This window comes from Bos indicus x Bos taurus, chromosome X (genome assembly GCF_003369695.1).
Source record: "Bos indicus x Bos taurus breed Angus x Brahman F1 hybrid chromosome X, Bos_hybrid_MaternalHap_v2.0, whole genome shotgun sequence".
NCBI classification, from domain to species: domain Eukaryota; kingdom Metazoa; phylum Chordata; class Mammalia; order Artiodactyla; family Bovidae; genus Bos; species Bos indicus x Bos taurus.
In genome coordinates, this window is record NC_040105.1 from 67,551,924 (window position 1) to 67,624,012 (window position 72,089).

The following is a 72,089-nucleotide window of genomic DNA, read 5'->3' on the forward strand; positions in this document are numbered from 1 at the left end:
AATAACCCAGAAAAATATGTATAATGTGTATAAGTAGCTTTGAAAGAGAACAGTGAGGAAACAACCAAACAAAGAAAACCATAGCAGCAAATTGTGAACATAAAGATACTGGTGATTATTTAGACATACATATTTTTTTATATTTAAATTTATTTTAATTAGAAGCTAATTACTTTAGACATACATATTTTTAAAAATCTAAGAAAACAGGTGTAAACATTAAGATTCAACATAGATTGGGGCTTTGGTAATTTCAAAAACACACATTTTTGCAGGTATGAATATTATGTTTAGGAATTTCTAAAAAATACATTTTCACAGATATGAATATGTTCAATTTCATATGCTACGGTCCATTTTTTAAAAATCAGATCTGAAAAACTGAAGTTCTACAAAATAGAAAAGGCAATTTTAGATTTTAAATAAAACCTGGGATGAGGAGTGGTAACTGTTGGTGTCAAAAGAAAATTGAAGTTGTGATGAAAAATGACTTACAAAATAACGATGATGACAATACTACATATCAAACAGAATGTGATAGAATTTATATCAGAAAAGGTAGTGTAGGGGGTACAGTTCATGATCCATAAACTCAAATGGTCAAAGAAATGTATCTGGTTTTATAACTGAAGACACATTCTGTTTTGAACGTCCATAAGACTTGATGTGTAACCTTTCATCCCCATCTGAAAGACTCTTTCAATTCAGCTGAGTCTGACCTTTTGTGACCCTCTTTCATTCCTAGAAATTGATTCTGTCGCTCTCTGTGCTGTCTAAACAAGTTAAACTCAATCACACTACTAGCCTCTCAATGGAGCAATTGGGGCAATCTCAGTCCAGTCTGTCAAAACACAGCTGAAAACTCCTATATCACACTGAGCCAAACAAATTCTTGAGTCTCATCGTGGTGCTGAGCTCTATTTAGCGGAGGAACACAGGAATCTGCTTTTGAATTCTGTACCCCCTTTCCCCCGCAACCATCTGGTACTTCATTTCCCATGCCCTCAGAATCTTGGCCCAGAGTTGGAGGAGGAAAAGAGGCAATGTCCCTTTATTAAGGACACACACATCAATGAAGGCCTCTTTAAATTCCCTTTAGGCATCTTTTCTAATCTCAGAGGAAGGAAGCCTTATTTTGACTCACCAGTACCCTGTGCCAGAAGTTACAAAATGGTAGCCCTCTTACTGAATCAGGTCCACAATATGTTTGACCTGCACGTTATCAACATTAGATGCCAACATCTAAAAATTGGAACATTTCCCATGGAAATCCTTTTACTTCTTTTTGGAACAAAGCCAAAGATCAGGAAGCAATAGGCACCCATTTCTGTGTGGAAACTTTTAGCTGGAGGTAAGCAGCGCTCTCTTCCTCTAGCCAAGTCACAAGTTCCCTCTTTAACTTCAGAGAAAATGAGGAAGGAATTTAAGCACTTTGCTTCAAAAAAAAAAAAAATCAGCTAAACACGAAGACAGTAATGCAGGGAAATGAGGGACAAAGCTATAAAGCATACAGAAAACAAATATCAAAATGACAAAAGTCCTTTTTTTTTTATCAGTAATTACTTAAATTGTCGATCAATAGACTCTCCAATGAAAAGACTGGTATTGTAAGAATGGATAAAAACACATGATCCAACTACATGTGGTCTAGAAGAGACTCATTCTATATCCATAGACACAAATACATTGAAAGTGAAAAGATGGGGGGGAAATCCACGCAAATTGTAACCAAGAGAACAGAGATGGCTAGACTAATATCAGCCAAAATAGACTTTAAACCAAAAGTCTACAAACAAAGACATTATGTATTAATAAAACGCTTGTCACCAGGGCTTCCCTGGTGGCTCAGAAGGTAAAGAATCTGCCTGCAATGCAGGAGACCTGGGTTTGAACCCTGGGTCAGGAAGATTCCCTTGGAGAACAGAATGGCAACTCACTGCAATATTCTTGCCTGGAGAATCCCATTGACAGAGGAGCCTGGTGGACTACAGTCCATGGGGTCGCAAAGAGTCCGACACGACTGAGTGACTCACACAACATTAATAAAAGGTTCAATATAGTTATATCTGGGAGAAGGCAATGGCACCCCACTCCAGTACTCTTGCCTGAAAATCCCATGGACAGAGGAGCCTGGTAGGCTGCAGTCCATGGGGTCGCTAATAGTCGGGCACGACTGAGTGACTTCACTTTCACTTTTCATTTTCATGCATTGGAGAAGGAAATGGCAACCCACTCCAGTGTTCTTGCCTGGAGAATCCCAGGGATGGGGGAGCCTGGTGGGCTGCTGTCTATGGGGTCACCCAGTGTCAGACACGACTGAAGCAACTTAGCAGCAGCAGCATAGTTATATCTTATTGGCCAGAGTATGGAGGGATGAGGACCCCATACATTACCACTGGGGGCAGAAAATTCATATAACATTTTTGGGAGTCAATTTGGCATTATAGGTCAAAAACCTTTAAAAAGTCTTTATCCTTTGAAACAAATATTACACTTCTAGAAATTTAAGAGAATGATCATAGATATATACTCAAAACGTATATTAAAATTAGTGTTCACCTCAACATTATTTATTGAACTGATACACAAGAAACATTTATCTTTAAAGGGCATAGAATCTAAAATGGGACTCATTGACACATGTATAAGATAAAACACATTGCTGCTACTAAAAATCATGTTATAGCAGAATGTTTATTGACACAGAGAAATGATCAGGCTATCAAATAAATAGTACATACACTGTAACATAGATATTTTTCCTGTTATAAAAGCTCTGATTGATTGTACTTTCTAAAACAAGAGTAAATGCCAAAAATAAATAAATTAAAAAATTTAAACTCCCTAGGTATTTTAAAATGTATAAATCACTTACTAAATAAGTGTAGGTTCAAAAAGGTAATCACAATGAAAATGGCCAGCAATTTAGAAGATGGAAACAAAGTTTATGGACTCCAGCCAAAAACAGTATATCAAAGAAAAATATTTTATTACATTATAATTCAGATTTTCTTTAAAAAACTTAGACAAAACTGCAGAACTTAGAGAAATGAAAAAAGATTAAAACCAAAAAAAATTTAAAAACATATAATTTAGAACTGATAAAGAATCAGCTTCTTTGAACAAAATAAATATATTTAAAATAGAAAAACCTGAAGAAGATACATGTACTTTTTTAAATGGAAGGAATGCATAAATATAGAAATTAGGAATGTGAAAATGTATCTGGAAAAAAGGCCGGAGCCAGAGAGATTGTTGTTCAGTTTCTCAGTGATATCTGACTGTTTGCAAGCCCATGGACTGCAGCACACCAAGGTTCCCTGTCCTTCACTATCTCCTAGAGTTTGCTCAAACTCGTGTCCAACTACTGAACGGTCTAGTGGTTTTTCCTACAGTCTTCAATTTCAGTCTGAATTAGGCAATAAGGAGTTCATGATCTGAGCCACAGTCAGCTCCTGGTCCCTTTTTCACTGATTGTAGAGCTTCTCCATCTTTGGCTGCAAAGAATATAATCAATCTGATTTCACTATTGACCATCTGTGATGTCCCTGTGTAGAGTCTTCTCTTGCGTTGTTGGAAGAGGGTGCTTGCTATGACCAGTGCATTCTCTTGGCAAAATTCTGTTAGCCTTTTCCCTGCTTCATTTTGTATTCCAAGGCCAAATTTGCCTGTTACTCCAGGTGTCTCTTGACTTCCTACTTTTGCATTCCAGTCCCCTATAATGAAAAGGACATCTTTTTTGGATGTTAGTTCTAGAAGGTCTTGGAGGTCTTCATAGAACCATTCAACTTCAGCTTCTTCAGCATTACTGGTTGGGGCATAGACTTGCATTACCGTGATACTGAATGGTTTGCCTTGGAAATGAACAGAGATCATTCTGCCGTTTTTGAGATTGCATCCAAGTACTGCATTTCAGACTCTTTTGTTGACTATGACAGCTACCTCATTTCTTCTAAGGGATTCTTGCCCACAATAGTAGATATAATGGTCATCTGAGTTAAATTCACTCATTCCAGTCCATTTTAGTTTGCTGATTCCTAAAATGTCAACGTTCACTCTTGCCATCTCCTGTTTGACCACTTCCAATTTGCCCTGATTCATGGACCTAACATTCCAGGTTCCTATGCAATATTGTTCTTTACAGCATTGGACCTTGCTTCCATCACCAGTCACATCCACAACTGGGTGTTGTTTTTGCTTTGTCTCTGTCTCTTCATTCTTTCTGGAGTTACTTCTCCACTGATCTCCAGTAGCATATTGGGCACCTACTGACCTGGGGAGTTCCTCTTTCAGTGTCCTATCTTTTTGCCTTTTCATACTGTTCATGGGACTGTGAGGAGATACCCCACATCCAAGGGCAAAGGAGAAGCCCCAGAAAGACTGTAGGAGGGGCAAAGTTGCATTTAGAATCAAACCCCATTCCCACCAGAGACGCTCAGAGGGCTGAAACAAACTTTGTGTGCACCAGGACCCAGGGACCCCACAGAGACTGAGATAGAACTGTCTTTGAGCATCTGCTGTAGAGGTACAGGTTGGCGGTGATCTGCCACAGGGACAGGGGCTCTGGGTGTGGGTATGGCATAAGTCCTTTTGGAGGAGGTGGTGATTAACCCCACCATAGAGCTGCCAGAACTTACATAGGACTGGAAAATAGACTCTTGGAGGGCATAACAGAACCTTGTTCACCAGGACCCAGGAGAAAGGAACAGTGACCCCACAGGAGCCTTGCCTGTGGGTGTCCAGGAGTCTCCAGTGAAGGCGTCGGTTGGTGGTGGCCTGCTGCAGGGTTGGGGGCACTGGGTGTAGCAGTACATGCATGGGATCTTTTGAGGGAGGTCACCATTACCTTGAGATTGCATCCAAGTACTGCATTTCAGACTCTTCTGTTGACCATGATGGCTACTCCATTTCTTCTAAGGGATTCCTGCCCGCAGTAGTAGATATAATGGTCATCGGAGTTAAATTCACCCATTCCAGTCCATTTTAGTTTGCTGATTCCTAGAATGTTGACGTTCACTCTTGCCATCTCCTGTTTGACCACTTACAATTTGCCTTGATTCATGGACCTGGCATTCCAGGTTCTTATGCAATATTGCTCTTTACAGCATCAGACCTTGCTTCTATCACCAGTCACATCCACGACTGAGTATTGTTTTTACTTTGGCTCCATCCCTTCATTCTTTCTGGAGTTATTTCTCCACTGATCTCCAGTAGCATATTGGGCACCTAACTGACCTGGGGAGTTCCCCTTTCAGTATCCTATCATTTTGCCTTTTCATACTGTTCATGGGGTTCTCAAGGCAAGAATACTGAAGTGGTTTGCCATTCCCTTCTCCAGTGGCCCACATTCTGTCAGACCTCTCCACCATTACCCACCTGTCTTGGGTGGCCCCACGGGCATGGCTTAGTTTCATTGAGTTAGACAAGGCTGTGGTCCTAGTGTGATTAGATTGACTAGTTTTCTGTGAGTATGGTTTCAGTGTGTCTGTCCTCTGATGCCCTCTTACAACACCTACCCTCTTACTTGGGTTTCTCTTACCTTGGACGTGGGGTATCTCTTCACGGCTACTCCAGCAAAGCGCAGCCGCTGCTCCTTACCTTGGATGAGGAGTATCTCCTCACTGCCGCCCCTCCTGACCTTGAACGTGGAATAGCTCCTCTAGGCCCTCCTGCGCCCGCACAGCCACCGCTCCTTGGAGGTTGATCCTCCCGGCTGCCACCCCTGGCCCCGGACACGGGGTAGCTCCTCTTGGCCGTTCCTGCACCATTGCAGCCTGGCACTCACGGCTGCTGCCCCTGACTTCGGACGTGGGGTAACTCGTCTTGGCCACAGCTGCTTGAGCATGGGATCCTCCCGGCTTCTGCCCCTAACCTCAGATGTGGGGTAGCTCCTCTTGGCCACACTATGTGCACCGTCCCAGCCGCTGCACTGTGTGTGCCGTTGTAATGATCTCTGTTCATTTCCAAGGCAAACCATTCAATGTCACAGTAATCCAAGTCTATGCCCCAACCAGTAATGCTGAATAAGCTGAAGTTGAACGGTTCTATGAAGACCTTCCTTTTAGAACTAACACGCAAAAAAAGATGTCCTTTTCATTATATGGGACTGGAATGCAAAAGTAGGAAGTCAAGAAACACCTGGAGTAACAGGCAAATTTGGCCTTGGAATACGGAATGAAGCAGGGCAAAGACCAGTAGAGTTTTGCCAAGAAAATGAACTAGTCATAGCAAACACCCTCTTCCAACAACGCAAGAGAAGACTCTACACATGGACATCACCAGATGGTCAACACCAAAATCAGGTTGATTATATTCTTTGCAGCCAAAGATGGAAAAGCTCTATACAGTCAACAAAAGCAAGACCAGGAGCTGACTGTGGCTCAGATCATGAACTCCTTATTGCCAAATTCAGGCTGAAATTGAAGAAAGTAGGGAAAACCACTAGACCACTCAGGTATGACCTAAATCAAATCCCTTATGATTATACAGTGGAAGTGAGAAATAGATTTAAGGGACTAGATCTGATAGATAGAGTGCCTGATGATCTATGGACGGAGGTTCATGACATTGTACAGGAGACAGGGATCAAGACCATCCCCATGAAAAAAAAAAATGCAAAAAAGCAAAATGGCTGTCTGAGGAGGCCTTACAAATAGCTGTGAAAAGAAGAGAAGCGAAAAGCAAAGGAGAAAAGGAAAGATATATGCACCTGAATGCAGAGTTCCAAAGAATAGCAAGAAGAGATAAGAAAGCCTTCCTCAGCAATCAGTGCAAAGAAATAGAGGAAAACAATAGAATGGGAAAGACTAGAGATCTCTTTAAGAAAATTAGAGATACCAAGGGAACATTTCATGCAAAGATGGGCTTGATAAAGGACAGAAATGGTATGGACCTAACAGAGGCAGATGATATTAAGAAGAGGTGGCAAGAATACACAAAAAAAGATCTTCACGACCCAGATAATCACTATGGTGTGATCACTCACCTAGAGCCAGACATCCTGGAATGTGAAGTCAAGTGGGCCTTAGAAAGCATCACTACGAACAAAGCTAGTGGAGATGATGGAATTCCAGGTGAGCTATTTCAAATCCTGAAAGATGATGCTGCTGAAGTGTTGCATTCAATATGCCAGCAAATTTGGAAAACCCAGCAGTGGCCACAGGACTGGAAAAGGTCAGTTTTCATTCCAATCCCAAAGAAAGACAATGCCAAAGAATGCTCAAACTACTACACAATTGCACTCATCTCACACGCTAGTAAAGTAATGCTCAAAATTCTCCAAGCCAGGCTTCAGCAATATATGAACCGTGAACTTCCTGATGTTCAAGCTGGTTTTAGAAAAGGCAGAGGAACCAGAGATCAAATAGCCAACATCCGCTGGATCATGGAAAAAGCAAGAGAGTTCCAGAAAAACATCTATTTCTGCTTTATTGACTATGCCAAAGCCTTTGACTGTGTGGATCACAAGAAACTGTGGAAAATCCTGAAAGAGATGGGAATACCAGACCACCTGATCTGCCTCTTGAGAAATTTGTATGCAGGTCAGGAAGCAACAGTTAGAACGTGGACATGGAACAACAGACTGGTTCCAAATAGGAAAAGGAGTATGTCAAGGCTGTATATTGTCACCCTGTTTATTTAATTTATATGCAGAGTACATCATGAGAAACGCTGGGCTGGAAGAGGCACAAGCTGGAATCACGATTGCTGGGAGAAATATCAATAACTTCAAATATGCAGATGACACCACCCTTATGGCAGAAAGGGAAGAAGAATTAAAGAGCCTCTTGATGAAAGTGAAAGAGGAGAGTGAAAATGTTGGCTTAAAGTTCAACATTCAGAAAACGAAGATCATGGCATCTGGTCCTATCACTTCATGGCAAACAGATGGGGAAACAGTGGTTGAGTTTATTTTTGGGGGGCTTCAAAATCACTGCAGCTGGTGACTGCAGCCATGAAATTAAAAGATGCTTACTCCTTGGAAGGAAAGTTATGACCAACCTAGATAGCATATTCAAAAGCAGAGACATTACTTTGTCAACAAAGATCCGTCTAGGTAAGGCTATGGTTTTTCCTGTAGTCATGTATGGATGTGAGAGTTGGACTATAAAGAAAGCTGAGCACTGAAGAATTGATGGTTTTGAACTGTGGTGTTAAAGAAGACTCTCGAGAGTCCCTTGGACTGCAAGAAGGTCCAACCAGTCCATCCTAATGGAGATCAGTCCTGGGTGTTCATTGGAAGGCCTGATGCTGAAGGTGAAACTCCAATACTTTGGCCACGTGATGCGAAGAGCTGATTCATTTGAAAGACCCTGATGCTATAAAGATTGAGGGCAAAAGGTGAAGGGGATGACAGAGGATTAGATGGTTGAATGGCGTCACCAACTCAATGGACATAAGTTTGAGAAAACTCTGAGAGTTGGTGATGGGCAGGGAGGCTTGGCGTGCTGCAGTTCATGGGTTCGCAAAGAGTCAGACACGACTGAGCGATTGAACTGACTGAACTGATAATCCTGAAGACACGTTGGTACATAGCATATATAATTCGTAGCAGAGTTATTCACATCAGCCAAGAGACAGAAGCAACTATAGTGTCCATTGACAGATGAATGGATAATCAAAATTGTTATAAACATGCTATGAATGGTTATGCAGCCATAAAAAGGAAGGAAATTCTGATACATACTGTAACATTAATGAACCTTAAAGACATTATGCTCAGTAAATAATCCAGACACATAAGAGCAAATATTGTACGACTCCACAATATGAAAAGCCAATCTACAGAATGGGAGAGAATATTTGTAAACTGTATGTCTGATAAAGGGTTAATAAAAAATATATAGGGAACTTACAGAATTAATTCAGTAGCAAAAAGAATAATCTGATTAAAAATGGGCAAAGGACTTGAATAGAATTTTTTCCAAAGAAGACATTCAAATGGCTAACAAGTATATGAAAAAGTGTTCAACATCACTAATCATCAGTCAGTTCAGTTCAGTCGCTCAGTCGTGTCCAATTCTTTGCAACCCCATGGACTGCACCATGCCAGGCTTCCCTGTCCATCACCAACTCCTTTCTCAAACTCATGTCCAACGAGTCAGTGATGCCATCCAACCATCTCATCCTCTGTCATCCCCTTCTCCCACCTTCAATCTTTCCCAGCATCAGGGTCTTTTCAAATGAGACAGCTCTTTGCATCAGATGGCCAAAGTATTGGAGTTTCAGCTTCAGCATCAGTCCTTCCAATGAATATTCAGGACTGATTTCCTTTAGGACTGACTGGTTTGATCTTGCAGTCCAAGGGACACTCAAGAGTCTTCTCCAACACCACATTCAAAAGCATCAGTTCTTCGCCAATCAGCTTTCTTTATGGTTCAATTCTCACATCCCCATATGACTACTGGAAAAACCATAGCTTTGACTAGACAGACCTTTGTCGGCAAAGTAATGTCTCCACTTTTTAATATGCTAAGTTGGTCATAGCTTTTCTTCCAAGGATCAAGCATCTTTTTATTTCATGGCTGCAGTCAGCATCTGCAGTGATTTTTGGAGCCCCCCAAAATAAAGTCTGTCACTATTTCCCCATCTATTTGCCATGACGTAATGGGACCAGAGTGCTGAAGAATTAATGCTTTTGAACCGTGGTGTTGGAGAAGACTCTTGAGAGTCCCTTGGACTGCAAGGAGATCCAACCAGTCCATCCTAAAGGAGATCAGTCCTGGGTGTTCATTGGAAGGACTGATGTTGAAGCTGAAACTCCAATACTTGGGCCACCTGATGTGAAGAGCTGACTCATTTGAAAGGACCCTGATGCTGGGAAAGATTGAGGACAGGAGGAGAAGGGGACGACAGAGGATGAAATGGTTGGATGGTATCACCGTCTTAGTGGACATGGGTTTGGATGGACTCCGGGAGTTGGTGATGGACAGGGAGGCCTAGCGTGTTGCGGTTCATGGGGTCGCAAAGAGTAGGACACGACTGAGCAAGTGAACTCAATTCAATGGGACCAGATGCCATGATCTTAGTTTTTTGAATGTTGAGTTTTAAGCCAGCTTTTTCACTTTCCTGTTTCAGTTTCATCAAGAGGCTCTTCAGTTCCTCTTTGCTTTCTGCCGTAAGGATGGTGTCATCTGCATATTTGAGATTATCAGGGAGATGTAAATCAATACTACAATAATACATCACCTCACATCTGTTAGAAAGTCTAATATAGAAAAGACAAAAGATAACAAGTGTTGCTGAGAGAATGGAACCCTTGTACAATGGTGGAAATGTAAATTGGTACAGCCTTTATAGATACACTGTGGAGTTTCTTAAAAAATTAAAAGTAGAACTACTATATGATCAAGCAACCCCAATTCTGGATATACATCCAAGAAAAATAAAAGCAGGATCTTAAAGAGCTACCTGCACCCCCCGTCCAATGCAGCATTATTCACAATAGCCAATTTAAGGAAACAACCTAAATGTTATGGTATCTATATACCATAAAAATGGTATATTACTGGTATAATGAAATATTATTCAGTTATGAAGGGAATCCTGCTGTTTACATCAACAAGGATGAACCTGGAAGGCATTATGCTAAGTGAAAAAAGCTAGATAGGGAAAGACAAATACTGAATGGTATCACCTATATGTAAAATCTAAAAAAAGAAAAGAAAAGCTAATAGAAATAGAGAATAGAATAGCTGTTACCAAGGACTTGGGGGTGGGGGATATGGAAAGATGTTGGACAGAGGGTACAAACATTCAGGTATAAGATGGCTAACTTCTGAGGATCTAATGTACAGAATGGTAACTATAGCTTAACACTACTGTATTGTATACTTTAAATTTGTTGAGAGAGTAGATCTTAAGCATTCTTACACACACAAAAAGGTAACTGTGAGATGATTAGCTTGATTATGGTGACTGTTTTACAATGTGTATAAATCATCAATTAGTACATTTTGAATATATATAATTTTATTTGTCTATTATACCTCAATAAATGGAGAAATAAATGGCAACCCACTCCAGTATTCTTGCCTGGGAAATCCCATGGACAGAGGAGCCCGCCAGCTGCAGTTTATGGGGTTGCAAAAGTGTCAGACATGACTTAACAACTAAACAACAACCTCAATAAAGCTGGGGAAAATGGTTAAGATGGGTAAATATTATGTTATATGTATACTACCACAATTAAAAATAATAGTAAAAGTAATATCTCTAATTGTATCTCTGCTGCTGCTGCTAAGTCGCTTCAGTCGTGTCGGACTCTATGCGACCCCATAGACAGAAGCCCACCAGGTTCCCCCACCCCTGGGATTCTCCAGGCAAGAACACTGGAGTGGGTTGCCATTTCCTTCTCCAATGCATGAGAGTGAAAAGTGAAAGGGAAGTCGCTCAGTCGTGTCCGACTCGTAGCGACCCCATGGATGCAGCCTACCAGGCTCCTCCGTCCATGGGATTTTCCAGGCAAGAGTACTCTAGTAGTGAGTAAATATTGATTTGTTATTATTACTTAAGCTATACATGCTAAAAATATGCTATATGTATGAAATACTTAATGATATTTTTTTGGAAAGCTAGTAGTTTATAAAGATGTTAATTTCCCCTAATTTAGAAATTTAACAGAATCCCAACAGATAGACCTACATGGTTTTTTATTTGATTGTTAATTTTTAAGTAGACAATCGGATTTCTTAGGGAAATATATATATGTAAAAAGATGCAGAAAATATCTGAAAAAGAAAAGCAACTAGGAGGAAATTTTTACTCAGTGCTTTTAACGTTAAAGGGTGTTGGACTTTGACAAATAGCTTTTCTGCATCAATTGAGATAATCATGTGCTTTTCCCTGCTAGCTTTTTTGTGTGTGTTGAACCACTCTTGCATTTCTGGAATATTTCCTACTTGGTCATAGATATAATCATTTCAATACCATACTGGATTATTTTATTGAGGATTTTTGGAACTATACTCATATGGGATATTGATCTGTTATTTTTGTTTCTTGTAATACTTTTATCTGGCTTTAGAATCAGAATAATGCTAGCCTCATAGGATGATTTCCAAAATGTTCCTTCCTCTTCTCTTTTTGGCAGGATTTGAAAAGGATTGGTGTTACTCTGCTTTAAATGTTTGGTAGAATTCACTAGTGAAGTCATCTGGTCCTGGACTTTTCTTTGGAGGCTTTTATTACAAATTCTATCTCTTTATTATTATAGGACTGTTCAGATATTCTATAGTTTGTGTGTTTCTAGGAATTTTTCTATTTCATCTAAGTTATCTATTTTGTTGGCATATAATTGTTCATAGTATTTCCTTATAAATCTTTCAGTTTCTGTAATGTTAGTACTAATGCCCTCATTTTCATTTCCAATTTTTTAGTAATTTGAGTATGCTTTCATTTTTCATAGTCAGCCTAGCTAATATTTTGTCAATTTTATTGAGTTTTTGAAAAAAAAAAAAACTTTAATGTCTATTGATTTTCTCCATTCTCTCTTTCATTTATCACTAACCTTTATTATACCTAGCTTCTGCTATCTTTGGATTTAGTTTTCTCTTCTTTTTCTAGTTCCTTAAAATCAAGCAATGAATTTGAGAACTTTCTTCATTTTTAACATAGGCATTCATAGCTATAAAATTTCCCCTGAGCACTACTTTAACTAAATCTCATAAATTTTTCTATTTTTGCATTCATGAAATTATTTTCTAATTTCTTCTTTGAATCCTTCATTATTTGAGTGTGAATTTCCACAGAGTTGTGAATTTCAAATTTTATTTGTTATTGATTTCTAATTTCATGCTATTGTGGATAGAGGAGATATTTTGAATGATTTCAATCTTTTTTAATGTATAAGACTTGTTTTGTGGTCTAACATGTCTATCCTGGAGAATGTTTCATCTACACTTGGGAAGAACGTATTCTGGTGTTGTCAGGAAGAATGTTATGTACACACTTTTAGGTCTAGTTTGTTTATAGTGTCGTTAAAAAACTCTATATCTTAATAATTTATCAACTGTCCTATTAATTATTGAATGAATTATTGTATTCTTCAACTACTTTTGTAGAAGAGTCTATTTCTTCTTTTAAGTCTGTAAGTTTTTGCTATGTGTTTTTTGGACTTTGTTATTTGGTGTGTATATATATATATATATATATATATATATATATATGTTTATCATTGTTAAATCTTCTCAATAAATTGACCATTTTATCAATATATAATGGCTTTTTAGACTCTCATAAATTTTTATTCTTAAAGCCTACTTTGTTTTATATTCCCAAACTGAAACTCTGTACCAATTCAAGAATAACTCCCCATTTCCCCTTACCTCAGGTCCTGGTAACAATTATTGTACTTTCCAAATTTATGAATTTAATTCTTCTAGGTACATAAATGAAATCATATATTATTTGTCCTTTTAAGTCTGGATTGAAAGTGGAGAGTGAAAAAGTTGGCTTAAAGCTCAACATTCAGAAAACGAAGATCATGGCATCCAGTCCCATCACTTCATGGGAAATAGATGGGGAAACAGTGGAAACAGTGTCAGACTTTATTTTTCTGGGCTCCAAAATCACTGCAGATGGTGACTGCAGCCATGAAATTAAAAGATGCTTATTCCTTGGAAGGAAAGTTATGACCAACCTAGATAGCATGTTCAAAAGCAAAGACATTACTTTGCCAACAAAGGTCCGTCTAGTCAAGGCTATGGTTTTTCCTGTGGTCATGTATGGATGTCAGAGTTGGACTGTGAAGAAGGCTGAGTGCTGAAGAATTGATGCTTTTGAACTGTGGTGTTGGAGAAGACTCTTGAGAGTCCCTTGGACTGCAAGGAGATCCAACCAGTCCATTCTGAAGGAGATCAGCCCTGGGATTTCTTTGGAGGGAATGATGCTAAAGCTGAAACTCCAGTACTTTGGCCACCTCATGCAAAGAGTTGACTCATTGGAAAAAACTCTGATGCTGGGAGGGATTGGGGGCAGGAGGAGAAGGGGACAACAGAGGATGAGATGGTTGGGTGGCATCACTGACTCGATGGATGTGAGTCTGAGTGATCTCCGGGAGTTGGTGATGGACAGGGAGGCCTGGCGTGCTGCGATTCATGGGGTCTCAAAGAGTCAGACACGACTGAGCGACTGATCTGATATTTCACTTAGCATAATATAGTCAAGGTTTATCCATGATGAAGCATGCATCAGAATTTCATTCACTTTTAAGGCTGACTAATATTTCGTCATATGTATATACCACATCATATGTATATACCACATATGTACATACCACAGAAATGGTATGGACCTAACAGAAGCAGAAGATATTAAGAAGAGGTGGCAAGAATACACAGAAGAACTATACAAAAAAGATCTTGATGACCCAGATAACCACGATGGTGTGATCACTCACCGAGAGCCAGACATCCTGGAATGTGAAGTCAAGTGGGGCTTAGGAACTAGGAACAAAGCTAGTTGCGGTGATGGAATTCCAGTTGAGCTATTTCAAATCCTAAAGGATGATGCTGTGAAAGTGTTGTACTCAATAAGCCAGCAAATTTGGAAAACTCAGCAGTGGCCATAGGACTGGAAAAGGTCAGTTTTCACTCCTATCCCCAAAAAAGGCAATGTCAAAGAATGTTCAAACTACTGCATAATTGTACTAATTTCACATGCCACCAAGCTAATCCTCAAAATTATCCAAGCTAGACTTCAACAGTACTTGAACCGTGAACTTCCAGATGTTCAAGCTGGTTTTAGAAAAGGCAGAGTAACCAAATATCGAATTACCAACATCCGTTGGATCATAGAAGAAGCAAGAGGATTCCAGAAAAACATCTACTTATACTTCATTGATTACACTAAAGCCTTTGACTGTGTGGATCACGACAAACTGGAAAATTCATAAAGAGATGGGAATACCTTACCTGCCTCCTGAAAAATCTTCATGCAGGTCAAGAAGCAACAGTTAGAACTGTACATGGAACAACAGACTGGTTCCAAGTTGGGAGAAGAGTATATTAAGGCTGAATATTGTCACCCTGCTTATTTAATTTATATGCAGAGTACATCATGCAAAATGCTGAACAGGGTGTAACTTAAGCTGGAATCAAGATTGCTGGGAGGAATATTGATAACCTCAGATATGCAGATGACAGAAAGTAAAGAAGGACTAAGAGCCTCTTCATGAAAGTGAAAAAGGAGAGTGAAAAAGTAGGCTTAAAACTCAACATTCAGAAAACTAAGATCATGGCATCTGGTCCCATCACTTCATGGCAAATAGATGGGGAAGCAATGGAAACAGTGACAGACTTTATTTTGGGGGCCTCTGTCACTGCAGATGGTGACTGCAGCCATGAAATTAAAAGATGCTTGCTCCTCGAAAGAAAAGCTATGACCAACCTAGACAACATAATAAAAGCAGAGACATTACACTGCCAACAGAAGTCTGTCTAGTCAAAGCTATGGTTTTTCCAGTAGTTACGTATGGATGTGAGAGTTGGACCATAAAGAAAGCTGACTGGTGAAGAATTGATGCTTTTGAACTGTGGGGTTACAGAAGACTCTTGAGAGTCCCTTGGAGTGAAAGGAGATCAAACCAGTCCATCCTAAAGGAAATCAGTCCTGAATATTCATTGGAAGGCCTGATGCTGAAGCTGAAACTCCAATAATTTGGATACCTGATGTGAAGAACTGACTCATCGGAAAAGACCCTGATGCTGGGAAAGATTGAAGGCAGGAGGAGAAGGGGACGACAGAGGATGAGACAGTTTGATGGCATCACTGACTCAATGGACATGAGTTTGATCAAGCTCTGGGAAGTGGTGATGGACAGGGAATCCTGGCATGCTGCACTCCATGGGGTCACAAAGAGTCATACACGACTGAGTGACTGAACTGAAGTGACTGATGGATGTGAGAGTTGGACTATAAAGAAAGCTGAGTGGCGAATAATTGATGCTTTTGAAATGGTGTTGGAGAAGATTCTTGAGAGTCCCTTGGAGTTAAAGGAGATCAAACTAGTCAATCCTAAAGGAAATCAACCCTGAATATTCATTGGAAGGACTTATGCTGAAGCTGAAACTCCAATACTTTGGCCACCTGATGTGAAGAACTGACTCACTGGAAAAGACCCTGATACTGGGAAAGATTGAAGGCAGGAGGAGACGGGGACGACAGAGAATGAGATAGTTGGATGGCATCACTGACTCGATGGACATGAGTTTGGGCAAGCTCCAGGAGTTGGTGATGGACAGGGAAGCCTGGGGTGCTGCAGTCCATGGGGTCGCAAAGAGTCAGACATGGCTGAGCTACTGAACTGAACCAAACTGATACACCACGTTTTGTTTATCCATTGATTTGTCAGTGGAAATTTGGGGTGTTCCTACTTTATGGCCATTGTGAATAATACTGCTATGAACATTGGTGTGCTAATGTCTGAATCTTTGCTTTCAGTCCTTTTGGATATATACCTAGAAGTGAATTTGTTGAATCATATGGTCATTCTATATTTGATTTTCCTAGGAATTGCCATACTGTTTTCCTGCACCACTTTACATCTGCACTACACACAAGGATTCCAATTTCTCTACATCCTCACTAACACTGGTTATTTTCTGTTTTGATTTATTATTTTAAAACAGTATTCATCCTAATTGTTATAAAGTGGTATCTAATTGTGCTTTTGATTTGTACTAATCTAATAATTAGTGATGTTGAGTGTATTTCCGTATGTTTATTGGCCATTAGTGTATCGTCTTTAGAGAAATGTCTAATCAGGTAATTTGCCCTGTGCATTTGTCTTTTAAATTATGTCAGAAAAAGTCAAGATTCAAACCTAAAATACAATACTGACTCATTTCTATTTATATCATACCTTTACCAGTGTTCTTTATCTCTTTGTAGTCTTAGGTTACTATCTGTTTTTTCAGACTGGGTGAAGGTGTGCTAGTGACAATTCTCTTAGCTTTTGCCAAAGAATGTCTGTTTTCTTTTTTGTTGTTGTTTCTCTCTTGGGCCTGCTTTTATGGGGACAACCTAACAGAGGGCACGGGGTATAGAATACTAGGAACAATCCATACATATATATTATACACAGAGAAGCGTTTCTGTAAAGTTGGGCCCCGCCCCCTCCATCTGCTGAGGCTGAGGAGTTAGGTACTGAGTCAGTCAGCTCTTTCAGTGGGTACACGCACATCTGAGGGAAGGAAGAAGGTGCTGAGAAATGCTGATCAATGGCATGATCTATTTACAGGGGATGAGGAAAAGCCAAAATGGAACAAGGGTTATTTTTTCTTTAAAAAAAGAACAAAAACCCAGGCTGAGGCAGGGAAATGGGGAAAAGGTAAAATGAGAGATGGATTCTGAAAGGGAAGGGGACCTGAGAGGGGTCTCACTTCCTTTGGTCAAAGCCCCTTTAAGTTTGGGGTTAAAGTGGGGAAATGGAGTTGATATCACTTAGAAATCAGGCTGCCAGCAGCACAGCTCTGGTCTCCAAAAGATGAAAAATAGTAAAATTTTGTCCTCCAGTCAAAACATTGGAATACTGTGTGTGTGAGTGGGATGAGGCTGAATCTCTGGGATGTCAGTACAAGGCTTCCAAGGTGTGGCCCTGGTAGGGCAGGAAATCTGTCTCTAGGCTGGTAGAGGGCAGGGTGAAGTATTGATGACAGGGGAGGGAGGACAATTGGAGGGGATTAATTATTGTCCAGTGAAGGGATGATTCCTGTTAAGTAGAATTGGAATTATTCAGTTTGCAAGTTTCCTTCCAGTTCCAAGATCTGAAAAATAAGGGAAAGAAGGAGTCAGGCTTAAGCATGGGCATGGGCCCTGCCCCTCCTACCCCCTGGAGGGGACATGACCTTGAGCTCCCAGACAGCAGCATGACTTCTCCTTCTCCCTCCAGAATCCACAGGATGGGTGCTAGAGAGGGGCTGACTTGCTGCTGCCTCCTGCCCCTAGGGCACCCCTGGGCCTACTTTGTCCAGGAGCTTGTCCATCTCCTCCTTCCTTAGCAGCTCTGACTCCTGCAGAACCCAGTGCTATGCTGTCTTCTTTTTCAGGAAATTGGTCTCCTGCTGGTAGTCCTTGATGAGGCACTCAGCCTTGCTGTACTTGTGCTCTTGGGCCTGGTACTGGGCCTGGGCCTCCCGCAGGTGCTCACTCACAGCCTTGCATGGGCCCTGGGCCTCGCCCCCATAGCCCTCCAACTTTTCCATGTGATCCTTTTTCTCCTTCACACTCTGTTCCAGCTGGGCCTTCTTCACCCACCAGTGCCCCTTCTCCTGCTCCAGGCTCTGCAGTTTTCTTTTCAGCTGCTGGATCTGTATCTCAGTCACAGCATGCTAAATCTGGATCTCCTTGAACTTATGCACAGCTTCTCAGACTCCATGTCCACAGGGGACAAGGCATCCTGGTTCTCTGCCAGCTGAACACCTTAATGGTCATGTTGCCACCTGGGAACATGAGGCTCAGCTCCTCAACCTCATCAGTGGCACACTCTCCCATCTCCTTGTTATCCTTCCCCTCCCCATGCTGAGCATATCTCTGCTCCATCATTTTCTGCTGCCGTTGCACCTGTTTCCAGGGTCTGCTAAGTTAGCTGGGCCACCTCACCTAGCTACTCCTGGCCAATCATAAACTGCACACAGACCTTGGTGTTCCAGAGCATGGCGGCTACGAAGCTCTGGGTCACTCCCAACAGATTCATTCCATCCATCTGCATCAAGAGATCGTTCACCTGGATCCTGCTGTCCTGATGGACCACACTGCCATCAGTCACGGTCTTGATGTACATGCCCACCTTCTCCAGGCCCATGTCTGTCCATGCCCCATGCCAACAATGCTGATGCCCAGGCCCTCGGCGTCCTCCCATTCCACAGGATACAGCTCCAACCTCTCCACCTGCTTCTCCAGATGTACTCACCATGGGATCCACGTCCTTGTTGCAATGATGGTCATCCTCGTTGGAGTAGGTGTTGAACACTTGAATGGGCTCCATGCTGAAATGGGTCTTCTGGCTCAGGGCTGGGTCTTTTCCCTCTGAGAGTCCTGGGATCTCCATGCACCTTGATTTGGCTCATAGAGGGGCTTCACTTCTTCCTCATCTTCTTCATTGTCCTCCTCTAGGTTATTGCCCCCGGGAGTCCTCCCCAGTCCCACTGTAGGCACTCACATCCACCAAGTCCTCCTTCTAGGACTCGTACCTCTTTGGGGATCATGTCCTGGCTCAGCCATCACCTACCCCTCTCTCAGAAACCACCAGGGTTGCCACCTCCTCCTCAGGGGTTGCCTGGGCCTTCTGCCCCTCTGGCAGGGGCTGGCAGTAGTTTCCAAGGCACAGCCATTCTCCAGGGCTGCATGGGCTGTAACCTCCTCCTGGATCATTTCCGCAGGTGCCACTTGACCGGCCTCCAACTCCTTGCTGTCCTCCACCTCCACAGGCTTAATGAAGCCCCTCCTGGGGCTTGAGAGGCACCAGGCAGGGGCCACTCGGTGCTGCAGGGGCTGCTGTCCTCCAGGGACACACTCCTGGGCTGGGACATTCCCCAATGGGATGGGCAGTAGCAGAGGAGGCTGAAACACCAGGGACCACCTGCTGACCAGCTTCAAGTTGACCTGGGGAGCCCCCTTGGCCCCTGCCCTGGGCAGCCTGGACCCACAATGGAGGCCAGTCCTTGAGTCAGGCTCAAGGTCTCTATTTGGCTTATTTTTATAATTTTGATATTCTCTATTTGGTGATACATCATTCTCCTGGGTTTCTCTAGTTCTTTGTTTATGGTTTCCTCTAGCTCTTTGAGCACATATAAAACAATTAACTTAAAAACCTGTGTCTAGTAAGTCCAGTGCATGTGCTTTCTCAGTGCTATTAATTTCCTTTTTTTTTTTTTGTCCCTATGAATGTGACTTTTCTCCCTATGAATGCAGGCTTCCCTGGTGGCTCAGATGGTAAAGAAACTGCCTGCAATGCAGGAAGCCCAGGTTTGATCTCTGGGTCTGGAAGATCCCCTGGAGAAGGAAATGGCTACCCACTCCAGTATTCTTGCCTGGAGAATTCCATGGACAGAAGAGCCTGGCAGGCTACAGTCCATGGGATTGCAAAGGGTCAGACACAAGTGAGCATCTAAGACTTTCACTTCCATAAATGTGACCTACTTCATTGTTTCTTTCCATAATTTGTCATTTTTGTTGTTGAATACTGGACATTTTGAATATAATAATGTGGTGACTCTAGAAATGAAAGTATTTCCCTCCTCAGGATTTATTTCCTGCTTCCTGTATATGCTTTGTTGAATGTGGCCTCTGAAGTCTCTGTTCTGTTAGCCTGTGGTCAGCTAGTGATTTAACAGAGATGTCCTTAAACTCTCAGAGTTGAAAGAAGTATAGTAAAAGGAGAAAAGGAAAAATCTACCCTGGTCTTTATAGATTAGTTCTGTGTCAGGACACTCCTTTAATTCTTCAGTTCAGTCGCTCAGTTGTGTCTGACTCTTTGCGACCCCATGAATTGCAGCATGCCAGGCCTCCCTGTCCATCACCAACTCCGGGAGTTCACTCAAACTCATGTCCATCGAGTTGGTGATGCCATCCAGCCATCTCATCCCCTGTCGTCCCCTTCTCCTCCTGCCCCTAATCCCTCCCAGCATCAGAGTCTTTTCCAATGAGTCCACTCTTCGCATGAGGTGGCCAAAGTACTGGAGTTTCAGCGTTAGCATCATTCCTTCCAAAGAAATCCCAGGGCTGATCTCCTTCAGAATGGACTGGTTGGATCTCCTTGCAGTCCAAGGGACTCTCAAGAGTCTTCTCCAACACCACAGTTCAAAAGCATCAATTCTTCGGCACTCAGCTTTCTTCACAGTCCAACTCTCATATCCATACATGACCACTGGAAAAACTATAGCCTTTAATTCTTTGCCAGTCCATTTACAACTCTGGTTTAGTCTTTACTTCCCCCTTGCTATGAGCCTAAAGATCAGTGGGAAGTAAACATTCAGGGCTTTCTCAGGTGTTTTCTGAGATATGACCAGCCCTGGGCATGGGTTGTTGTTGTTCAGTTGCTAAGTTGTGTCCGACTCTTTGTGACCCCATGGACTGCAGCACGCTAGGCTTCCCTGTCCTTCACTATCTCCGTGAGTTTGCTCGAACTCATGTCCATTGAGTTGGTGATGCCATTCAACCATCTGATCCTCTGTTGCCCCCTTCTCCTCCTGCCCTCAATCTTTCCCAGCATCGGGCTCTTTTCCAGTGTGTGGACTGTCTGCATCAGATGGCCAAAGTATTGTAGCTTCAGCTTCAGCATCAGTCCTTCTAATGAATATTCAGGGTTGATTTCCCTTAGGATTGACTGGTTTGATCTCCTTGCAGTCCAAGGGACTCTCAAGTCTTCTCCAACACCACAGTTCAAAAGTGTCGGTTCTTCTTCACTCAGCCTTCTTTATGATCCAACCCTCACATCTGTACATGGCTACTGGAAAAACAATAGCTTTTACTAGTCAGACCTCTGTTGGCAGTGATGTCTCTGCTTTTTAATATGCTGTCTAGGTCTGTTATAGGTTTTCTTCCAAGGAGCAAGAGTCTTTTAATTTTGTGGCTGCAGTCACTGTCCACAGTGATTTTGGAGCCCAAGCAGGTAAAGTCTGTCATTGTTTCTATTTCTCCCCCATTCTATTTGCCACGAAGTGAAGGGATGAAGGGATGCTATGATCTTAGTTTTTGAATGTTGAGTTTTAAGCCAGCTTTTTCATTCTCCTCTTTCACTTTCATTAAGAGGCTGTTTAGTTCCTCTTTGCTTTCTGCCATAAGGGTGGTGTCATCTGCGTATTTGAAGTTATCAATATTTCTCCCAGCAATCTTGATTCCAGCTTGAGCTTCATCCATCCAGCCTGGCATTTGCATGATGTACTCTGCATATAAGTTGAATAAGCAGAGTGACAATATACAGCCTTGACGTACTCCTTTCCCACGTTTGAACCAGTCTGTTGTTCCAGGTCCAGTTCTAACTGATGATTCTTGACCTGCATACAGGTTTCTCGGGGGGCAGGTAAGGTGGTCTGATATTCCCATCTCTTGAAAAAATTTCTACAGATTGTTGTGATTCACACAGTCAAAGACTTAGCCTTATCAATGAAGCAGATGTTTTTCTGGAATTTGCTTGCTTTTTCTATGATCCGATGGATGCTGGCAATTTGATCTCTAGTTCCTGTGCCTTTTCTCAATCCAGCTTGTGCATCTGGAAGTTCTCGGTTCACATACCATTGAAGCCTGCTGCTGCTACTGCTAAGTTGCTTCAGTCGTGTCAGACTCTGTGTGACCCCATAGACGGTAGCCCACCAGGCTTCTCTGTCCCTGAGATTCTTCAGGCAAGAACCCTGGAGTGGGCTGCCATTTCCTTCTCCAATGCATGAAAGTGAAAAGTGAAAGGGAAGTCGCTCAGTCATGTCCGACTCTTCATGACTCCGTGGACTGCAGCCTACCAGCCTCCTCCTTCCATTGGATTTTCCAGGCAAGAGTACTGGAGTGGGGTGTCATTGCCTTCTCCTACTGTTGAAGCCTAGCTTGAAGGATTTTCAAAATTACCTTACTAGCATGTGAAGTGAGCACAATTGCGCAGTAGTTTGAACATTCTTTGGCATTGCCTTTCTTTGGGATTAGAATGAAAACTGACCTTTTCCAGTCCTGTGGCCACTGCTGAGTTTTCCAAATTTGCTGGCATATTAAGGGCAGCACTTTCACAACATCATCTTTTAGGATTTGAAATAGCTCAACTGGAATTCCATCACTTCCAATAGCTTTGTTTGTAGTGATACTTCCTAAGACCCACTTGACTTCACACTCCAGGATGTCTGGCTTTAGGTGAGGTGATCATACCATCATGGTTATCCAGGTACTAAGACCTTTTTTTTTTTTTCCTTTTTACAGTTCTTCTGTGTATTCAGAAATGGTAATGACAACAGAAGCAGAAGGGCATGGGCATGGCTTTTCACCTCCTCTTATTAAGTGGATGCTTTTGAAGGCCTTAGTTCCCAAAGTTGTTCCCTCCCCCAGCTTTTCCTCCCAGACTTTTAGCATGCATATTTTCTGATGGAATTGTACTCTTTTGCCACAGATAACAACAATTTGTTCACTTACCTTTCAATATTTTCCAGGAATGACCTCTATTTAGCTACTTTTCCAAACTGAGATGTCTGAGTAAAAAATAAAGGCAATGCCTGCTCTGTTCCTTCCAGAACCAGATACCCACAAGAGGAACACAGGCTGTCATCAAGACAGTCACTGCACCTGGGAGGAGTTTGGAGCAAGGCTAAGTTAAAACTAAAAAGTTCTTCTACCATGTTAAAATGGACTTTTTCCCGATTCATCATTCACTTGCTTGCTGCAATCCTTTGACTACTTTCCAGAGTTCTGACGAAGTTGATTCAGACAACTTTGCTTAGTTTTTTTTTTTGGTGTTTCCAAGAAGTGATAGGTGCTTGAAGCCTCCTACTTTTCCATTTTCTCTAACATCTGAAAATCTTTTTTCTTTAATTATTTAATTTATTTTAATTGGAGGATAATTACTTTGCAATATTGTGGTGATTTTTGCCATACATCAACATGAATCAGCCACTGGTACACATGTGTCCCCCCATCCTGAGCCTGCCTCCCCCCTCCCTTCCCACCCCATCCCTCTGCATTGTCCCAGAGCACTGGCTTTGGGTGCCCTGCTTCATGCATAAAACTTGCACTGGTCATCTGTTTTACATATGGTAATATACGTGTTTCAATGCTATTCTCTCAAATCGTATCACCTTTGCCTTCTCCCACATAGTCCAAAAGTCTGTTCTTTACATCTGTGTCTCTTTTGCTGCCTTGCATATAGGATCGTCATTACTGTCTTTCTAAATTCCATATATATGCATTAATATATTGTATTGGTGTTTCTTTTTCTTATTTCACTCTGTATAGGCTCCAGTTTCATCCACCTCATTAGAACAGACTCAAATGTGTTCTTTTTTATAGCTGAATAATATTCCATCATGTATATGTACCACTACTTCCTTATCCATTTGTCTGCTGATGGACATCTAGGTTGCTTCCATGTCCTAGCTCTTGTAAACAGCGCTGCAATGAACACTGGGGTTACATGTGTCTCTTTCAATTCTGGTTTCCTCGGTAATACCTGAAATTCTTAATAATATTTGAACTATGAGTCTCCCACTTTCCTTTTGTACTGGGCCCTGCAGGTTAGGTTTGCCCCTAAAACTTCAAACCATTCAAACAATTTTTCTACCTGTTATACTTGTCACTATAGAGCATTCTTATAAGTAAGTCCATGCAGGCATCTTTCCCTGGTACTAGATTAGTACTCAACTGAGAATCATCACAACTATGACAATGAATGCCCTCAGTAATAGTGTGGATAATATCAACAATATTTATTCTTATGTCCAAGACAAATTTTGGGAATTTTTAAGGTATCTTCTGAAACCAAAGAGTAACCCTCAACTGAATTTGCTTACTCCAACTAGGATCTTGAATATCCCCTCAAGGAATGAGGATTTTTAATTTAATGGTATTATATGACTTTATAGATCAGCTTTCATAGGCCTCTGTCTTCAGCAACTTCCCAGGGAATTCTTTTATGTAATTGATAATCCTAGACATTTCAAATAAAAGAAAGTCTTACCCTCCTGATTGTTCATCTAACTCCATACCACACATTCTTCCCTCCTTCTCCCCAAAATATTCAAAGGTTCAAATTTTTTTTTGAGTCTCCCCAGCCTTTTCATTATGTTAGTCACAACCAGTGACTATCACCACCATCACCAGCAACAAATTATAGCATGAAATAGATTAATTTCTACTGCACTTTGTATCAATTAAGATACTTTCAGCTGAAAATAGGAGAAGACCAACTCAGATGCCCTATGTGATGAGGAAATTTAGTATCTCATATACCAAAGTCTTCAGAGATAGGATGGTTTCAGCACTGGTCAACTGAGTGATTTATGACATTATGAAAGACCCAAATCCTTTCTGTATTTCCGCTATGTTATTCTCACTCTATTGATTTGTCTTCTAAAACTGACTTTCATCATGACCCCGTAATAACTGTTACCAACATTCACATAGCATGTAGACGGCAATATCCCAAAATAGAAAAAGGTTTTTCTCCTCAATCTTGGTAAGCCCAGAGAAATTGTACCCAGAAAGCACTTTCCTAAACCAATCACTGACCAAGGAAATGAAGTTACCATGATTAGTTTAGACTAGGCAAAAATTATTCCAGTTTCTTTTTTTTTTTTAATTATTATTATTATTTTTTTACTTTACAGTATTGTATTGGATTTGCCATACATCAACATGCATCCACCATGGGTGTACACGTGTTCCCCATCCTGAACCCCCCTCCCACCTCCCTCTCCATACCATCCCTCTGGGTCATCCCAGTGCACCAGCCCCAAGCTTCCTGTATCCTGCATTGAACCTGGACTGGCGATTCATTTCTTATATGATATTATACATGTTTTAATGCCATTCTCCCAAATCATCCCCTCTCCCTCTCCCACAGAGTCCAAAAGACTGTTCTATACATCTGTGTCTCTTTTGCTGTCTTGCATACAGGGTTATCATTACCATCTTTCTAAATTCCATATATATGCGTTAGTATACTGTATTGGTGTTTTTCTTTATGGCTTACTTCACTCTGTATAATAGGCTCCAGTTTCATCCACCTCATTAGAACTGATTCAAATGTATTCTTTTTAACGGCTGAGTAATACTCCATTATGTATATGTACCACAGCTTTCTTATCCATTCATCTGCTGATGGACATCTAGGCTGCTTCCATGTCCTGGCTATTATAAACAGTGCTGCGATGAACATCGGGTACACGTTTCTCTTTCAGTTCTGGTTTCCTTGGTGTGTATGCCAAGCAGTGGGATTGCTGGGTCATATGGCAGTTCTATTTCCAGTTTCTTAAAGAATCTCCACACTGTTCTCCATAGGGGCTGTACTAGTTTGCATTCCCACCAACAGTGTAAGAGGGTTCCCTTTTCTTCACACCCTCTCCAGCATTTATTGTTTGTAGACTTTTTAATAGCAGCCATTCTGACTGGCGTGAAATGGTACCTTACTGTGGTTTTGATTTGCATTTCTCTGATAATGAGTGATGTTGAGCATCTTTTCCTGTGTTTATTAGCCATCTGTATGTCTTCTTTGGAGACATGTCTGTTTAGTTCTTTGGCCCATTTTTTATTGAGTCATTTATTTTTCTGGAATTCAGCTGCAGGAGCTGCTTGTATACTTTTGAGATTAATTCTTTGTCAGTTGCTTAATTTGCTATTATTTTCTCCCATTCTGAAGGCTGTCTTTTCACCTTATTTATAGTTTCCTTCGTTGTGCAAAAGCTTTTAAGTTTAATTAGGTCCCATTTGTTTATTTTTGCTTTTATTTCCATTACTCTGGGAGGTGGGTCATAGAGGATCCTGCTGTGATTTATGTCAGAGAGTGTTTTGCCTATGTTTTCCTCTAGGAGTTTTATAATTTCTGCTCTTACATTTAGATCTTTAATCCATTTTGAGTTTGTTTTTGTGTATGGTGTTAGAAAGTGTTCTACTTTTATTCTTTTACAAGTGGTTGACCAATTTTCCCAGCACCACTTGTTAAAGAGATTGTCTTTTCTCCACTGTATATTATTGCCTCCTTTGTCAAAGATAAGGTGTCCATAGGTATGTGGATTTATCTCCAGGCTTTCTATTTTTACAGCGAACAAAATCCTCTGGTGAGCATTTCCTTTTGTAGAGGATGAGCAAGAAATAAACTTCTGTTATACTAAGATACTTTAATTTGGGGTTTAACTATTTGTTACAATAGAATAATTAAACCTGTCCTGAGTAGTAACAGGTATAGTAACAGGGTGTATATTGTCACCCTGCCTATTTAACTTATATGCAGAGTACATCATGAGAAACCCTGGGCTGGATGAAGCACAAGCTGGAATCATGTTTGCCAGGGGAAATATCAATAACCTCAGATATGCAGATGACACCACCCCTTATGGCAGAAAGTGAAGAAGAACTAAAGAGCCTCTTGATAAAAGTGAAAGAGGAGAGTGGAAAAGTTGGCTTAAAGCTCAGCATTCATAAAACTAAGATCATGGCATCCGGTCCCATCACTTCATGCCAAATAGATAGGGAAACAGTGGAAACAGTATCAGACTTTATTTTTTTGAGTACCAAAATCACTGTGGATGGTGATTACAGCCATGAAATTAAAAGACGCTTACTCCTTGTAAGGAAAGTTATGACCAACCTAGACAGCATATTAAAAAGCAGAGACATTACTTTGTCAACAAAGGTCCATCTAGTCAAGGCTATGGTTTTTCCAGTGGTCATGTATGGATGTGAGAGTGGGGCTGTGAAGAAAGCTGAGCACCGAAGAATTGATGCTTTTGAACTGTGGTGTTGGAGAAGACTCTTGAGAGTCCCTTGGACTGCAAGGAGATCCAACCAGTCCATCCTAAAGGAGATCAGTCCTGGGTGTTTATTGGAAGGACTGATGCTGAAGCTGAAACTCCAATACTTTGGCCACCTCATGTGAAGAGTTGACTCATTAGAAAATACCCTGATGCTGGGAGGGATTGGGGGCAGGAGGAGAAGGGGAAGACAGCGGATGAGATGGCTGGATGGCATCACCGACTCGACGGACACGAGTTTGAGTGAACTCCGGGAGTTGGTGATGGACAGGGAAGCCTGGCGTGCTGCGATTCATGAGGTTGCAAAGAGTCGGACACAACTGAGGAACTGAACTGAACTGAAATGATTCTTGAATGTTCCTGAAAAGGTAAGGACCATATCATACTATTTGTACTTTTCTAAATTCTATTCATGGATGGAGTAAACTTTACTTCTAGCTCATAGCTTACCTTTAAAAAAAAAAAAAAAAACGAAACTATTTTTTTGAATTATGAAAGTGTGATAACACATTTACAGGAGACTTGGAAAATACAGAACACAGTTACATATAGTTCCACTGTGTGGGTGTGGGGGGGGGTGTGTGTTAGTCACTCAGTCGTGTCTGACTCTTTGCAACCACATGGACTGTAGTCCATCAGGCTCCACTGTCCATGGAATTCTACAGGGAAGCATACTGGCGTGCATTGCCATTCCCCTTTCCAGGGAATCTTCCCAACTTAGGGATTGAACCTGGGTCTTCCACATTGCAGGCAGATTCTTTACCATCTGAGCCACCAGGGAAGACATAGGTCCACTATATATTACAATTATTTTTTTAAGTTGATAAATTAAGATTTTTAGTTGGAGTTTCAATATCAAACTCTCAAAAAATAATAGAATGAATATACAGAAAAGTAGAGGGATATAGTAGACCCCAAAAGCTCTGTGAACTAATTCAATATAAGTAAGACATAGAATTTTCACACAACAGTAGGATACAAATTCTATTCAAGTTCCCATAGACTATAAACTAGGAGACACTGGAACATATCCAGGGACATAAACTAAGGTGCAAAAGTTTCATGGTCTTAAGGTGTTGAAATTATAGAGTCTGTTCTCTTATCACTGTGGAATTATGTTAGAAATCAATATCAAAATATATTTGAAAATTACCCACATATTTTCAAGTACAATGTGACATTTACCAAGAAAGATCTTTGACTTAGCTGTCAAAAGCCTCAGTAAAGTTAGACTGAAAAAAACACAGAGGGTGATTACAGAGAAGAAAGCACTTAAATGAGAAGTTAATATCAAAATGAGAAATTATGTTAAGGATATTTTAAACAAAATCTTATGTATTTGGAAATTAAATGCCCACTTTTAGATTATGGGTGTATCTAAGAAGCTGTAACAAGGAAAATTTAAAAATACTTGTAATAGAATGAAAATGAAAAGAGAATTAACCAGAATATATTGCATGTAGCTGAAGCTGCTCAATGCAATTAAATATACTGTGAAGTCTTAAATAAGGTATAAAAACAAATAATGAACACTAGCATAAAATTTTGTAAAATTTGAACAAAATCTGTAGTTAGTAATACTGTGCTACTGTGCTTGTGCTGTGATTAGTTCCTCAGTCATGTCTGATTTTTTGTGACCCCAGGGACTGCAGCCCGCCAGGCTCCTCTGTCCATGGGGATTCTTAAAGCAAGAATACTGGAGTGGGTTGCTGCTGGGGACCAGCCCCGGCTGATCCAGGGTATTCGAAGGAGAGATGGCGTAGGCGAAGATCAGGAAACAATGCTTAACTGAATGTTAATTAAGGATATAAAGAGTGATAGAATGAGGATAGCTCAGTGAGGAAAATTCAGTGGAGAAAAGAGGCTGAGTAGCTTGGTTTACGCGGGAGACCAATAAAACTTCAAGACAAGAAGTTTGCACCACTTACGTAGGCCGCAGGAGTCCTTCTGTTCTCCCGAAGGAGAGGAGACACTGAGGCCTCCCCGGTCGGATCTTAGAAGCCCAGGCATAATTAGTAAGCATGGTGGGTTCCGCGCTCCAGATGGAGACTCAGCCAGAGTGAGAGAGAGAGCGACATGGGGAGACCAGTATTTCGAGAAACTGATCCCAATTCTTTATTTTCCATGGTCTACTTTTATACACTGAGATGTTATGCAAAAGTCACGCGGGGTCAGCAGTCCTGACTTTTATCAAAGTCAGGTGCTTCATACAAATGTATACAGAGGTCTTAGGCGTGTTACATCATCTTCTGGCCAGGGGGGCCTGCTGACAATTTACGACCCTCTCCTTGTGACAGCGGTCAGTCAATCAGGACACTTATTTCTCCAGGGCTGATTATTCTCAAAACAGACGCCACCCAAATAAAGTTACATTCCTACAGGGTGAGGGTGTAGTGGGTTTTAGTTAAGGAAAGAATTTACTTAGCCTAAGGTCTAACGTGATTAATATCAAAGGTTAATACTTATTCCTTCTATATATTCATTAATGTGTGTAAGGGCAGAGGATGTGGAGACGTAGCAACAAACATTGGCTCAACAAATGAAAAACCCTTCACCAACACAATTTCTAATTAGCCCACTACTATACTTATAGTTTTCTAACTTCTCTAAAGAACCTGTTTTTAGAGGGTTTAAAGCATCTCGTGCCTCTCACGGTTGGGAGGCTGTGAGCAATCACATGTGGCCGGACGAGCCTGTCAGGCAGGCTAGAGAACCTTCAGAAGAGTTTGTAGGTTAAAACACTCTTGTCACACCCAAGAGTTTTTATTGACTGGAGCTCTAGGTTAACTCCTTCTCCGAAAGAGGTGGTGGGGGACAGCCCCCCGTAAAGTCAGAGGTGTAGGTAAGAGCACAAAGTAGTAAAGTAGGCAGGCTCTGGTTATGGGGGTAGACGCTCGAGGATTTCCAGGGGGACTCCTGAGGCTCGATCCCGCCTTTGCGTATGTCGAGCCTCCTTCCTCATGACCTTTGCCATGGGTGGAGTACCTCACTCTGGCTACCGGCAGTGATAGAATTCCAGTTGAGCTATTCCAGATCCTGAAAGATGATGCTGTGGAAAGTGCTGCACTCAATATGCAATGTGCAATATGCACTCAATATGCAATATGCTGGCTCCCGGCAGGTTGCTATGCCCTCCTCCGGGGGGGGGGGGGGTCTTCCCAACCCAGGGATTGAACCCAGGTCTCCTATATTGCAGGTGGATTCTTTACGGACTGAGCCACCAGGGAAGCCCAAGAATTTATCACTTGTTAATTTCTTTTTTTTTTTTTAAACAACATAGTATTTCTTTACATTCCCAAAACTGGATTAGAAGTCTCCTTTCTCTCTGTATTCTCCTTCTGGGACCCCTATAATATGAATGCTGGTGCATTTAATATTGCCCCAGAGGTCTCAGGCTGTTTTGGTGCATACAAGATTTTGTTTGTGCCCTCCAAGAGTGGTCTCTTCCCCATCCTATGGAAGTCCTGTAATCAAACCCCACTGGCCTACAAAGTCAGATTCCCTGGGGATTCCCAGTTCCTTTGCCAGTTGCCCAGGCTGAGAAGCCTGATGGTGAGGCTCAGAACCTTCACAACAGTGCGAGAACTTCTTTGGTATTACTGTTCTCCAGTCCACGGGTGGCCCACCGAGCAGGTATGGGATTTGATTTTATCGTGTTTGGGCCCCTCCTATCATCTCATTGTGGCTTCCTCTTTGTCTTTGGACGTGGGGTATCTTTTTTTGGTGGGTTCCAGTGTCCTCCTGTCAATGGTTATTCAACAGTTAGTTACAATTTTGGTGCTCTTGCAGGAGATGAGCGCATGTCCTTCTACTCTGCCATATTGAACTATAGAAAAAGCTCATAGCTTACTTTTTAAAATTACTTTACTTATTGTTGATTTTGAGTCATGTGTATGTGTGATGATAGTATTCTGATTATGTTTTAAAAGGGGAATCTTTTTAAAAATGAATAAAAGGGGAATCTTTGCTTTTTGTACATATGGATCAGTTCAGTTCAGTTCAGTTGCTCAGTCATGTCCGACTCTTCGCGACCCCATGAATCACAGCACACCAGGCCTCCCTGTCCATCACCGACTCCTGGAGTTCACTCAGACTCACGTCCCTGAATGCTGGAGTGGGTTACCATGCCCTCCTCCAGGGGATCTTCCCAACCCAGGGATTGAACCCATGTCTGCTGCATCTCATGCATTGTGGACAGATTCTTTACCACTGAGCCACCAGGGAAGCCCATGAACCTTCTGACTGGGCATATTAGAAACTGCCTCATGCTGAGCAGGGTATGCGCTAGTCAGTTCATGGAGTATATAGAATACAACTAAATATATAGAGGTGCACATGTCAACAATGAGCCAAAATACTAATGAGTTGAAAGTGTTCCCAGTGAATGTAGCACATCCTGTTCAGCCTGTGGAAACCGAGTTGTCCAATAGAGAAATGTGCACACCTGGTCTCCCCTAAATAACCCCTTCTACGCCTTAACCCTAAGTTATCTGCACTTATGCCACAAATTCCCAATTCTAGTATGTTTTGGAAGGGAACAGATGCCATTCATAGAATGATTGAAAAATGTTAGATAGTATCTGAGGATTTTAGTTAAAGATAGTAAAATAAATACCCTAGAAAACTCACAAAAATTACATTAATGGGCTATTATGAAGGCATAAATCTACTAAAACCTAGAGGAAGAAGGAAACAGTGAAGCTGACTTCACATATATGAGAAAGCTGAACCACAAGCATGGAGAAAACTGAAATCCCATTCACCCTGAGAAACCCCCGAAAAGGTCAGGAATTTGGTAACACTGAGTACTTCTAAAAGTGGGAATAAATATAGTGATAACAATGAAGGGTTGGTTGTCTAAATTTTATCCGAAATCAGTTAGATTCCTGGACCCCATGCCACAGAGCACAGCCAGTCAACTACCTTTCTTTTCCCTGGCCTAAAGATCAGTGATTCATTCCCTGGAGAGACTAATACAATTTCTGGACCAGGGAACCCTGACACAGTTGAAGTGAAGAGTATTATATTTAAAACAGTATAATTAATTTATATGAAAGTTTACATACTCAATAATAACAGCCACCTCATCCTACTCGCTGAGATTACTTCCATTTAGCTTACTACAGGGGAAATTTTGGAAGACTTGTGAGGAATCTGAATACCTCAACAGAAAAGACTAAAAGATGCAGAGTTACCCAAAGAAACATGCAGACTTACCCAAAGAAATGGAGCAATTAGAACACTCTACAGTGTAAACTAGTCTTCAAGTCCCATCTACATGCACAGAGTTTTCAGCTTTCTAGTACTCAAATCTTAAATACAAATAGACAACCCAGAATCATCATTCACTTAAGAAAATAAAAATATGAATGATATGAAAGACAGAGACCAAAATAAAAAAGGAGAGGAAGTAATTTGGAGGAAACAGAGTCCATTCATGGAAATGGAAACTTAAACCCAAGCATTCCATTTCTCTAACATTTCCTTAGCATATTTATTTCATAGTTCAGTCTTCCTCCTCTGGAATCCACTTGATCATGTTAGCAAAATCCTGAGCTGCCTCCAGATCTGTTACGTGCTAGTGTTAGGGGAAGCACACTGACTGAAACTGCCCACGCTTGCCAGGCACCATAGTAACCATTTGCATGAGTTGTTTTACGACAGGAGGTCCTGGTGAGGAACACGGAACTAATAAGCCACCACCAACTGGAAGAGTTCAGGAAAGGTCAAAAGGAGACACCACATGCCCGACCACCTCCCAGAATCTTTCTCTCTGGCATCCATCTTGGCTGAACAAGGCATGAACCACCAAGAAGGACTCTGAGTCAGAATGATTAGCTAAAGACAACCCGGAAACTAACCCCGTTACCATAAAACCTGAGACTTCGAGCTATGTGGCAGAACTGTTCTCCTGGGTTCCCTTACCCTACTGCTCTCCACCCAGGTGCCCTTTCCCAATAAAATCTCTTGCATTGTCAGCACATGTGTCTCCTTGGACAAGTCATTTCAGAGTGTTAGACAAGACCCCAGTTTTGGGCCCTAGAAGGGGTCCCCCTTCCTGCAACAAATGGTGACTCTGGCGGGGACTCTTCTTTGCTGCGACTGACATCCTGACCGCTTCGGGTACTCAGGGACCAGCTTCCCCACTGATGGATCAGACCCAGCAGCTGTGACTGGGACCCTTTTGTCCCTGGTCTCCTCCTGTCACAGACAACTGGCCAGAGTGCCCCAACTAGTAAGGAACAAGAGACTTTATTGACCTCTCTTCTTTTCCCTCTCTCTCTCCTCTCCTTAACCTTTCCTATCCTTTCCCTTTTTTCTAGTCCCCCGGTCCTGGACGCAGGAATCTGGTCGAAGGGCCTCAGCCTGAGGCTGACGATTGGAGACTGATCACCTCTTGGCAGAGAACTTGAATTCTGGTTCTGTGCTGGTCTGGTTTCTGGTAGGGTCGAGTTCCAGTCCTCTCATCTCTTGAGGCCCAGGGTAAAATCCTGTAATGTCTGGGTATCTGCAGGTGGCAGGAGACGTGTGTAAGGCCACACTTTTTGCCCTCCTCTCCCGCCTCCTCCCCCTTCTTCTTTCAATCTGGCTTCCTTTCCTCCCTTTGAAATCTTTGAAGACTTGAGATATTTTCATTTACTCTGTTAGTTCTTGGATCTGAAGTTCTGTGTCTCTATGGGAGGTTTTCTGAGAGACTGCATTCTTGTATTTAAGGGAGTGTCTGATGAGAACTGCCAGGTCTATGTGTGTGTTTTAACTCTGTGTTCTGTGTTGTGACTTTTGACGGCCATTTTGCTTTGTCTGGCAACCATTTGGTTTATACCTGCCACCATTTTGTTAGAACTTGATTTTCTTTCCCTGTGCCTTGAGACCAGGGCTCTGGCTCTGTTCTCAGAAACACTTATCTAGACCATCTCTAACTACCGAGACTGAGGAAAAATGGGAAAAAGCCTTTAAATTTTTTATTTATTCCAACTGTTTTTTATAAACTAGTAAATTTTATATTGTAATATCTAATTTATGACTAAGCTTAGAAAATGAAGCTAGATCTTGCCTTGTGTCTGTCTAAGTATGTCTTGGTATGTCTTTGTCTCTGGGTAATATTTTTGAGGTTAATTTGTAAATGAGTTCTATTTAATTGGCTTAAAGAAAAGTAAGCACTTACAAATCAAATAATTCTAAATTAAACAATAAATTCCAGGTTCATGTGAACTGGGAGATATTCAGTATTAAATACCTGATATTAGTGTTTGTTTGTTGACTTATCTAATATAGACATGTCTTAGAGTAATTAACATTAAGTAGAATATTTTCATTGTACCTCGGTTTAATATATAAGTTAAATATTATCATATCTGTTACAAGTTTGTCAACAAGGAAATTACCTTGAGTGAAGAAACTTCTAAAAAAAATGTAAATGAGATATGAGCTTTTAGATAAACTCTATTAAGAGTAATTATGCTTTAGGACTCACTCCAGTACTCTTGCCTGGAAAATTCCACGGACGGAGGAGCCTGGTACGCTGCAGTCCATGGGTTCGCAAAGAGTCAGACACGACTGAACGACTTCACTTTCATGCATTGGAGAAGTAAATGGCAACCCACTCCAGTGTTCTTGCCTGGAGAATCCCAGGGATGGGGAGCCTGGTGGGCTGCTGTCTATGGGGTCACACAGAGTCAGATACGACTGAAGTGACTTAGCAGCAGCAGCAGCAGCAGCATGCTTTAGGAATATCTTTCTAAAATAGTCTCTCAAGATTGGGATAACTTGAATTTCTAAGGGTTGTGCTAAATGAAGTGCTGAAAGTCTATTGAATAGTTAGGTCATTTCCAGATAAGATTTTGAAACATTTACTGCTAAACACTAATTTCCTTTTACAGAGAAACTAAAGAGATTTGGGACTATAAATGAATAATATTTGGTGCCATCCTAAAATATTCTAAGAAAGCAAAAGTTTTAGAAATTATCACTGATATCTATGCTCACCAATCTATAAAATGCTGATATAAAAGATAGTTCTTGGTTGCTAAAGGAAAGTAGGAAGTGTGCTTTCAGTAAAAAAAAAAAAAAGGTATGAAAAAATACTAAAAAGAGTTATGTGTAATCAGGATTTTCTAAAATTGGATTACAATTAGTTAGATAAACGGATTTTGTTAGGAATGACACAGCCATAGGAAAATTGGTTAGAGCCAACTAGGTTCAAGATGGCGGAGTTGACTTTCACTAGACCTTGAGCTGTATTTACACCCATTGTGACATATCAACAAGCTAAATGATATACCCATCAACATTGACTAAATCTGACCAAATGTTCTAAACCCTTTTAATTAATTTTTTTTGACAAAACCTCCTAAATAGAATTCTTTTGAAGTTCCTTTGACCTCTAGCTAACTTTGGGGTGCTTCAGAGTGCTCCTGAAACATCCCAAAGAGAGATATTAAACTAATTGTGTTTATTTGGTTGGTTAAATTACATGAAAAATATTATGAAATAATAAATCCTCTCATGTTATAATGTATGGTAAAAGTACTAATATAGATATCCTAGAAATTATATGGAGTTCTTAGCATTCTGATGTGTCCTGGTATTCTAATGGAAAACCTGATGACTTCACAAAAGTTAACAAAAGGACTGAATGAACCAGCTAATATCCCTATAACTTTTATGGTTTCTATCTGAAAACTTATGGGTTTGAATCTTGTGTTTCCTGGGAGTAGGGAAAATCTTCCTCTCAAACTAATTATGACAGTAATTTGGTAAAATTATATGTTATAAACAAAACAAATATATTTTCTCTCTATCTGACTCCTCCAGAAATTGGAAACTCTTAGGTTTCCAGTAAGTTTATTAAATGAGTTAGGAAGATTATCTCACTAACAGGTACAAAAATCTCCAGGAATTTTTGAGACCTTAAAAAGGGGAGAATTCACCTAGATTTGTTAGGTGAAACCTGTGATAAGCCTTTGGTGTGAGTTTCCCAGCCCTGCTTTATTTTAAAAATTCAGTCTGAGACTCTATAAATGTGTCAGCGAATCAAAAAGTTTATGATCAGTTATGATTATATAAATCATCAAGCCAAAATTAGTGATAGCAGGCCTATTTTGCAAACAAGCTAGTCTTGATTTGGTTGTATTTGATAAAAATGAGGATAATTTTAAGGAGAAAAAGATGTTTCAATAAATGTTAAATCCCAGTTTGTTAATGGAGGTCTGCATCTAGTAAGACTCATTTCTTGGATAGTTCTTTGCTATTATGCGATATTAGTGTAAAATTTAATTGAATTCTTAAAGAACACCCTGTTTGTTTCTGAAGCTTATCTCAGTAATCTGTCTTTGAATGAAGATCAGATGCCTCATGACCTGCAACTAGGACTGGAAAAAGACATAATTTAAGGTTCCGTTTCCAACCTGGATGGAAGGACCTTTTTATCAGGAGAAACTACACTACACCAGGATGAGAAGACGACGACATCAGAGGCAGACAGCTTGCCCAAGATCCTGAGCCTGATTCGTATGACCATTTATAATGTTTTCTTGACTTCTTAGACCTTTGCATATAAATCACATGCTTTTCTATCATAGGCCTGATTGTATGCTAATTTTAGAAATCAATCCAATTGTTGAATTTATGACCAATTACCTGTGTCTAGTTCTGGGTTACCTTGGTAAATTTCTCTACTACAAGGTTCTAACTGGTTGGCCCTGAGAAAATTTACTTAAAAAAAAAATTATAGTCATATTCAGGTCCCTATTGATATTACTAGATGGGATTCCCTCACCGGGCCAATTAATAATGCCTGCTCTGACTCTGGCCATAAATTTGAGTTTTCTTCTATTACTCAAGCTCAATCAGAGCAACAAGCAAAGTTTCAGCAAAGGAAAAAAATCTCCCACAATTATGGGATGGATTTATATAGATAACACCAGGCTATGGTAATTTAGGTTTAAAGTCTCCTCTATGTTGGAAACAATTAAATCATACTAAGGATAATCAGTCTAATAACACTAGAAAACTGGGCTATGTGCCTTATAGACAGTGCCAATATATAATTTCCCTGGAAGATAAAGATTTGTACAGAGTAGACTAAGTCAGATGACCTGGGATATACTGGGCTACATCCAACGGAAGCTCTTAAGTCTTACTTGTGACTTTACTAATACTGCTGGCTGTGTTATTCGTATTTCACCTGTCCTATAAAATTGCTGTTTCTTACATTGCCAAATGTGTGACTGAGGCCTCTGATAAAATAATATGTATTCCCATATGAGATGGATGATGGTAACAGTGTAACTCTATATATGGGAAGAAGCAATAAGAGGGAATGTTTTCCTGGACCAAGAGGCTAGTAAGACAGGTGATCCAGAGAATTTTGGTTACTGTTTTATGGCCTAGTCCAGTAACAGCACATTGAGTGGCCTGTCAACAAAATCTTTGCCAAACCTGAGAATGGACATTCTCAGCACCATGGGATAAAATGGTCATGAAATGCCTCCCTCAATATCATGGTTAAGTTTATGAGCAAAAAGGGGCTCTACCAACTGAAAACTGACACTTGCCATCTACGTCTACAAAGATTAAATCATGGCCACTGCAACTGCTGACCTTCAACTCTCCTGAAAGGAGTTCAGGATGAAAATCAGGAATGAGGCACTCTGTACTCTGGGAAAAACTGGCAGAACAGGCCTTCAAATAGTTAGATCTTTTCAGGAAAAGATTTTATGAGTCCCAATTCTTGCATCTTCTCATACCTAGAAAAGCACTGACATCATTAATGGTGACATCTGCTTTGGCTATTAAGGAAAATTTTACAGTTAATTTACAGAAAATTTACAGAAAATTTTACAGTCAAAATAGAGTAGCTATGGTTCAGACATCCTGAGAAATAATTAGGTGATACTATGGGTGTAATTTCAGACTAGACCTTGTATTGCTAAACACTTGAGTTTTCTGAGTCGTGTTAGGCCTGGATGCCACCATTCTCAAAACAATGTCTGTTAGAAGCTACTAACTTCAACCTTACTTTTTATAAAACTAGGCAACTGGCTACCTGGCTACAAGTCTCCCCGAAGTGCCAGGTCCAGACTGGGTTTCAGGCCTATTCTTCTAAAAAGAAATGAGATTTATTTTGTCTATTAAAATTCCAGTTATCACTCCTCCAGCTACTTCTAATTGGGTCTGTTACACCAAAATGGCAGACCAAGGGATTGAGATTTTAATTATACAAGGCTCAGATCTAGGACTTGGAACTCAGGAATACTTCCAATTTAGTGTCTATTCTCTAAGCTGAGGCAGTCCTATGCCATATTTTGACAGGAAGTTATCACAGTCATGCCCAGTTCCCTAAATTAAAACTGAGCAAGACTCTGTGGGGCTCTGGAGTACAAATCTGCTCTGTGTTCTCCATTTCTTGTCTGTAAGATATAGGCTTCATTCAGCCTTCTTGACCTTCCCTGAGTTCCAAAAGGTGGATTCAAATAATTGCTAATCGGGGAAGGGAGGGGATACAGAAACAGAGGAGAAACAATCAAATGGTGGTACAGCCTTCAGACAGGCTCCTGGTTCCTACTCAAAAACAAACAAACAAACAAAAAACAATGTCTTTGAGTTCTTCTATAGAACTGGGGCCCCCACCCAGGTGGAGAATGGTAACTTCAGACTGAACACAAGATTCATGGAGCACAGCTCTGTTGCCTCACCACCAACCAATCAAAAAAAGTCACAAACCCTGCAGCCCTCACCCCAAATGTTGCCTTCTGTTTCTGGGGAACAGTGATGACCATCCTGTTAGGTTTCCTGCTTGGCCCCTGTCTATTTCATCTCTGAGAGGAGCCAACAGTTTCAAACTAAATTGCTGTTATTACAAGGGTGAATGCTGGTTTCAGGCAAAAAAAAAAAAAACATACCTTGACTTAGATCAGGTAGAGAAAGACTTCTGCTCTGCTAGGCAGGCCTATGACCATGCACAGCAGGAAGAAGTCACAGAAGAAGGAGACCTCCGTCCCAATTCCCAAGAGGTATCTTGAGTATGAAGTCTCTGGGGGGAGTTGTTAGGGGAAGCACACTAACTGAAACCACCCACCCTGGCCAGGCACCATAGTAACCATTTGCATGAGTTGTTTTATGACAGGAGGTCCTGGTAAGGAACATGGAACTAATAAGCTACCACCAACCAGAAGAGTTCAGGAAAGGTCAAAAGGAGACACCACATGTCCGACCACCTCCCAGAATCCTTCTCTCTGGCATCCATCTTGCTGAACAAGGCATACACCAACAGGGAGGACTCTGAGTCAGAATGATTGGCTAAAGACAACCCGGAAACTAACCCCATTACCATAAAACCTGGGACTGGAAGCCATGTGGCAGAGCTGTTCTCCTGGGTTCCCTAACCCTACTGCTCTCCACCCGGGTGTCCTTTCCCAGTAAAATCTCTTGCTTTGTCAGCACATGAGTCTCTTTGGACAATTGACTTCCTAGTGTTAGACAAGAGCCCGGTTTTGGGCCCTGGGAGGGGTCCTCCTTCCTGCAACACTAGGGTCTTCCTGCTGCTGCTAAGTCGCTTCAGTCATGTCTGACTCTGTGTGATCCCATAGACGGCAGCCCACGAGGCTCCCCCGTCCCTGGGATTCTCCAGGCAAGAACACTGGAGTGGGTTGCCATTTCCTTCTCCAATGCATGAAAGTGAAAAGTGAAAGTGAAGTCCCTCAGTCGTGTCCGACTCTTAGCGACCCCATGGACTACAGCCCACCAGGCTCCTCTGTCCATTGGATTTTCCAGGCAAGAGTACTGGAGTGGGGTGCCATTGCCTTCTCTGAGGGTCTTCCTACCTCTACTAAAATGCTTATGTGTATGCCTTACCTCTCTCAGTTCAGTTCAGTCACTCAGTTGTATCTGACTCTTTGTGAGCCCATGAATGGCAGCACGCCAGACCTCCCTGCCCATCACCAACTCCTGGAGCCCACCCAAACCCATGTCCATTGAGTCAGTGATGCCATCCAACCATCTCATCCTCTGTCATCCTCCTCTCCTCCTGCCCTCAGTCTTTCCCAGTATCAGGGTCTTTTCAAATGACTCAGCTCTTCACATCAGGTGGCCAAAGTATTGGAGTTTCAGCTTCAAAATCAGTCCTTCCAATGAACACCCAGGACTGATCTCCTTTAGAATGGACTGGTTGGATCTCCTTGCAGTCTAAGGGACTCTCAAGGGTCTTCTCCAACACCACAGTTCAAAAGCATCAATTCTTTGGCTCTCAGCTTTCTTTATAGTCCCACTCTCACATCCATACATGACCACTGGAAAAACCATAGCCTTGACTAGAGGGACCTTTGTTGACAAAGTAATGTCTCTGCTTTTTAATATGCTGTCTAGGTTGGTCATAACTTTCCTTTTAAGGAGTAAGCATCTTTTAATTTCATGGCTGCGAAGGAAATGGCAATCCACTCCAGTACTATTGCCTGGAAAATCCCATGGACAAAGGAGCCTGGTAGGCTACAGTCTATGGGGTCGCAAAGAATCGGACACGACTGAGTGACTTCACTTTCACTTTCAGTCACCATCTGCAATGATTTTGAAGCCCAGAAAAATAAAGTCAGCTACTCTTTCCACTGTTTCCCCATCTATTTGCCATGAAGTGATGGGACTGGATACCATGATCTTAGTTTTCTGAATGTTGAGCTTTAAGCCAACTTTTTCACTCTTGTCTTTCACTTTCATTAAGAGGCTCTTTAGTTCTTCTTCACTTTCTGCCATAAGGGTGGTGTCATCTGCATATCTGAGATTATTGATATTTCTTCCAGCAATCTTGCTTCCAGCTTGTGCTTCATCCAGCCCAGCGTTTCTCATGATGTACTCTGCATATAAGTCAAATACGCAGGGTGACAATATACAGCCTTGATGTACTCCTTTTCCTATTTGGAACCAGTCTGTCATTCCATGTCCAGCTCTAACTGTTGCTTCCTGACCTGCATATACGTTTCTCAAGAGGCAGGTCAGATGGTCTGGTATTCCCATCTCTTTCAGAATTTTCCACAGTTTCTTGTGATCCACACAGTCAAAGGCTTTGGCATAGTCAATAAAGCAGAAATAGATGTGTTTCTGGAACACTCTTGCTTTTTCGATGATCCAGTGTATGTTGGCAATTTGATCTCTGGTTCTTCTGCCTTTTGTAAAACCAGCTTGAACATCTGAAAGTTCACGGTTCATGTATTGCTGAAGCCTGGCTTGGAGAATTTTAAGCATTACTTTACTAGCGTGTGAGATGAGTGCAATTGTGTGGTAGTTTGAGCATTGTTTGGCATTGTCTTTCTTTGGGATTGGAATGAAAACTGACCTTTTTGAGTCCTGTGGCCACTGCTGGGTTTTCCAAATTTGCTGGCATATTGAGTGAAGCACTTTCACAGCATCATCTTTCAGGATTTGGAATAGCTCAACTGGAATTCCATCACCTCCACTAGCTTTGTTCGTAGTGATGCTTTGTAAGGCCCACTTGACTTTACATTCCAGGATGTCTGGCTCTAGGTGAGTGATCACGCTCTCTAGAAGCAATTTAACTTTCTTTTAAACATTTGCATTGTAACTAAATATTTAAGAAGCAAAGACCGTGACATCTATCATTTATCCTCAAATGGTTTATTAATAATAATAACTAAAACAGCAATAATAATAGGATAAGTAATAGAGGAATTCCCTGTTTTATTATTGCAATTTTTCTACAGAAAACTTAAAAGTTTCATATTTATATTACATTAACATTTACAAGAAAACTTAGAAGTTTTACATTTTTTAAAGACAAAAGGTAAAGATACATTGTGTTAGACAACACATGTGTACACACAGCCTTATGTGGGCCACCTTTCCTTGGGATCTTATTTAGATATTGCTCAGCAACAGTTCCAACTTGCTATTTGAAGCCCTCCCTCTTGAAGGTCACTTCACCCAGTGACTCTAAGGGAAAGAATTCAACTCTCTCTCATATCTCTTTCCACTTGGGAGAATATTTCAAGCACCATTACTACTTATGCTGAGTTTATCTAAATTTTTTTGCATGATTTTTCTAACAATATGGATGCCAGGGCTCAGACCTAAGGCATATTTAGATTTGGATAGAGTTGAAGTTCACCCCACTCCAGTACTCTTGCCTGGAAAATCCCATGGACGGAGGAGCCTTGTGGGCTGCAGTCCATGGGGTCGCTAAGAGTCGGACATGACTGAGCGACTTCACTTTCGCTTTTCACTTTCATGCATTGGAAAAGGAAATGGCAACCCACTCGAGTGTTCTTGCCTGGAGAATCCCAGGGACGGGGGAGCCTGGTGGGCTGCCGTCTATGGGGTCGCACAGAGTCGGGTCGGACACGACTGAAGCGACTTAGCAGCAGCAGCAGCAGCAGAGTTGAAGTTAACTTCATTGTTCTATTATCATGGAAAAGCCTCCAGAAGGTAACCAATATGAATACTGGACCCATGTGGTCCAATTGCTGCAAGGAGTTATACTCAAAGACGTATGTTCAGAACAGCTTAAATAATTTTAAAATATTTCCATTTTTATCTTATGTCCCCTTTGGAATATAGAATGGAATCCAGTTTATACCAACAATACTTGTTTATATCCTATTTTATCTTTCAGTTTTCTTACACCTCCCACCCTAATATCTCTGGAGCTGCTCATTTGCAAAAATGCCTTCAAATACTCTTTTCCCTCTCTTTCTGCTGAATATCTTTCCTTTCTTTATTATGTAGATTAGTTTAGCTTCTTCTCTTTACATACTTCCTCTTCTTGGCCCACCTTTGAGACATTGTCTTCCTCAGTTCACTATCTATTTCTGTATCACAAAAGCTCCAGAACTCACCAGGTACTGAATTGGTCTCCTGGTGGGGGCTGCTAAACTGGAAAGACTACATCTCTTTACTTCCTTGAAGGAGAGAAGAGAAGAGATTGAGAACCTTGATGCTTTATTAATTAACTTTTTGCCCTTTCACCTAGGCAATAGGAGAAAAATGCATCCAGGGACCAACCCCTAGGACAATCCATATAATTCCTCCTGGCATCTCTTTCCCCCTTGGGGCTGCTTTTAATAGACCAAACTTGCAGTAAAAATTTTTCCATATCACTCTTTAAAAGATTATTAGGTTTGAAAAGCAGAAAAATATAAAGAAGAAATAAAAGACCTAAAATTCACTGGCCAGATAAACGTCTGACAGTATTTTTTAAATTAGTGTATAATTGCTTTATAACGTGTTAGTTTCTGTTGTAGAACAAAGTGAATCAGCTACATGTATACATACAACCCACTCCCCATCCCCACCTTTTAGGCCATCACAGAGCACTGAGCTGAGCTCCCTGTGCTATTCAGTAGCTTCCCATTAGCTATCTATTTTACATATGGTAGTGCATATATGTCAATGTTACTCTCTCAATTCAACACAGTGTTGAAAAGCAGAGGCATATTCTGCTGACAAAAGTCTGTATAGTCAAGGCTATGGTCTTCCCATTGGTCATGTACGGTTGTGAGAGCTGGACTGTAAAGAAGGCAGAGCACCAAAGAATTGATGCCTTTAAACTGTGGTGCTGAAGAAGACTCCTTAGAGTCCCTTGGACAGCAAGGAGATCAAACCAGTCAATCTTAAGGGAAATCAACCCTGAATATTCGTTGGAAGTGTTAGGGGAAGCACACTGATTGAAACTGCCCACCCTGGCCAGGCACCATAGTAACCATTTGCATGAGTTGTTCTACAACAGGAGGTCCTGGTAAGGAACGTGGAACTAATAAGCCTTCACCAACCGGAAGAGTTCAGGAAAGGTCAAAATGAGACACCACATATCCGACCACCTCCCAGAATCCTTCTCTCTTGCATTCATCTTGGCTGAACAAGGCGTGCACCACCAGGAAGGATTCTTGAGTCAGAATGATTGGCAAAAGACAACTCAGAAACTAACCCCATCACCATAAAACCTGAGACTTTGAGCCATGTAGCAGAACTGTTCTCCTGGGTTCCCTTACCCTGCTGCTCTCTGCCCACATGCTCTTTCCCAATAAAATCTCTTGCATTGTCAGCACATGTGTCTCCTTGGACAATTCATTTCCGAGTGTTAGACAAGAGCCCAGTTTCGGGCCCTGGGAGGGGTCCTCCTTCCTGCAACAGAAGGACTAATACTGAAGCTGAAACTGCAGTATCCTGGTTGTCTGATGTTAACAGCCAGCTCATTGGAAAAGTCCCCAATACTAGGAAAGATTGAGGGCAGAAGAAGAGGGCATCAGAGGATGAGATGGCTAGATGGCATCAGCGATGCTATGGACATGAATTTGGGCAAACTTTGGGAGATGGTGAGGGACAGGGAGGCCTGGTGTGCTGCAATCCATGGGGTCTCAAAGAGTCAGACATGATTGGGTGACTGAACATCAACAATAGGATCTATGCCCAGTAGTGGGATTGCTGGGTCATATGGTAATTTTATTTTTAGTTTTTCTAAGGAACCTCCATACTCTTCTCCATAGTGGTTGTATCAACTTACATTCCTACCAACAGTGTAAGAGGGTTCCCTTTTCTCCACACCCTCTCCAGCGTTTTACTGCTTGTAGTTTTCTTGATGATGGCCATTCTGACTGGTGAGAGGTGATACCTCACTGTAGTTTTGATTAAATTTATCTAATAATGAGTGATATTGAACATCTTTTCATGTGTTTGTTGACCATCTGTATGTGTTCTTTGGAGAAATATCTATTCAGGTCTTCTGCCCATTTTTTGATTGGGTTGTTTGTGTTTTTTGATACTGAGCTGCATTAGCTGCTTATATATTGTGAAGATTAATCTTTTGTCAGTTGCTTCATTTGCAAACATTTTCCCCATTCTGAGGGTTGTCTTTTCATCTTGTTTATGGTTTCCTTTGGTGTGGAAAAGCTTTTAAGTCTAATTAGGTCCCATTTGTTTATTCTTGTTTTTACTTTCATTACTCTGGGAAGTGGGTCAGAAAAAAAAAGAAAAGGATCTTGCTGCAGTTTATGTCAAAGAGTGTTCTGCCTATGTTTTCCTCTAAGAGTTTTATAGTGTCTGGTTTTACACTTAGGTCTTTAATTCATTTTGAGCTTAATTTTGTGCATGGTATTGTTAGGGGAAGCACACTAACTGAAGCCACCCAGGCCAGGCACCATAATAACCATTTGCATGAGTTGTTTTATGACAGGAGGTCCTGGTAAGAAACACGGAACTAATAAGCCACCACCAACCAGAAGTTCAGGAAAGGTCAAAAGGAGACACCACATGTCCGACCACCTCCCAGAATCCTTCTCTCTGGCATTCATCTTGGCTGATCAAGGCATGCACCACGAGGAAGGACTCTTAGTCAGAATGATTGGCTAAAGACAACTCAGAAACTAACCCTATCACCATAAAACCTGAGACTTTGAGCCATGTGGCAGAACTGTTCTCCTGGGTTCCCTTACCCTACTGCTCTCCACCTAGGCACCCTTTCCCAATAAAATCTCTTGCTTTGTCAGCACACGTGTCTCCTTGGACAATTCATTTCCGAGTGTTAGACAAGAGCCCAGTTTTGGGCCCTGGAAGGGGTCCCCATTTCTGCAACAGTGTTAGGAAGTGTTCTACTTTCATTATTTTACATGTAGCGTTCCAGTTTTCCCAGCACCACTTAGTGAAGATACTTTTTCCTATTGTCCTTTTTTGGTCTTTTCACCCCATTGTCTGTTTTTTCCCCATTCTTGCCTCCTTTGTCAAAGATTAGGTGTCCATAGGTGCTTTCTATCCTGTTCCATTGATCTATATTTGTTTTTCCAATGATAGCATTTTTAATAATACAACGAATACATACATATGGCCAGAAAATTCACACATAATATAAGGATATAAAGAAAGAAATGTTTCCCTTCATCATCATGCTCCCCAGTTTCCTCCTCAACGGTAAAGGAACTAATAATAGTTTCTTGTTTATTCTTCCAGAAACATGTTTGTGCATATGTTAGCATGTGTGTACTCCATAATATCATCTCAAAAACTCTGGACAATAATGCAGCCTGAAAATAATTTTCCTAAATCAAGATGATAGGATAAAACTAGTAACAATGTTTAACTCTATTTGAGATTTGTGCTCTGGAATCACAGACACAATTTAGAAATCCCCTCACCATTTTGTGTTCTGAGAAATGGCTAACCACAAAGGGCCAACCTTTCCTCATATATTCTCCTCCATTTTTCTTCACAAGTTAAATAAAATTTGCTATTCACATTTCCTCCATAGCTCCCTTGTTTATCTGCCTCCATAAATTTAGGCCCTCTTCCATTTCTTTGAAACATTCTTCCACAGAAATGAACATTCTCCGTATTGCAATAGCATAAATAAAAGCATCTCCTTAATTGTCTAGTGCATTTTGCCTTTCATGTTGTTAAAGAAAAATTGTTCTGACACTTTACTAAGGAATAGTAATGATGATTTTTTCAAGGGACTACTGCAGTGGGGTTTGCACCAGGAGGGAGAGATCGGGCTTAAGTCTGAATAAAGCAAGGACAAGTAGAGATTTATAGCCAAGGAGCAAGGTAGGGGTCAGTGGGTAGAAAATTACTGAGAGGAAACATCAGAAGTGAGGGGGGATTCTGACTTGATAGGATTCTTGCTGAAGGCAGGCCAGGGTGGCCAGATGCCAAGGGTGAGGGATGAAGAATTTAATCTGATATCGAGGGTGATCAGATATTGAATGTGGAGATCCTTGCTAATCCATTTTAGCAGGATTTTTGCTAAAAATGAGTAATGCAAAGATGGACACAAAAGTCTATCTTTGAAAAGTTCAAGGCCTAGTTGTGAAGAGTGCTCAGAAGAGCCTGACTAAAGTTTGGTCAGAGAGTCTTGGTCACTATCAACAGAGAAATTCTGCTTTCTTTCTATAAGCAAAAAATATACACTAATCCCAACATTAGTCAAAACCTATGCATAACTTTTATTCTTTTCTCTTTCCCATTTCCAAATTTAAATTGTGAGAAGTGAGGTGTCAAAGAATCCTTTTTGTTCTTGACCAGGATGTCCAAATTCCTAAAGATGAATTCTTAAAGCCTTTAACATTATCATTTATCCATAGTAGTTCCCCAGAAATGGTTACTGATCAGCAAGTCCAATATCTCTCAGCAAACAGTAATAAAAATCACCATTATTTTTTATAGGTATTTTGTTGAAATTTACCCTCTTCCCTTTTTTTTAAAGTGTTATGCCTAAACCTCCAGAGCCAGTCTTCAATGTTGCCTGTTCCATCACTTTTTCTCACCTTATTGGCAATGTCAATGAAAGGTTATGTAGGGCAAGACCACATGGCTTGGAGCCTAATCCAAGTTCCAATACTGCCTTTGATGGCAATACAAATGAAGAGGGTTAAATTATCAGGCAATGTTAGTTGCCAAGTTTAATGGCAGGGGAATGTCAGTAAGACTCTCATGATAATAACATTCTGAGTGGTCTTATTACTGTGATCTTGCCTGCAAACTGCCCATTCTTGGCACAATTACCACAGTGATTCACTTAATGACTAAATGTAATTTTGGTTGTATCCTGATCATGTAATGCCTCCCACCTCACTGAATAAAAGCCAAAGTTTTTCATCACAGCTGACAAGGCTGTATATAACCTGACTCTGTCACTCCAATTCTTTGCTATCATTCTCCCAACATTTGAACCATCCTCATTACAAGCACACCAGTCTTCTTGCTATTTTTCAAATATATCTCAGAGACTTATTATTCCTCCTACCTGAATATTTTCCCCTAGATAATCACACAGCATATTCCTGCACATACTTTAAGTGATTTCTCAAAGATCATTTCTTCAAAGAGGCCTCGTTTTAGGGCCTTAAAAAAAGATAAATGCGTATATATATGTACATATATATACATATATAGATGGAAGATTAACATTATATTGTCTTGTTCAAAAACATCTAAGCTTATCATTAAATTCATTAGGAGCTACCTGTGTTCCCTGGATCTCAGATCTCATCTATACCATGCCAATTTTCATATGAAATTTTAATTTCAATAATAAGAATGGGACAACATATATAAATTATGACATCCAGTTATTCTATTTACAAAGGTTAGGTATTACTAAGCAAAGACTTTCATTGTGCAGATGATCACTGTGGGACACTGAGCAAATGACTCTAGAATTTGTCTATCAATGAAATAGAATAAATAAAGTACAGGTTCAGAATTGTATTGATGTTTTGATGTTTCTATTGATATACTGATGTTTATAATTGTTGTTTTCAGATTAATCAGGATTGTGCATTTTACTTCAGAATATTTAAAATTTAAAGCACTGGTTTAAATTACCAATAACTAAGTAAAATAGAGACTTTCAGCTTTCTGATCACTATACAAACAGCAAGTGCCCTGTGTTCCCTGGGTCTCAGTTTGCAGCTCTTAGAAATAAAGGGCTAGATGCCACCACACCTATGCTTCCTCTCTTATTCAAAGTCTGACAGGGGTGAGGCACAGCATGGGGGCCAGAGGGAAGGTGTGGCCCCCCAAAGGACTGAAGACCCACAGGGATCATTGTTTTTCACGGACACAGGCCCCACACCAGGGTCAGTGGCAAAGACAGACCATATGGACAGAGTCTGTGGGAGTGGGCCCCAGGGACCTGAGGGCCCTTCCTCTTGTTTCCAGAACACATACAGCTTCTCAATACCTCAGTACTTATGAAACAGCCTGGGAACCAGAAGACTTGGAAGTCAAACAGGTAAAATAAGGTGTTTTCTTATTTTTTTCCCTGAAAGTTTCACTTAAACATCTCCGTGTGTCCCTGGGCTCAGTAAGTAAAGAATCCACAGAACACTTTCCCATACTTTTCCCCTCTTTTTTCCTGTGTCACTTCCCTCCCCCCACCCCCCCACCACCCCCCACACACACACACACTCCCACATACATAGGAGAAGAGCAGCAGGGATGGAGAAAAGGGGCAGCCTTGTTTCCTACCCATCATGTCAATTGTCAAGGTCGATGGAAGCTAAACCACAAACACAGGTTTGAAGAAGGAAATATCTCGGCCCTCTGAAAGGGGTAAGGGGTAGGGAACTGGGAAGGAAACTTTTTTCAGAACAGTTGAACTATTGCCGTTCTTGGAGGCCTTGCAACCCACACTTGGTATCACAAAAGCCAGCAAGGGGAAGGGCACCCTGCTAATATGCAACTTCTGCTCAGAAGAGTCACTGAAGGCTCAACAGTGAGCTTGGGGGTCCCAGGCCACTACTTTGAGAACCCCTGGTCTGATGAAGGGGAGAGCCTCACCTCTTCTCCAAGCCCCAGAAGTTGCGCGGTTATCACTGACATGACAAAATGTTCCAGAGGGTCATCTGCAGCCTTGACCATGTCTGCCTGGCCTGAAGAGAGGAGACCAAGCCTCCCCAAGGCTACCTTCCCAATCAACCAGAATTGACTGTTCCAGAAATGGGCACAGGCAGCCGGGAAAGGACTGCAGCACAGGATGGTCCCTGAGCCCCTGAGGTGGACTGGAGCACCTGCCCACCTGGCTAGGCTGCAAGCTCTGAGAGGGCAGGACCACATCCCACTTGTTCACTGTTCAGTTCCCAGTCACTCGGGTCACTATTTGTTGAATAAAAGAAGTAGCTAGGATACTCAGTGGCTCCTGGTGGGTAGTCAAGTTAGAGTCCCAGCTCAGGCACTTGGGAGAGTGAGGTGCTTATGACCTCTTTATGACTTATGTGGTGTGCACGCATGCATGTGTGCATGTGAGTGTGTCCTGTATTTGCCCAAGAGAACCCAGGAGCTTCCTGAGGGTGGGTGTCATAAACTGGTTTTAGTTCATGCCACAACTCTGCTCCTTAGGGGGCTGGCTCTCCACTTCACCATCAGCCACCCTGCCCAAGAAAGATCCCTCCTGAGGAGGTCCCCAGCTCTTTCCGACCCCAAGCTCCTCCCTGTCCCTGCTCTGTGTGGCGTTGGACAAGTCCCTGTTTCCTTATCTGGAAAGTGAGGATGTTGGGCTACATTAAGGGCAAGGAGCCACTTGGTGCCACAATTGCTCATCTCCATGATGTCTGAACACTGCTGCTTCCTGAATACCTCAGGGATTGGGAGCAGGGCCTTGAGGGTTCTAGAACTCACTCTCCTACCATTGAGACCGAGTTGTGATGGAAATGGCTGTCACTGCCCAGGTACTTCTGGGTCAATCAAGAAGCTTAGCTCGATCCAGACCTCGGCCAGACAAATGAGGTTCAGAGACAGTAGGACACAGGCAGGAAGACCCTCTTGACTGTAAACATAATTAAAACCAGCAATCATTTACTGAGGAATGTTGTGGGTCTCCCTTTCCTGGAGATCACAGAAACATGGAAGCTAATGGGCCCCTGGAGATGGACGGGTGCAGCCCCCTCATTGTATAGATGAGGAAGCTCAGACCTCCAGGGAGGAAGTAGCCCGCCCAGGGTCATGGAGCAGAGTAGAGAAAGAGCAGAGACCCAGACCTGTGACCAGGGCTCTCTGGCAAGAGCCAGTTTCATGACTCCAGACTGAGAGGCTTCCTGCAACTGCAGGGCAGCCCAGGCGAATCTCTGGAGTGTATTCTCTGCACACATGAAGACTTCCTGAGGTCTCGAGGGTAAATGACCTATGGGAGGGAGGAGTGAGGCCAGAGGCGTCTGTCTTCTTGATGCCCAAGTCCAGGCTGCTCCCTAGACAATCCCTTTCCTTCTCTGCAGGCAAGAGAGACCCCCTAACACTATGGAGTATATCTGATGGCTGCTCCAGCCTGGGATCCGGGATGTCCCCTCAAAGCCTCGCCTGTACATCCAGCCCACTTACCCTCCAGAAGGCCCTTCAACTCAGGCAGGCAGTCAGTCAGTCAGCTGCCCTGTGGGGAGCACCTTCCAAATGACTGTGGGTGAGGCTCAGCTGGGGCAGGTCACATATATCCAGAACCAACATCCCTGTACTTGGCGTGCTTCTGGGTGAGGGAGAAACTGAGGTCCCTGCACCCAAGGGCAGACACCTGGGAACAGAGAGAAATGGGCCAGGGTGGTCAGAGGAGGTGGGAATGTGTCAGTCTTTGACATATTCTGGGTGGGACCTGGACTAGGAGGTGGGCGCAGTGTGGAGGAGGCAGGACGGGTGGAGTGGCAGGGCGTGGTTGTTAGGAATTTAGGCTCCTGATGTGAGTTACCAGCCTGGCCTAGTGCCTCAGTAGCTGGGTGACCTTGAGTTCTTCATTTCATCACTTTGAATCTCAAGATTTGGGAATTAATAATGCCTCACATAACTCAAGGCAGAGCTCACAGGAGGCCTCCTGGGAAGAGCCCGGAGTTACTGGTTTGCAGGGTAATTTTGCTTCCTTGTGATTTCAGCATACTGTTCGGACACACTTGGGGCTCAGAGTTGGTATAAAGATTATTTTAGCTGAAGACATTTGAGATTCAATAGACAACAGGGTAAAAAGCATTTTTTGGAGCTTTCTTTATCTGACTAAAAGCAGCAAATTCTAGGAAATGAAGCTGCCAAAAATTCCTTCTCGTGATCCACTTCTGGAAGGTAGAGTACGTTCAGTTGAGTTCAGTCGCTCAGTCGTGTCCGACTCTTTGCGACCCCATGAATCGCAGCACTCCAGGTCTCCCTGTCCATCACCAACTCCCGGAGTTCACTCAAACTCACGTCCATCTAGTCGGTGATGCCATCCAGCCATCTCATTCTCTGTCGTCCCCTTCTCCTCCTGCCCCCAATCCCTCCCAGCATCAGAGTCTTTTTCAGTGAGTCAGCTCTTCGCATGAGGTGGCCAACGTACTGGAGTTTCAGCTTTAGCATCATTCCTTCCAAAGAAATCCCAGGGCTGATCTCCTTCAGAATGGACTGGTGGGATTTCCTGGCAGTCCAAGGGACTCTCAGTAGTCTTCTCCAACACCACAGTTCAAAAGCATCATTTCTTTGGCACTCAGCTTTCTTCACAATCCAATTCTCACATCTATACATGACCACTGGAAAAATCATTGCCTAGACTAGACAAACCTTTGTTGGCAAAGTAATGTCTCTGCTTTTGAATATGATATCTAGGTTGGTCCTAACTTTCCTTCCAAGGAGTAAGTGTCTTTTAATTTCATGGCTGCAATCACCATCTGCAGTGATTTTGGAGCCGCCAAAAATAAAGTCTGACACTGTTTCCACTGTTTCCCCATCATTTCTCATGAAGTGATGGGACCAGGTGCCATGATCTTGTTTTCGGAATTTTGAGCTTTAAGCCAACTTTTTCACTCTCCTCTTTCACTTTCATCAAGAGGCTTTTTAGTTCCTCTTCACTTTCTGCCATAAGGGTCATGCCATCTGCATATCTGAGATTATTGATATTTCTCCCAGCAATCTTGATTCCAGCTTGTGCTTCTTCCAGCCCAGCATTTCTCATGATGTACTCTGCATATAAGTTAAAGAAGCAGGGTGACAATATACAGCCTTGATGTACTCCTTTTCCTATTTGGAACCAGTCTGTCATTCCATGTCCAGTTCTAACTGTTGCTTCCTGACCTGCATATAGGTTTCTCAAGAGGCAGGTCAGGTGGTCTGGTGTTCCCATCTCTTTCAGAATTTTCCACAGTTTATTGTGATTCACACAGTCAAAGGCTTTGGCATAGTCAATAGAGCAGAAAGAGATGTTTTTCTGGAACTCGCTTGCTTTTTCCATGATCCACCAGATGTTGGCAATTTGATCTCTGGTTCCTCTGCCTTTTCTAAAACCAGCTTGAACATCTGGAAGTTCATGGTTCACGTATTGCTGAAGCCTGGCTTGGTGAGTTTTGGGCATTACTTTACTAGCGTGTGAGATGACTGCAATTGTGCGGCAGTTTGAACATTCTTTGGCATTGCCTTTCTTTGGGATTGGAATGAAAACTGACCCTTTCCAGTCCTGTGGAACACTGCTGAGTTTTCCAAATTTGCTGGCATATTGAGTGCAACACTTCAGCAGCATCATCTTTTAGGATTTGAAATAGCTCAGCTGGAATTCCATCACCTCCACTAGCTTTGTTCGTAGTGATGCTTTCTAAGGCCCACTTGACTGCACATTCCAGGATGTCTGGCTCTAGGTGAGTGATCACACCATCGTGATTATCTGGACCGTGAAGATCTTTTTTGTTCAGTTCTGTGTATTCTTGCCACCTCTTCTTAATATCTTCTGCTTCTGTTAGGTCCATACCATTTCTGTCCTTTATCGAGCCCATCTTTGCATGAAATGTTCCCTTGGTGTCTCTAATTTTCTTGAAGACATCTCTAGTCTTTCCTATTCTGTTGTTTTCCTCTATTCCTTTGCATTGATCCCTGAAGAAGGCTTTCTTATCTCTTCTTGCTATTCTTTGGAACTCTGCATTCAGATGCTTATATCTTTCCTTTTCTCCTTTGTTTGTTGCTTCTCTTCTTTTCACAGCTATTTGTAAGGCCTTCCCAGACAGCCATTTTGCTTTTTTTGCATTTCTTTTCCATGGGATGGTCTTGATCCCTGTCTCCTATACAATGTCATGAACCTCCATCCATAGTTCATCAGGCACTCTGTCTAGCAGATCTAGACCCTTAAATCTATTTCTCACTTCCACTGTATAATCATAAGGGATTTGATTTAGATCATACCTGAATGGTCTAGTGGTTTTCCCTACTTTCTTCAATTTCAGTCTGAATTTGGCAATAAGGAGTTGATGATCTGAGCCACAGTTAGCTCCTGGTCTTGTTTTGGTGACTATATAGAGCTTCTCCATCTTTGGCTGCAAAGAATATAATCAATCTGATTTCAGTGTTGACCATCTGGTGATGTCCATATGTAGAGTCTTCTCTTGTGTTGTTGGAAGAGGGTGTTTGCTATGACCAGTGCGTTCTCTTGGCAAAACTCTATTAGCCTTTGCCCTACTTTATTTCGTATTCCAAGGCCAAATTTGCCTGTTACTCCAGGTGTTTCTTGACTTCCTACTTTTGCATTCCAGTCCCAGATAGTGAAAAGGACATCTGTTTTGCATGTTTGTTCTAAAAGGTCTTGTAGGTCTTCATAGAACCGTTCAACGTCAGCTTCTTCAGCATTACTGGTTGGGGCACAGACTTGGATTACTGTGATGTTGAATGGTTTGTCTTGGAAATGAACAGAGATCATTCTGTCATTTTTGAGATTGCATCCAAGTACTGCATTTTGGACTCTTTTGTTGACCATGATGGCCACTCCATTTCTTCTGAGGGATTCCTGCCTGCAGTAGTAGATATAATGATCATCTGAGTTAAATTCACCCATTCCAGTCCATTTTAGTTTGCTGATTCCTAGAATGTTGATGTTCACTCTTGCCATCTCCTGTTTGGCCACTTCCAATTTGCCTTGATTCATGGACCTGACATTCCAGGTTCCTATGCAATATTGCTCTTTACAGCATCAGACCTTGCTTCTATCACCAGTCACATCCACGACTAGGTATTGTTTTTGCTTTGGCTCCATCCCTTCATTCTTTTTGGAGTTATTTCTCCACTGATCTCCAGTAGCATATTGGGGACCTACTGACCCGGGGAGTTCTTCTTTCAGTATCCTATCATTTTGCCTTTCATACTGTTAATGGGGTTCTCAAGGCAAGTATACTGAAGTCGTTTGCCATTCCTTTCTCCAGTGGACCACATTCCATCAGACCTCTCCACCATGACCCGCCTGTCTTAGGTGGCCCCACATGGCATGGCTTAGTTTCCTTGAGTTAGACAAGGCTGTGGTCCATGTGATTAGATTGGCTAGTTTTCTGTGATTATGGTTTCAGTGTGTCTGACCTCTGATGCCCTCTCGCAACACCTACTGTATTATGTGGGTTTCTCTTACCTTGGACATGGGGTATCTCTTCGTGGCTGCTCGAGCAAAGCGAAGCCGCTGCTCCTTACCTTGGACGAGGGGTATCTCCTCACCGCCACCCCTCCTTACTTTGAACGTGGAGTAGCTCCTCTCGGCCCTCCTGCATCCGCGCAGCCACCACTCCTTGGATGTGGGGTTGCTTCTCTTGGCCGCCGCCCCTTACCTCGGCCGTGGGGTAGCTCCTCCTGGCCGCCGCCTCTGACCTCAGATGGTCTACCCCAAATCTTTTCTCTGAGTAAGTTTGTGGCCCTGAAAAAGAAAGATCATTCACACCTATATAGACAAACATTACAGCCTTTCCTATCAAGTGTTTGTTTTCCTGAATATCCATGTATGTTTCCAAAAATCATTTATATTCCTGGCAAGGACCTTTCTCCCCCGTTTCATCTAGTAAGTTGGCATGTAAGCCCCAAATTCCAACCACACCTTTGAGTTATCATCACTGAGTTCTGTGTATATGGAAGTTGCACATGTAAATAAACTCTGGGTTTTTTTTTTTTTCTCCTTCTGTCAGTCTGTCTTTTACCAGTTTTCACTCACAGGGCCTAGGTGCTAAACCTAAGAGAGTAGAAGAAAAGGTTTTCCTCCCCCAAAATATTCACAAAGGGGAACCTCTAGATTTCTATGTGTCCTTTTTTTAGACCTTGACTCAAGTAAACTGTGAAAAAAAAACAACAGTCAACACCTCATGACATTGATGAGGTGTTTGAACTTTGAACACTGCCTGGATATTTGATGACATTATGGAATTATTAATTACTTTAGGTGTTGTAATGACATTGTAGTTCTGTTAAAAGAGAGTTCTCATGTTTCAAAGCTACATACTGAAATGCAGATTCAATGATATGATATCTGGCCAGGGGTTGCTAATTATTGATGCTGGGTGATGTCCACAGGAGTTTCATTATGCTATTCTACTTGTATATAGGCTTGAAATTTTCCACCACAAAAAGCTTTTCATATGAAATAGAAAAGGGTGGATCAAGGAGATGTTTACCCAAATGTGGCTTAGCTGCCTGCCTTTGGAAGCGTTTTCATTATAGGGAACAACAATCACAAATTTAAGAAAAGCCTGGTATCTGTTTTGTGAGCAACAGTGACATATGACTAGAGACTGATTTCACCCCCTCACTTCAGCCCCCTCACTAGGCAGCATCTGTGCTGCTCCCCTCAGCCTGTGGCAGCCCAGTTTGGTTGCCAGGCGATAGAAGCCAGAAGCCCTTTTCTTGGGAGGGAGAAAAGGGAAAGGGAGGGAGAGAAGCAAGGAGTGGGGGAAGGTAGAAAGAAGTTGCCCAGAGGAAAGCTTGTCCCTGCCTAGCAGCCTGGCCCAGGGGGAGAGATGGGGGCAGGGTCTCTTGTTGGATGCTGGTTTCCCACAGCTCTCACTTTCCATGGTTTATTCTTGGGGGCAGCCTTATCATCAGAGCTTGAGGCTCCACAGAAGCAGGATAGGGGTGGAGTGGGTGCACATGTGCACCTCCTGCAAAGATTAGGGAGGTCTGTGATTAAGTAAGATACCAGTTAGCACCCACTCAGAGTCAGAAATTTCAGACAGGCCTCCTCTGGGGGATGTTCCTGAACTCTTACTGAGTTAAAAACAATCCTGGGAAAGCAGCTCATCAAATGGAAATTCTGCACTGGTGATCACCCTCTGTTGGGGCCATTCCAGAAGGCAGGAGGGCAGGAGGCTTCCTCTTTGGGGTGGAGAAATCTGTCTTCTCTGTCCTTTGGGGAGAGAAGGCAGAAGCCTCTGGTGCTGCACAGTGGCCTGGCAGTCTCATGGACGCTGACTGTGTTGGGGAGCCCTGTGTTCTGATGTTGCTTCAGACCCACCTCTCACTGGAAAGCTGTGTGGGCCTGAGCCCATCTCTGAGTCTCAGTTTCCTGATTTTTAGAAGCCTTGAGTGTGGAACCCTGCCTCCCTTCAGGCTTAGATGGGCTGGGATTACAATGCACTCCCCACCCCCAATTCCTGGGCAGGAATTGCTCTTACCTGGGGTGGGGTGAAAGGCGCCTGGCCCTCTCTACTTCCACCTACCACGCCAGACTGGAAGAACCAACATAGCCAGCACCCTCTGAGAGACAGAGGGAGGGCCTTTCCTAGAGCCACCTTGCTGTGATCATGAGCTACTTCCTGCTGGCCTGGAAGGTGGGATTCAGAGAAGCTCTAGGCAGGTGGGATGGGGGGTGAGGTCAAGCAGCTGCCCGGGAGATCAGCCTTTCAAGACCCAGCACCTGAGAAGGCTGGCTATACTCAATGAGAAAGACATCAGGGAGGCAGCAGTCAGGAGCTGAGCAAGCGCAGGACCCAGACAGCCCCTTTTCTCTGCAGCATCTTTGTGGCTCCTGGTTGCTAGGAGAAGGCTCTTCCGTTGCTAAGCAACTGAAGCCTGGTGGATTAACACCGATTTTCTGAGCTCACTGGAAGGGGAGGGAGAGAAGGTGCAATGCAGTTGCCCTGGGGAAGCTCATCCTTGCCTCCAACCTTTGTTGGTGGATGTGAGTGGAGGTGAAGGGACCGATGAGATGCAGCTGGGAGCTGATCTCTAGGGAGAAGGTCGAGGGTGGGGCAGCTGGGGGCAGGCTATGCATCAGGTATTCATTATAAAGACCAAAAAACCAGAGTGAAACTGGCAATTAAATGCCAATTAGAGCACTAATGAATGCTAATACTGTTCCTTTTTGAAACCCCAGAAAAGGCCTGCAGTCCCTGGGGTGTTTCTGAGCCACCTGACCAGGCTAGATGGGATTGAGCAAGGTTTATCTTCCAACGATGGGAGGATTGGAGCATTTTAGGGTTCATGGGCCCCCAACAGTCCTGGGGTCCTACCTCCTGGTGAATGACAGAGGCCCCTCAACACACTGCCCTCTGCTTAGGTAATAACCCCCAGATGACAGGGAGCTACTTCTTCCTGTAATTTTCATTTCTGTAGCTTTCCCACACAAAGTGCTTTGCCTGACATGGCCCAAGTCTGTCTTCCTGTGGATCTTTCCTGCAGGTGCCAAGGGTGTTATCCCAATCTGCTTTGCTGCAGGGACCTGTAGCCTGTCTCTTCCGTAAGGCTACCTCTACTCTTACTCTTGCCACTACTCAGGGGACAGAATGGCTGGGGCCTCACCATGACTTGGTGCTTTCTGATCCCTACCCTCAGCCTGGTCTTTAGCCTCCTTAAGGAAGAAGCTACTAGATGGACAAATTTACAAGGGGGTCCTGGATCCAATTCCTGTCCCAGGGTCCAGGCTTCCCCCACTGTTATACTTACTGTAAAGACCTTCTTTCCCAGGACTTCATCAGTCAGGATGCAGGCATTTCCTCCCTCTGGTAGGGTTTCTGTTTTGGGAAGAGCTGGCTCTGGTCAGAGGAAGAGAGCACTGTGTTTTCTCCCTGCTCAGTATCTGTGCTCTGATCCAGAATGTCTTCTGGCCTCAGCTCCTGCTTCCTGAGCATGGCTGCTCTCTAGGCTTGAGCCTGCCTGAGTTTTGCTAGTTCAACCTGATTAGCAGACAACTTCCCCATGTAGGTGCCTCCCAGTGATCAAGGGCACATTCAGCTAGTGCTGAACAAGCATTTTCTTTTTCTCTATAACACTTTGCATCACATAATATATGTTTTATTTATAAGTTTTGTTTTTCCGTTTCTCCACATGATGACATAAGTTCCCTGAGGGTTGAGATTTCTCTGTGTTTCATTTATTGTCCTATCTCAGTGTGTAGAATAGACCTGACATCTAGTAGTATTCAACAAATGTATGCTAAATAATCAATATACGTTTTCACATATCAACAAGCTGTTTATGTATTCATATGTCATGATATCCAAGCTAAATTGATGAATAAAAAGAAGCAAAGTACAGAACTGTATGTATCATTAGGTACTTTTTGTATGAAAGGACAGAAGTATATAAAAAAGAAATTTATTTTTGTAAATTCTCAGGATGTTATTGAGAAGATAAAGAAATTGGTAACCATGGAAGGACAATTGGCTCACTGAAAGGAAAGGTATAGAATACTTATTTCTCATGATGTACCTTTTTGTGCCTTTTGAATTTTATACCATTAACATGTATTACTTAAATGCTTTTATTAAAAATTTAAAATTTAGATACAATTTTTAAACCTCAAAAATAAAAGCCAGCTTACCAAATCATCTCTGGCAACCTCAGTTACTACCGTATATCTGTCAACTTGACTTAGTCATATGGACCTATGTCATGTGATCACCTAACTCTCTTTCTTTCAGGCATTCTATATTTAATTATCACTGATAAATTGCCCATGTCCAATTGTCATATTGAAAACAGGTAATTTCATATTATATGCCAAATATTTCCAGCTTTAATCATCAGGATCTCATTCTTTCATTCTCTCCTATCAAGACTACCAGTATTTTCCCTTTCTGCAACACGAGGCTATGTATACCTTTGACAAGTTCTCTCATTCACTGCCCATGGGAGTATAAATTAGCATGGTTTTCCTCAAAGGTGCTGTATGAATATGTACTAAAGCTTAAAAGTATTCATCCTCGTGAGCATCCACTTCTGGGTAGCCTAAATAAAATGTTAGAAATGTGTATCATGTTTTATGCATAAGGATATTTGTCATGACATTGTTTATAATGGAAAAATATTTGCAGTCATAAGAAGTTCCAAGAAGAGGAAAATAGTGTTAAAATAAATTATGGCATGGCCCTGTGATGGAGTATCATGCAACCATTTTAAAAATCATGTTTTTGGGGGGAGAAAAATTGAATTTAACCTTATGGAAGAATATTGATGGGTGTGATGAATTATATGTACAAGATATACTGTCAGGGACAACCATGGGAATTAGTCGTCCCCTTTTACTGCCTTCAATCTTTCCCAGCATTAGGGTCTTTTCAAATGAGTCAGCTCTTTGCATCAGGTGGCCAAAGTATTGGAGTTTCAGCTTCAACATCAGTCCTTCCAATGAACATTCAAGACTGATTTCCTTTAGGATGGACTGGTTGGATCTATTTGCAGTTCAAGGGACTCTCAAGAGTCTTCTCCAATACCACAGTTCAAAAGCATCAATTCTTTGGTGTTCAGCTTTCTTTATATTCCAAGTTTCACATCCATACATGACTACTGGAAAAACCATAGCCTTGACTAGATGGACCTTTGATAGCAAAGTAATGCCTCTGCTTTTTAACATGCTGTCTAGGTTGGTCATAACTTTTCTTCCAAGGAGTAAACGTCTTTTAATTTCATGGCTGCAATCACCATCTGCAGTGATTTTGGAGCCCCCCCAAAATAAAGTCTGCCACTGTTTCCACTGTTTCTCCATCTATTTGCCATGAAGTGATGGGACTGGATGCCATGATCTTAGTTTTCTGAATGTTGAGCTTTAAGCCAACTTTTTCACTCTTATCTTTCACTTTCGTCAAGAGGCTCTTTTGTTCTTCTTCACTTTCTGCCATTAGGGTGGTGTCATCTGCATATCTGAGGTTATTGCTTTCTTTATTTATATTTATATAAGATATATATTTATATTTATGTAAGATACATTTATATCTTGCTTTCTTTAGTCTCCTGCTAATAATTTAGCAATAAGGCTAAGATTCCTTGAGTGAGATATTCTTCTGGATGAATTTGTCAGAGGATTTGTGGCCATTTTTGATTACATAAGACTCTACTAACATTCTCCCTTTAATTATTTTGGTTCTGTGAGTTTGGGTTCCTGGGGGAAATGCCAAACCCCCCGGCAAAATTTGGGTTACTGCTGAGCAAACTAGAAAATACATGTTCTAAGAGTCTATTTGCTTCAAAGGTAGAAAAATATGGGAAGCTCAAAATGTTGCTGGCAAGTCTTTCTCTTAAAGGATTGATTTCACTCTGTAATGTCTGGGATGGGGATACTTATTGAAACTCTATATTTCAATGGTCTGAGGAAGACTCTTTTGATGTAGACAAATTGGTGTACTTAAAGGGATTTTGGGGCTTCCCTGGTGGCTCAGATGATAAAGAATTATCCTGCAATGCAGGAGACCTGGGTTTGATCCCTGGATTGGGAAGATCCCCTGAAGAAGGGAATGGCAACCCACCCCAGTATTCTTACCTGGAGAATCCTGTGGAAAGTGAAGCCTAGTGGATTACAATCCATGGGGTCACAAAGAGTCAGACATGTCTGTGCGACTAATGCTTTCACTTTCATAGGAATTTTTAGAAAAATCCGACCCAACCAAATGGATTATTGATATCTCTGAGATGAATATTTCTCAAGAAGTAAAGACAAGAATGAGTTGGGTAGCCATAAACAATTAATATAGTGGAGGAAGAGATTAATAAATGGAAAATTCTTTCTCCTAGTTCACAGTTCTTCCCTACTGGTGCCCTCTCCTTTTACCTTTCGTTACTTCAGTCCAAGACTTGAGAGAAGGTAGGTAATGGCCTCTTGGATGGGTGGTTTCTAGTGGCTCTGAGACCCTGAGATGACTCCTTTTTGGAAGGGGAAGAATTGCCAGCCCTATTCAATATCCTGATATAGGCTGCCTAAGTATCAATTTCACCTCTGAGATTCTCAGAAAACCAAACATATAAACATAGTTAGGGAAGCAAAAATGATTAAAGAAAAAAACAAGGAGTCATTAAGAATTTGAATAAGAGACTGTGCTTTAGAATGAAGATGTTGGATTGGTAAATGGTTGCCTTAGTAACTTGCAATAAAAAATTTTAAAAAGCAGTTAGGTTGACTCAGGTGGCCTTGGCCTTAAGTTGCTTGGAGCAAGATTTTGGTTCCTGGCCAGAGACTGAAGTTAGGTCCCAGCAGTAAGAATGCTGAACTAACCATTAGACCACCATGGACCAGTAGCCAGTGACAAGGCCCTGGCCTATCAGCTGTATAGAAATGAATTTCCATATGGAGATGAAAAGTAGTAAAATAAGCAAAGTGTTTGTTAGGAGGGAAAGGATATGTGTGGATAGACACACAGGTGGGTTCAGAGGGACAGTCATGCCCCCATAGTAGTTTGAATAACTTATATGGGGCATTTCCTCCAGGTTTCCTTTGGTCAATCATCTTGCTTTGCCTGGTTCTGAGTCAATATTTGGTTTATCTCAGGGTCCTCCCACATGTGCATGTACATCTCTTAGCCAAGAAGGATTCTAGTAAAGAGGCCTATATGTAGATTGACATCATTCCCTTTATGACCTTCAAGGAGCCATTCTGCAAATGTGTAGTCAGGGAGGTCTCCTTGACCTGGACAATGAGAAATATGTGGTCTTTTATCTGGGCAGGGCTTAGCTTCTCTTCCTCTTCATCTTGGAGTATCTGTCCACAGGGACAAATTTTAATGGTTCAGCTTGGGGCCCATGTACCTCCTGCCTCAAGGCTACTAAAATGACAAAATGAGAATGGACTCTAGAATGCCTTCCAAACCTCTCTATTTTTTAAAATAAAATTTAAAAATTAATTTTAATTGAATGCTAATTACTCTCAATTTTCTAACCTCAACATGAAGAAAATAAATCCTACTCTTTTGGAGCTCCAAAGACTCAAATGCTTCTTATAAGTTATCCAGGACTACTAGGAAGACTAGAAATGATGAGTCCATATGTCCTTTTACCAGATGATATTACTATCTTAAGAGCTCTTTTCCAGTGGTCCAGGAAGATCTGTAATTTTTTTCTGAGGTGCTCCATGGAGTGTTTTCAATCCACAGCCCTATGCATGGGATGTACACAGGCTGCTGCATAAACTATTGATATTGGCTGACTTGCTCAACTAAAGTAATGAGCATAATGGGCTTCTGTTAAGTTTCCTAGGAATACCATAACAAAGTACCACAAATTGGGTGGCCTAAAGCAATAGAAATTTATTCTTTCACAGTTCTGGAGGCTAGAAATCTGGAATAAAGGTGTTGGCAGGGTCATACTTTCTCTGAGACTAAAGAGAATCCTTCTTTGTCTCTTCCTAGCTTCTGCTGGTGACTGTCAATCCTTGGTACTCATGGATTGCAGCTGCATCATTTTAATTTCTGCTCCTGTCCTCAAATGGCGTTCTCCCTGTGTGTCTCTGTCATCACACACTGTTTTCATCTTCTTAAAAGGACACCAGTTACATTGAATTAGATCTTGCCTTTTGCTTGTTGACATTTGCAAAGACCCCAGTTCCAAATAAGGTTACATTCACAGGTTACTTGGGGTTAGGATTTCAACATATCTTTTTGGAGGGCATAATATAACTCATAACAAGGACCAAATAATAACTCCTGTTATCAAGGACTACCATGCTTCAGGAAATGTTGTTTGCGTCCTTGAACAACTTGGGCTACTTAATCTTCATGCCTTCAAAACTTAGTATAAGGGATTAATGTTGGCAATCCTTGAAGCTTTTCTGCAGAGGGTGAACTGGAAGGAACTATAGTGCTGCACTCAATAAACTGGGTAAATCTTCACTGATTTTCACCAGTAATTTATTCAGTTCAGTTCAGTTGCTCAGTCGTGTCCGACTCTTTGCGACCCCATGAATCGCAGCACACTCCAGGCCTCTCTGTCCATCACCAACTCCCGGAGTTCACTGAGACTCACGTCCATCGAGTCAGTGATGCCATCCAACCATCTCATCCTCAGTCATCCCCTTCTCCTCCTGCCCCCAATCCCTCCCAGCATCAGAGTCTTTTCCAATGAGTCAACTTTCGCATGAGGTGGCCAAAGTACTGGAGTTTCAGCTTTAGCATCATTCCTTCCAAAGAAATCCCAGGGCTGATCTCCTTCAGAATGGACTGCTTGGATCTCCTTGCAGTCCAAGGGACTCTCAAGAGTCTTCTCCAACACCACAGTTCAAAAGCATCAATTCTTTGGTGCTCAGCCTTCTTCACAGTCCAACTCTCACATCCATACATGACAATAGGAAAAATGATAGCCTTGACTAGACGGAACTTTGTTGGCAAAGTAATGTCTCTGCTTTTGAATATGCTATCTAAGTTTGTCATAACTTTCCTTCCAAGGAGTAATTTATTAGGCATTATCTAAATTTACAAGGATGGATTCAGGGGAAGGTTAGAAAAAGCCCTTGGTCCTCTCTACTTTTGTGGCAGGCTTTTTGCCTAGCAATCAAGCACAAGTCAGAGAAAAAGTAGATGGATGGCAAGGACAGTTTCTAAGATATTGGCAGCATTCAGTTTTGGGAAAATATAGAGAAAGATGAAGACGAAAAAAAATTAAGACCTCAGTGTTAGCTTTTCAGTTTTAATTATTCATAAAAGGAAGAGACTCTTATCTCAAGTCATTCATTCATGAGAGGGAGTCCCCTAATGTAAGGTCAGTAAGGTTATAAGAAGACAAGGCATCAGAAAAATGAATGCCTGAAGAGACTGAAGAATATGTAAGGAGTAGAAACCAGCTCTGAAGCTTTACAATTGCCTCAAAGATATTAACCCCAGGAAATCACACAGGAAATAACTGGCAAGTAGTGCAAACTAATAAGCAAGATTGCCATACTGGGGGAGACTTTGGAGCTGAGAATGGGAAAAACTTATGTCTGTTTCTTTTCCCTACCTTAATCTTTCCCTAACTGTTCTTATGGATACTGGAGGCACATATTCTGTATTTTCTAATACCCATACAAATATGCAAGTTGTGAGTGTCTCCACACAAATTTTGCCTCTTTTTCTCCTCTGTTTCCTGTGCAAATAAGTCATCTGTTAGAGGAACAGGCCTTTCTCTTGTCTCCTGTTGTGCCTGTTAATCAGATGGGAGGGAACATGGTCTGTAAACTAAGGGCTACCATATTCTTTACTCTGGATGGAGAGTTTGGTAAATATGTCCTTCTGAAACAAAGGATAGGAGAGAGAGAGACAGTTTCGCCTAATGCTGGAAAAGCACTCAGAATTATAGGAAATAGATTCATCTTTAGGAATTAGGATTTAAAAATCCTAGGAACAAATGATACAATAATAATAAAAGGGATTAATATTAATGTTAAAGCTTACAACAAATGAAAACCATGGCCATGGTTACAATAGCCTTTCTCTCTAGCTCAAATAGAAGAAATAGAAACTGCAATTAGATAACTAGAAAGATAGGACATAATTAAAAAATGGGGACATTTGCCATGTACCTATAAAGAAAAAGAAAAATTTGACATGAAAATTTCAATTTATAAATTTGTACAAGAAGTTAGTCATTTCTTTGTTATCTCTTATATACATCCATGCTACTATCTTAACATTCGTACTGCATCAGCTGAACATTTTTCTGTAATAGACTTATATTCAGCTTTCTCTTCTCATCTTTAGTTGAAGAATCATGGTTCTTTGTGTTTACCTATTGAAGCTTTTAATATTTGTGGCAATGAATGTCTCAGATTTGCTTATTATATTCTCTAGACATTTATAAATGAACTTGAATATTCACCACGGTGGCCCATGCTAGTTTAATATGAGAATGATTTATTGATAATTGTTAAGACTTTCTGGAGAAGGAGATGGCAACCCATTCCAGTATTCTTGTCTGAAGAATTCCATGGACAGAGGAGACTAGTGGGCCCTAGTCCATGGGATAGGAAAAATATGGACATGACTGAGAGACTAACACACACACACACAAGACTTCACATACATATAAAGAATATAGATTGGCTTTCTTAATATTTTTAGCTGCTGAAGAACATAAAACCTTCCTAGATAAATTGTAGTACTGAGAGAGTCAATTCCTAGGCAGATTGATAAGAAGTCCAGGGGTCCCCAAGGAGACAGGGATCTGGAATTCTCAAGGAGGAAGAAAGGACAAACTTTTTTGTCTCTCTACATTCCTTAGGATTATATAACAATAATGTATCCTGCTTGAGGACAGTCTCTGGAAAAAGCCTTCTGGCTAATCCTGTTATCTTAAGGTATAAATAATGGGAGTAGGTCTAGTGAGGTCTTTACAACCTCCAGACATTCTTTTGATTCACTATCACCCTGCTTATTTAATTTATATGCAGAATACATCATGAGAAAGGCTGGGCTGGAAGAAGCACAAGCTGGAATCAAGATTGCCGGGAGAAATATCAGTAACCTCAGATATGCAGATAACACCACCCTTATGGCAGAAAATGAAGAGGAACTATAAAGCCTCTTGATGAAAGTGAAAGAGGAGAGTGAAAAAGTTGGCTTAAAGCTCAACATTCAGAATACTGAGATCATAGCATCTGGCCCCCCACTTCATGGGAAATAGATGGGGAAACAGTAGAAACAGTATCAGACTTTATTTTTTGGGGCTCCAAAATCACTGCAGATGGTGATTGCAGCCATGAAATTAAAAGACGCTTACTCCATGGAAGAGTTATGACCAACCTAGATAGCATATTCAAAAGCAGAGACATTACTTTGCCAACAAAGGTCCGTCTAGTCAAGGTTATGGTTTTTCCAGTGGTCATGTATGGATGTGAGAATTGGACTGTGAAGAAAGCTGAGCACCAAAGAATTGATGCTTTTGAACTGTGGTGTTGGAGAAGACTCTTGAGAGTCCCCTGAACTGCAAGGAGATCCAAGCAGTCCATTCTGAAGGAGATCAGCCCTGGGATTTCTTTGGAAGGACTGATGCTAAAGCTGAAACTCCCGTTCTTTGGCCACCTCATGCGAAGAGTTGACTCATTGGAAAAGACTCTGATGCTGGGAGGGATTGGGGGCAGGAGGAGAAGGGGAAGACAGAGGATTAGATGGCTGGATGGCATCACTGACTGGATGCAAATGAGTTTGGGTGAACTCCAGGAGTTGGTGATGGACAGGGAGACCTGGAGTGCTGCGATTCATGGGGTCGCAAAGAGTCGGATACGACTGAGTGACTGAACTGAATAAATAATTAGAGAGTATATAACTGCATGGCTAACACTAGCAAGGGGGTACTCTTCCTGCCCCCTTCTGATGCCTATGTCAGAAGCTTTGTCTATCTTCTTTAAACTTTAATAAAACTTTGTTACACAAAGCTCTGAGCGATCAAGCCTCGTCTCTGGCCCCAGATTGAATTCTTCTCCTCCAGAGGCCAAGAATCCTGGCGTCTTTTTGTGGTTCAGCAACAACCTTTCAGTACCGTCCAATTGAAGTCAGATATTTGGGACATTTGATATTAGTCAACAGACAAAAGGTAATTCCAGCCCAAAGTCAGCCTATTTATAAGTGAAATAACCTACCATGAAAAAAACCCCCACCAATGTTGGGTGTTGGTTGGGTATTACAATGTATCTCTACCTTTTCTGAAAATATTAACCAGATATTGAGATATCACATGATGCATCACCAGAATCTTTACTGTAGTCCAAACAAGCTAGAGAAGGCTTTTAAACCCTTAGAGTAACCCAGTGGTATTTAGAGTTTCTAACTGACAAAATATTCCTCCTTTTTTGTAATGAAAACAAGGGAGCTACTAGTGTTGCACTTTCTTAAAAGTTAAGCTCCGATCATAGGCTAATTGCTTACTTTTATATGTTGTTGGATTCTTTTGTTCTGGAAATGCCAGGGTGTTTGTAAACCTTAGCAGCCATTGGTATTCTAATTGAAAAGGCTCAGGCTTTGACTCTGGAATATTTAATTTACTTATATGCACCTCATGCTGTTACTGCCATTTTATAAATTCATAAGATATAACACGGTCAGGAGGGATGTGGGAGGGGGGTTCAGGACGGGGCGGGGCACATGTATACCAGTGGCTAATTTATGTTGATGGATGGCTTCCAATTAAAATAAATTAAATAATTAAAAAAAAAAACTAAAAAAGAGATACAACATTGTTACTGTGCCACTGGACTAGGTATGAGCAAGTCTTACTGTCTAATCCTAATGTTATTCTAGGAAGGTGTAACCTTTTGAAACTAGCTACTCTGTTGAAAATCCTGACCAAATAGATGAACATGATTCCCTCACAGTTAGAAAAGATACTCAAACTACTTGATTTAGCTAATATTCCTTTTCCTAATCTTTATTGGTTATTGTTCACTGATGAAGTTTGAGTGAGAGACTCACAGAGAAATAGAAAAGCATCATATACAGTAATCAATCCTCAAGAGGTTTTAGAGGCTTATCCTCTAAAGTCAGCACAAGAAGTAGAACTCTTAGCTGTTATACAAACTTGTAAAGCAGCCATCAATCTTAAAGTGAATATCTATACTGAAAGTAAATATGCATTTGGTGTCTGTCATGCTATGGAACAAATGTGGAGGAGTAGAGGGAACTTTCTCACAGCTGTGGTGACTGAAGTATCACACTAGAAACATAGTTGCTGATTTATTAGGGTCACCCCAGCTTCTCCAACAGATTTCTGAAATTTATTGTAGAACTCATGTTGGACAACAAGATGACATATCTAAAGGAAATTAATTTACACACCAAGACTCAGAAAGTGTTACTTAGGTTTTAACTGGGCAGATTGAAGCCTCATTACTTCTATCCAGGAACTCTTATTCACAATTTCAGAAATACACAACTCTGTAAGATTTAGAACATTGGAAACCAAGGGGAGCTATGAAGAATATCATATGAATATGGGACTCATGTTATAGCAGTGTTTTTGTATCTCATTTGTTATATGCTTGGATGGATTTTCCATGCCATGAACAAAAGGAATATACTGAAAACCTTGGAATCCTACCACATTTGGAGGAAGGATCATATAATTCAAGAAATAATACAAAGGTGTGCCACTTGTCAGGAAAATTATTTACAGAAAACACCTAAGGTAAGGCAAAGAAATCTACTGAATACATAGTTACCTGGGATCTGGTGGCAAATGGACTTTATATAGAATGTCCTAATCCATTTGCGCTGCTATAACAGAATACTCTGCAGACTGGGTGGCTTATGAACAACAGAAACTTATTTCTCATCGGTCAGAAGGCTAGGAACTCCAAGATCAAGGTGCTGGGAGATTCTATGTCAGGTGATGGTCCACTTCTTGCTTCATAAACAGCTTTCTTCTTGCTGAGTCCTCATCTGGCATGAGGTGAGAGAGCTCTATGGAGTCTCTTTAATAAGGGCACTAATTTCATTCATGTTGTTTTCACCTTCATGACATAACTACCTCCCAAAGACCCTACTTCCAAATACAATCACATTGGTAATTAAGTTTCAACATAGAAATTTTGTGAGAAAACATTCAGTCAATAGCATAAGAGAGATTTATCAGTAATGTTTGGTATGATGCCTGTATTGCCAGAAGTGTTCCTAGCAGCTAAAGCAGATGTTTAGTGTTTCAAGAACTTATTGAATTATATCATTCTAACCATTGGACTATGTGGAACACAATAAACTGTGGATAATTCTGAAAGAGATGAGAATACCAGACCACCTGACCTGCCTCTTGAGAAAACTATATGCAAGTCAGGAAGCAACAGTTAGAACTGGACATGGAACAACAGACTGGTTCCAAATAGGAAAAGGAGTACGTCAAGGCTGTATATTGTCACCCTGCTTATTTAACTTACATGCAGAGTACATCATGAGGAACGCTGGAGTGGAAGAAGCACAAGCTGGAATCAAGATTGCTGGGAGAAATAGCAATAACCTCAGATATGCAGATGACACCACCCTTATGGCAGAAAGTGAAGAGGAACTCAAAGCCTCTTGATGAAAGTGAAAGTGGAGAGTGAAAAACTTGGCTTAAAGCTCAACATTCAGAAAACAAAGATCATGGCATCTGGTCCCATCACTTCATGGGAAATAGATGGGGAAACAGTGGAAACAGTGTCAGACTTTATTTTTCTGGGCTCCAAAATCACTGCAGATGGTGACTGCAGCCATGAAATTAAAAGGAAGAAAAGTTATGACCAACCTAGACAGCATATTGAAAAGCAGAGACATTACTTTGCCAACAAAGGTCTGTCTAGTCAAGGCTATGGTTTTTCCTGTGGTCATGTATGGATGTGAGAGTTGGACTGCGAAGAAAGCTGAGTGCCGAAGAATTGATGCTTTTGAACTGTGGTGTTGGAGAAGACTCTTGAGAGTCCCTTGGACTGCAAGGAGATCCAAGCAGTCCATTCTGAAGGAGATCAGCCCTGGGATATCTTTGGAAGGAATGATGCTAAAGCTGAAATTCCAGTACTTTGGCCACCTCATGCGAAAGTTGACTCATTGGAAAAGACTCTGATGCTGGGAGGGATTGGGGGCAGCAGGAGAAGGGGACAACGGAGGATGAGATGGCTGGATGGCATCACTGACTTAATGGATGTGAGTCTGAGTGAACTCTGGGAGTTGGTGATGGACAGGGAGACCTGGTGTGCTGTGATTCATGGGGTCACAAAGAGTCAGACACGACTGAGTGACTGAACTGAACTGAACCATTGGAATTCCTGAATATCTGGAATCTGAAAGAGAAAGTCATTTCATTTCTATAATAATTTAGGAGCTCTGTAAAATCTTAGCCAGTAATTTACTATACTCCTTAGTGGCTCAGCTGGTAAAGAATCTGCCTGCAATGCAAGAGACCTAGGTTCGATCCCTGGGTTGGGAAGATCCCTTGGAGAAGGGAAAGGCTACCCACTACAGTATTCTGGCCTGGAGAATTCTGTGGACTGTATAGTCCATGGGGTTGCAAAGAGTCAGACACGACTGAGTGACTTTCACTTTCCCTTTATCATACTCAGTCTTCTGGACAAGAGGAACAAATGAACTACACTCTAAAGAATTCTTTGACTAAATAATTTCAAGAAGTCAGCTTACAATGGCCCAGATCTTCTCCTTGGGTTTTATTAAAAATAAGGTCAACTTCCTCTGGCAGGTATGGTATTTCTTTCTTCCTTTGACTTATTTTTTGGGGAAGATTTATAAACTTAGAGTTCCTTATCTGATATAATGGGAAAAAAAACTAATGATCAAATCCAAAGCTTAAAAGGTTTGCTGTTTCTCTGGAATCATTACACTAGTGCATGTGACCGAATGCTGGAAGAATCCTCCTGAAGAGGTGTGCCATTGATATCAACCAGGAAATAAAGTTTATAACAGAAACAGGATTGTCACAACTGTTACATAAATAAACTAAAGATGGCCCCTATGTTTACTTCTTCACAGCAGTCTTGGACCATAAGCTCAAAAGCCCGCCATACCAAACACAAATTTTAAGCATCCAATTTTTATTTCATTTTGTTTAGAGTGTTGTGGTTTTCTTTTTTTTTAATTTAGTTTTTATTTTATATTGGAGTATAGTTGTTTTACAATGTTGTGTTTGGTTCAGGTGTGCAGTAAAGTGATTCACTTATATGTATGCATATATCCATTCTTTTAGAAATTCTTTTCCCATATAGATTATTATAGAATTTTGAGTAGAATTCCCTACACTATACAGTAGATCCTTAGTTGATTATCTATTTTATATACAGTAGTGTATAATGTTAAATCCAAACTCTTAATTTACTCTTCCCACTCACTTTTCCCTTTGGTAACTATAAGTTTGTTTTCTAAGTCTGTGGGTCTGTTTCTATTTTGTAAATGAGTATATAAATGAGTTCGTTTATATAATTTTTGAAGATTCCACATGTAAGTGATACCATATGATATTTGTCTTCCTCTGACTTATTTCTCTCAGGTCCATCCATGCTGCTGCAAATAGCATTTATTTCATTTGTTTTTATGGCTGAGTAATATTCCACTGTTTATATGAACTGTATCATATTTATCCATTCTTCTGTTGATGGACATTTAGATTGCTTCCAATGTCTTGGCAATTGTAAATAATGCTGCAGTGGGCATTGGGGTGCATGTATCTTTTTGAAGTATGGATTTCTCTGGATATCTGCCCAGGAATAAAATTGCTGGATCATATGATAGTTCTATTTTCAGTTTTAAAGGAACTTCCATACTGTTCTCCACAATGGCT

General features: G+C 41.5%; 1 pseudogene; it reads right to left on the reverse strand.

Moving 5' to 3' along the window:
- Positions 1 to 17,713: 17,713 nt before the first annotated feature.
- On the reverse strand, positions 17,714 to 49,793 carry LOC113888069 (annotated as a pseudogene).
- Positions 49,794 to 72,089: the final 22,296 nt, after the last annotated feature.